Genomic DNA, 57,978 nt, shown 5'->3' with positions numbered 1-57,978 from the left:
GCTGTCACCTGGCACGGAGCCTCTGCAATCCTTCCAGGTGGCAGTCAGCCACTCTCTCCAGGTGGGCCTGAATGTTAGGAGGGCCCATACTTAGAAAATCTCTTACCACACCCTTATGCAAAAAAAAAAAAAAAAAAAAAAAAAAAAAAAAAAAAAGTGCGTAAGTAGTCAATTTTAATGCAATTATAACTGTCAAAGAATACTTTGATTTTGCAAATATAGCCAGCAATAAAAGGTTCTTTGTTGCTCAAAATAACTGTTCTTAATTTTCACTCAAGGATACCATTCTCAAATTTCTCCAAGACTTGCATCCTTTGATCAAAAAAAAAAAAAAAGATTTATTTGGGGGCCAGCACTGTGGTGTAGTGGGTAAAGCCACCACCTGCAATGCTGGCATCCCATGTGGGCACTGGTACCAGCTGCTTCACTTCCAGTTCACTTGCTGGTGTGACTGCACCCATGTGGGAGACCCAGATGAAGCTCCTGGCTCCTGGCTTCAACCTGGCCCAGCCCTGGCAATTGCAGTCATTTGGGGAGTGAACCAGAGGATGGAGGGTCTCTCTGTCTCTCTCTCTCTACTCTGTAACTCTGACTTTTGAATACATAATAAATAAATCGTTTTTTAAAAAACCATTTATTTATTTATTTGAAAGGCAGAGAGAGAGAGAGAGAGAGAGATATCTTCCATCTGCTGGTTCATTCTTCAAATGGCCACAAGTGTGAGACTGGCCAGGCAGAAGCCAGGAGCCTGGAATTCCACCCAGGTCTCCCATGTGGGTGGCAGGGACTTAAGCACTTGAGCCATCTTCCACTGCTCCCCCAGGCCACTAACAGGGAGCTGGATCAGAAGTTGAGTGGCTGAGACTGAAACCAGTGCCCATATGGGATGCCAGCCTCACAAGTGGCAGCTTTACCCACTGTTCCACAACACCAGCCCCAATACTTCCATTTATTAAGCAAAAAAAAAAAAAAAAAAAAAAAAAAAAAAGCTGAATGGAAGCTTAATGAGAAGTTTGTGAAGACATAAGTAATGCTCACATAAGGTCTTTCTTCTTCAACCCAGTGACAAGCAAGGAGTGATCGCACACTCATGTTTGAACTTTTTAGCACTAAAACGTCACTTGGCCACTGCTGTCTCAGCCCCTTTCAGACAGTGGCAGCTCAAGGGCTCTGCATCGTCCCCTGAGCATCAGCTTGGAGCCGGCACAGCACGTCACAGGGTGATTCCCAACAAACTTCCAAAAGAATCACCGCTGTCACAGTTGGTCCTCCATGTCCAGGGTTTCCAATTCTACAGATTCAACCAACTGCAGGTTTAAAAAAAAAAAAAAAGGAGAAAAATTGCACTGAGTTCCAAAAAGCAAACCTTGAACTTGCCATGCACTGAGCATGATGCTGGATCCCTGTGAATGGGGCGGCTAGGTGCGGAGTGGGCAGGCACGTCCTGCTGTGGCCTCCTGCCACTCACAGGTCCTCAGTGTCCTGTTCAGCAGCGGTCACCTCCCTCCCACTCCTTGTGCACTATGTCTGTTCTTGAATCCACAATGGCTGAGTCCCTACTGAGCCTGTATAGACTGTCCCTTGTCACTATTCCCTAAGTGACACCATGTAACAACTATTTATATTGTATTAGGCATTATAATCAATCTAAAGATGACTTAAAACATATATGATGGGCAGGCATTTGGTGCAGTGATGGAGATGCTGCTTGAGGCACTTACGTCTCAAGCTGGAGTGCCTGGGTTTCAGTCTCTGCTCCACTCCTGATTCCAGTCCAGCCTGGGAGGCAGCAGGTGATTGCACAAGTAGTTGGGTCCCTGCTATCCACATGGGAGACCTCGGTTGAGTTCCGGATTCCTGGCTTTGGCCTGGCCCAGTCCCTGCTGTTATAGACAATTGGGAAGTAAACCAGTGTATGGGAAGATTTATCTCTATCTCTTTCTCTCTGCCTTTCAAATAAATTGAAAATAAGTAAATCAAATTTCAAAACTAATTATTAAAAAAATAAAAAGGGGCTGGTGCTGTAGTGCAGAGGGTTAATGCAGCACCAGCATCCCATAAGGATGCCCGTTTGAGTCCTAGCTGCTCCATTTCCAATCCAGCTCCATACTGGTGCACCTGGGAAAGCAGTAGAAGATGACCCAAGTCCCTGGGCTCCAGCCAACATCATGGGAGATTCAGAAGAAGCTCCTGTCTCCAGGCTTCAGCCTGGCCTGCCCCACCCCTGGCCAATGCAACCATTTGGGGAGTGAACCAGCAAATGGAAGATCTGTTTCTCCTCTCTCTGTAACTCTGCCTTTCAAATAAATAAATAACTTTAAAAAAAAGAATATAGGACGGGGATGCATGTAGGTTCTATGCAAATATTGAGTCATTTTACATGAGCATCCATGGATTTTGGTATCCACAGAGAGTCCTGTAACCAATCCCCTAAGGATGTGGAGGAATACCTATATATACAGACTCATCCTCATTGTCCCTGAAACCACAAACAGATGTCTCCGTAGCGATCAGTGAGCACATGGGAAATGGTAAGTCTTGGTGGGAGGCCAAGGATCCAGGAAGTAAGCCACATGCTTGTGCGCAGGACTCACCATGACAAGCATCCCACGGCAGGGCAGGCATCCTTCCAGATGACACTGCGGCCTCTCCTTGGCTGCCCACCCTCAGGGACGCTGAGGAGTCCCCCCGGGAGCTGCTGCTGGCTCCAGGACGTCACATTGTGACAACAAAGAACAACAGAAAGACCCAAAGTTCCAAATGAAGTTGCTGACTCTGTGTATTCTCAGCTATCCTATGTGTTAGTGGGGTACGTATGCATTTTCATTTTATTTGAAAGGCAGAGAGACAGAGAGAGAGAGAGAGAGAGAGAGAGAGAGAGAGAAATCTCCTGTTCCCTGGCTTATTCCCCCAAAGCACATAACAGTCAGGACTGGAATAGGCTGAAAAACAGGGGCTAGGAACTGATTCTGGGTCTTCCAAGTGGGTGGCAGAGACCCAAGTACTTGAGCCGTCAGCCACTGCCTCCCAGGGTGGGCATTAGCAAGAAGCTGGATTCGATAGCAGAGCTGGGACTCAAAGCCAGGCTGTCACATGGGAAGAGGGCATCCCAAGCAGACTATCTATTTATTTATTTGAAAGTCAGAGTTACACAGAGAGAAGGAGAGGCATAGAGAGAGAGAGAGAGGTCTTCTGTCTGCTGATTCACTCCCCAATTGGCCACAACAGCTGCAGCTGTGCCAATCTGAAGCCAGGAGCCAGGAGCTTCTTCCGGGTCTCCCATGTGGGTGCAGGGGCCAAGGACTTGGGCCATCTCCCCTGCTTTCTCAGGCCACAGCAGAGCACTGGATCAGAAGTGAATAGCCGGTCCTTGACCTGGTGCCCATAGGAGACATGGCGTTGCAGGAGGCAGCTTTACCGGTTTCGCCACAGCGCTGGCCCTCAAGTGTTTTTCTTCAGAAGTCATTTCTACTCATCTCTGGAGCAGGAATTAATCCTGGGTCCAAATTCCATGAAGCTGTTTACAATATTTTTACCTCTGTCTAGGGTATTTTCTGGGTAAAGACCCCAGAGTTGCTCCTCCCAGTTGTACAGGGGCACAGCAGTCCCTGCTTAACCTTCAAGGACAGGCTCCCAGACCCCTGAAACTGCAGAGTGCTGAACCCCACACATACTAGACTTGTTCCTCTGAGTTCTTCAGAATTGCCACCAGGTACCAGACTTAACCTGTCATTCTGTTTTATACTCTTCTGCCTTCTTTGCATCACTCCTCTTGCCCTTTGGGATCATAATTAAGTAAAATCAGAGCTACTTAAACACAAGCACTACAATACTGCAGTGGTTGCTCTAATAGCCGGAAAGCCCATGAAGGGACTCACGTGAGGGTAGCATACACTGAGTGGACCCCCTGGACGAGGAGGCACGAGGCACATCCTGGCTGAGATAGAGCTGGATGATGGGGAACAGCACACAATTTAAAACTTATGAAATGTTTATTTCTGGAATTTTCCATGTAGTATTTTGGACTGCTTCTTGTCTATGGATAGCTGAAACCATGGAAAGTAAAACCAAGAGTAAGAGGAGAATGCAGCAGTAACAGAGTAACAGAGGAAGAGTTTTTGGTGTGTGGTATATAGTTTTTTCTTCATGTGCTACAGGAAATGCCCTATAAATCCATTTCTTTAACCCTTACTCTGTTGGGAAAAAGAATGACGAGGCCGGCGCCACGGCTCACTAGGCTAATCCTCCGCCTTGTGGCGCCGGCACACCGGGTTCTAGTCCCGGTCAGGGCGCCGGATTCTGTCCCAGTTGCCCCTCTTCCAGGCCAGCTCTCTGCTGTGGCCAGGGAGTGCAGTGGAGGATGGCCCAAGTGCTTGGGCCCTGCACCCCATGGGAGACCAGGATAAGTACCTGGCTCCTGCCATCGGATCAGCGCGGTGCACCGGCCGCAGAGTGCCAGCCGTGGCAGCCATTGGAGGGTGAACCAACGGCAAAGGAAGACCTTTCTCTCTGTCTCTCTCTCTCACTGTCCACTCTGCCTGTCAAAAAAAAAAAAAAAAAAAGAATGACGGAAGATCTTTTGAAGGAAAAAGCCACGCAGAACCATTCCCTTCCATTGCACGTGCAGATGGACAGAGGCCAGGCGTCTTCTATTTAGACTCCATTCTTCCTCTGGAAGGCAGTGCGGCCAGAGCAGACAGGAGAGGGACAACCGTTCCCATATTTGCTTGAACCAGCTATTTTCTCTTCTCCACAGGTAACGTGAATGTTAATAGAGGTCTGTTTCAGATGCTGGGGCAAGTTTGCGTTATGCAAAGGAGAACAGTGTTTCTCCAGGATCCATCCAGCAAGGTCCCAGACAGGTCCTAGAGGTTGCAAGGAGCCCAGAGACCCCGCCCATCCCATCCGCTCTCCGTAGCTGCTTCCTTCTGAAGAGAGAGGCTTCCTGTCTCTGAAGCTGGTCCCAGAGACCAGCAAGAAAGGACTGCAGCGAGAGGACCCTGTGCTTGCATCAGATCCTTTTGTCTTGCACTGCTGGTCAGATCAAGGTAGAAGCTGAAAAATCCTCTAAACAGGGACTTTGGAATAAGACACAACCAGGGGTTTGCAAGCTCCAAGGGAGGGAGAACCTGCCCCTGCAGGATCTGCCCCCTTCTCTCTGGGAGGGCTGATTTGAAAAAGCTATCTTTCTGTCCTGGTGAGAATCCCGGTGAAGTCTGATGCCTGCAGAACCCAGGGCTTTGTGATTTAGGACACTGGCAGGTGAAGCACCTGCGTGCAGTCCGCTCCCTTCATTTGTCTGTCCCCCAGCAACCTCCCCACCGTAAATTAACCCAATCATTCAGCAGTTATTTGTCAGGCCCTGCTTGGTGCTGCTTAGCCAAGGGATGACAGAATGCCCCCTTGCCACTTTTTGAGCAGGAGGGGGACTTGGCGGGGATCTCGGGTCAGAGAGAAGAGGGCTACTGGCAGTGTGTGTGACTGTGTGTCTGGGGGGAAAGAAATGATGGCAAACGTGCATGCTCACACAGGTCTCAGGGTCACGGTGCACTCCTTAATGAGTCCAAACCATGGAGGAAGTAGAAGCAGACAACCCCAGCTTCAGAAATACAAGATGTAGCCTGCAGTCTGGCCTGGAGACAGCACAGTCCCACAGGTGTTCTCACTCACCTGCAGCCAAGACAGCTGTCAGTCACTCCAGCCCCCAGGTCACAGCTTGCTAAGGAGGGTGGATAATTGTACTGGGTGGGAGTGTCTCAAAGAGGATTTTAAAAATTGACATTTTCTTGTCCTGTGCTAAAGGTAAGTACTATAAATGATTCTCTAGTCTCAAACAGGGAAGGAGTTTCTCTCTCTCTTTTTTTTTAAAAGACTATTTATTTAAAAGTCAGAATTACAGAGAGGGAGGGAAAGACAGAGAGAGATCTTCCATGCACTGGTTCACTCCCCAGATGGCTGCAAAACCCTGGGTTAGGCCAGCCTGAAGCCAGGAACCAGGAGCTTCATCCAGATCTCCCAAGTGGGTGCAGAGGCCCAAACACTTGGGCCATTGTCTGCTGCTTTCCCAGGTGCATTAGCAGGAAGCTGGATTGGAAGTGGAGCAGCCGGGACTGGAACCAGCATCGCTACAGAAGGCACTGAGCCCCAGGAGTTTCACTCTAAAATGGGATAATGTTGTTGATAAATAAACACCTGTACTTATATCAGTAAGGGAGATATTCAACAGGATTGTCTGGGACTCGCAGATGTGGGACAAGAAGATGTCATGGACGGGACCTTAGGGATGAACTAGCAGATGGGTGGCCCCCACCCAGCTGACACTGCACTCCCTGCCCACAGCCTGACATGGGGTTCCTTGCCCAGAAGTGGGAGCAACAGTTTCTGCCTCACAAACTCTGGGGAGGGGACTCAATGAGACGGTATATTTAAAGCGCTTGGTACAGAAACTGGTCAAAAATTGGTCTTTGTGATGGAGAAGAAAAGGAGAGGGCTCTATCAAGGTTAGTTCACAGGAGATATCGGACTGAGAAATATGTGAAAGAACCAGAAGCACTGGCATGCTGGAAAACAATACTTCAGTCTTTGGGCCACACCAAGAATGAGCATTTCATACGCAAAGTTAAGTGGACCAGTAAGCGTTTGATTAAAGGAAATGACAGGCAACTTGCAGTGTTATTTCTACTGCTTCATAGCAGTGGTGAGAAATGGCTTGTTTCGTTCCAGAAATATCTGTTGGCACTTACAGTGTTCCAAGCCCCGTGAGGTGCTTGGAGACGGCTCTACAAGTTAGCCTGCTGTCGGGGAAGAGGAAGTGAACACACAGGGGCAGCGCAGGAGGGAAGTGTTGAGCGCCCTAGAAGAAGAAGGGGCGGGCGCAGCTGGCTGCTGACTACAGCAGGTCTGAGGAGCTCTTCCGGGGAAGTGAGTCCCATACTGCCCCTTGATGGCTGAACAAGCAGTTGCAAGCTTTGAGGGCCGGCAGGCGGCAGGAGGGAGAGAGTGACACAAACCAGGAGACAATACAGCGGGCCCGCCTATCCCCAGGGAATTGGCCCGGGACCCCCTGCTGATGCCAGACTCTTCAGCCGCTCCAGGCCCTTATATAATGGAGTAGTACGCACAGCACCTGCACACTTCCTCCTGCAGCCTTTGCATCACCTTTAGCTAGCTTATAATAGCCAACACCGTCTAAATGCTGTGTAAATAGTGGTTTTCCCTTACTGTTAGGGAATAAGGACAAGGAAAAAAATGAGGATGGCCCTTGGGCCTCTGCACCCACATGGGAGACCCAGATGAATCTCCTGGCTCCAGACTCCTGGTTTCTGGCTTCAGCCCGGCCCAACCCTGGCTGTTGTGGCCATCTGGGGAGTGAACCATCAGATGGAAGACATGTCCCCCCCTCCCACCCCCAGACCTTTCTCTCTGTGGCTCTTTCAAGTGAATAAATACATCTTAAAAAGCAAGAAATCAAGCTAGCTCAGCTCAGCGGGCCTGGACATGGAGTGGAAGTGGGGAGAAATGAGGCCAGAAGGTAATGCCTGGTCCTCTGCGGCCTCACCAGTGTACAGGAGACCTTGAGGTTTTCTCCAGAGGGCTGCAGGATGCTGCTGCATTTGCCGTGGAGGCACCTGGAAGGATCCCTTAGCAGTAGCGTGGGAAAGGGGCTGGAGGGAGAGAGCCCACACAAGTGCCCTGAGCCCGGGGCCAGTGGCTCCAGTGCAGAAGAGAGATGGGTGAACTGTAGCCCTCAAGTCAGCCAAGCAGCCTTCAAGAAATGGAGCAAGGAGTCCCTGAGGGAGCCTGATCCCCTCTTCCGGGGCATCTCTGGTGGCTCAGAGAGAAAAAGCTGTGTGAGAAAATGAGCCAACACAAAAGTCTTGCCTGTTCTGTGGATGGAAACAGTGAACACTCACGCGCCTGACCCTGCGGTAATCAGAGAGCAATTAAGCCTCGCTCACTAGATGGAATCCAGCCACTGCAGGCTAAAATGGGTTTGAAGTGGATGGCAGTGATTAAGCACAGGCCTGCGATGGGACCCTAGCTGGGCAATTACGGCTGCAGGAAAATGCGATGGTCCCACCAAGTGAGAGGAGGGCTAATTAGAGCAGCCAGGATGAGCTGATAAACAAGGAGGCAAAGTGGTACCAGGTCTGAACATTGTCCGTCAGGCGATTCCAGACACGCAAACGTCCCCGCGAAGCCGGGGGAGGGGGTGGGGAGGCTCCAAGGACAGACGCCAGAAAGGGTGAGAAGTGTGAGGGATGGAGACCTGGGTGATGGCCTGCGGGTCCCGCCAGACATTCAGCGACTCCCCGCGTGTTCCTGAGAATCAACGGCATGGTGAGAATGTAGCTGAGGGGGTGAGAATCTGCCTTACTCAATCTAGAAGCAAGGTGGAGGAAACTCATTTTAACTGTGTCTTCCAGTTCACGTTGGGCTGCCCTTGGGCAATGTAATTGTGCTCATCCCTCCATTCACTTTTTGTCTGGGCCAGTAGTTGAGACTATCAGGTCAGTTTCCACATGAGTAACTCTTTGTGATTGACAGAGGTATTCACACAGATCATAGCAATGGTGGTGATGAGAGTTAACATTAAAAAAAAGAGAGGAGAGAGAGACAGAGAGAGAATCTCATCTACTGGTTTACTCCCCAGATGCCTGCAATGGCTGGGGCTGGGTCAGGCTGAACTCAATCCAGGTCTCCCCTGTGGGTGACAGGGACACAGTTATTTGGGCCATCAGCATGAGTATTAGCAGGAAGCTGGGATTGGAAACAGAGCCAGGACTGGAACCCAGGCACTCCAATATGGGATGTGGACATCCCAAGCAGCTCCTTAACTGATAGGTCAAATGCCTGCCATCCAAGAGCTAACACGTGCTGAGCAGTTCTGCTTGGCCATGCCTTTTGCTTTGGACTATTATCCTCCATTGACTGACGCAGAGGCTGAGACAGAGAGAGGTTGCCAAGATCTCATGCGATGCTCTAACACCCATGGCAGGGATTTTGCAGATGAAGCAATCAGGTTGGGGAAGAGTTCCCCAAAGTCACACTTGAGCAGGAGGGGGCAACTGAGGTCCAACCCAAGGCCTTTTAAGGACACCAGAGGGCCTGTAAAAGCAGCAGCAGAGCCTGTGGTCAGCCCGCCTCGTTATGTCAAATGTGTGCTTCAGCTATGATATCTTGGCTCCTTGCCTGACCCTCACTAGTTATCTCGGCCGTACCAGACCAATTTGGAAGTTGGCATCAGAAGATGAAAGTACCGGTGGGATAAAACAGATGATACGCTGAAGACTTTCCAGTAGAGTCCACATTCGAGACGATTCTGGGCAGTCACCGCTGTAACGACACCCACTCTTGTCACACCATACCTCCAGTTTAGGAAGAGACTTGTAGGGGCTGATGTTGTGGCACAGTGGGTTAAGCCACTCCAAGGCCAGTATCCCATATGGGAGTGCTGGTTGAAGTCCCAGTAGCTCTGCTTCTGACCCAGCTCCCTGCTGATATGCCTGGGAAAGCAGCAGAAGATGCCCCAAGTGCTTGGGCCCCTTCACTGGTGTGGGAGACCTGGATGGTGTTCCTGGCTCCTGGCTTCAGGCTGGCCCAGCCCTGGCCACTGCAGCCATTTGGGATGTGAACCAGCGGATTGATGATCTCTTTCTTTCCCTCTCTCTCTCTGTCTCTCTGTTTCTTCCTTTCTCTGTCACTCTGCCTTTCAAATAAATAAATAAAGTCTTTTAAAAAAAAGAGAGACATTGGGGCTGGCATTGTGGTGTAGCAGGTAAAGCTGCTGCCTGTGACTCCAGCATCCCATATGGTTGCCAGTTCAAGTCCTAGCTGCTCCATTTCTGATCCAGCTCCCTGCTAATGGCCTGGGAAAAACAATAGAAGATGGTCCAAGCATTTGGGCCACTGTTACCCACATGTGAGACCTGGTCTAAGCTTCTGGCTCCTGGCTTCGACCTGGCCCAGCACCAGCCATTGCGGACATCTGGGGAGTGAACCAGTGGATGGGAAATATCTCTCTCCCTCTCTCTCTGTGGTTCTTTCAGACAAACAAATAAATGTTACAGAGAGAGAGACTTGTAAAATGACTGGATTCTGCGTCATTGCCTCTTCCCCCAAGCCTATCCCCATTGTGCAAAATCTTTCTCCTTCCTGTAGTCACAGCTGACTGGGGAATTAGGGGACCAAGGCCTTCCTCGGGTGCACCTGAAGATGGGGATGTAAATCAACAGTGGGGCCGGTACTGTGCCACAGTGGGTAAAGCCAGTTCGAGTCCTGGCTGCACCACTTCCACTCCAGCTCTCTGGCCTGGGAAAGCAGTAGAAGATGGACCAAGTCCTTGGGCCCCTGCACCCATGTGAGAAACCTGGAAGAAGTTCCTGGCTCCTGGCTTCCGTTTGGCACAGCTTTGGCTGTTGCGGCCATTTGGGGAATGAAGAAGCAGATGGAAGACTCTCTCTCTCTCTCTCTCTCTCTCTCTCTCTCTCTCTCTCCGCCTCTGCCTCTCTGTAACTTTTTCAAATAAATAAATACATCTTTTTTTTTTTTTTTTGACAGGCAGAGTGGACAGTGAGAGAGAGAGACAGAGAGAGAAAGGTCTTCCTTTGCCGTTGGTTCACCCTCCAATGGCCGCCGCTGCAGCCGGCGCACCGCGCTGATCCGATGGCAGGAGCCAGGATCCAGGTGCTTTTCCTGGTCTCCCATGGGGTGCAGGGCCCAAGCACTTGGGCCATCCTCCACTGCACTCCCTGGCCATAGCAGAGAGCTGGCCTGGAAGAGGGGCGACCGGGACAGAATCCGGCGCCCCGACCGGGACTAGAACCCGGTGTGCCGGCGCCGCAAGGTGGAGGATTAGCCTATTGAGCCACGGCGCCGGCCAATAAATACATCTTAAAAAAAATCAACACTGATGGGCTGCTACGGTTTGAGTAGGATTTGACCCCTAAACTCATTCAGGGATTTAAATGTGAGTCTTAATGTTAATAATACTGAGAGAGGAGATGTGATCCAGTGATAGTGCACAGAGTGGGGACCTTCAGAAGTGGTTAGATTTGATTCGGTCATCAGGGTGGAGCGCCCATGATTGACTCCTGGTGCTCCCTGCCTCTTGCATGTGATACCCTGTGCCACCTCGGGACTCTGCCAACAGGAACACTGTCACCATGTCCCAAACCAGTGGTGCCCACCTAATCAGGGACTGGGAACTTCCAGAGCCAAGATAAACCTGGTTTCTTTACAGAGATAGGCTGCCTCCGGTATTTTGATGATAGTGATGAACACTGGTGACAGCAGTGGGATGAATGCCAGGGTTCGAATATCAGTTTGGATACTGAGTGGCCCCCAAAGGCCCACGTGTCAGAGGCTTGGTCCCCCGGCTGGTTCTATCAGGAGGTGGTGACACTTTCAGAAGGCGGGCCTGGTAGCAGGTTCCTAGGTCACTCACAGCAGGCCCTTAGAAGGCAGGTTTTTTTTAGAAGAGTATTTTATTTACTTGAAAGGCAGAGGGAGAGAAAGAGAGAGATTGATCGATCTTCCATCTGTTGGTTCACAACCCAGATGGCTGCCAACAGCCAGGGCTGGGCCAGGCAGAAGCCAGGAGCCAGGAGCTCCATCCAGGTCTCCCACGTGGGTGGCAGGGGCCATGCCCGGGGCCGTCCTCCGCCGCTTTCCCAGCGGCAGTGCTGACCCCTCAGCAGGCAGTTGCTGTGAGAGGGCTGTTAAAAGCCTGAGTTTGGACTGCGCCCCTCTCTCTGCTTCCACAGCATCCTTCCTCTGCACATGCTGTCCCTGGACCGTCTGCCCTGGGGCCTCCACCAGAGCCTGCATCCAACCATGTCAATGTCCAGCTTCCAAAACTGCGAGCTAAAGAGGCTTCTCTTTCTTTCCTACACAGCTCTTCTCGGGTGTTCTGTTGTAGTCATGAAGCAGAAAACTAACACAGGAAATTTTAAATGGATGCAGAGGGTGCGAGAGGGAGGAAGCCCTGGCTGAGTCAGCTGGGTGGATGGGGCACTGCTCCAGCGACAATAGGATCCTCAGAGTGGCTGGGGGAGCAGCTTCAGATCTGTTGAGTTTGAGGGGCTGAGAATAGAGTCAGTGAGAGGAAGCCACAAGAATATGCTTAAAATTTCAATGATGACGACGCAGCGGGTAAAGCCGCTGTCTGCAGTGCTGGCATCCCATATGGGCGTCGGTTCGAGTCCTGGTTGCTCCACTTCCTATCCAGCTCTCTGCTGTGACCTGCGACGCAGTAGAGGATGGCCCAAGTGCTTGGGCCCCTGCACCTGTGTGGGAGACCCGGAGGAAACTCCTGGCTCCTGGCTTCGGATCAGCACAGCTCCAGCCATTGCGGCCAATTGGGGAGTGAACCAGCAGATGGAAGACTCTCTCTCTCTCTCTCTCTCTCTCTGCCTCTCCTCTCTCTGTGTATCTCTTTCAAATAAATAAATAAATCTTTAAAAAATTTTTCAATGATGACAATGGCAATGATAGAAATTTGAATCAGTGAGCAAGAGCACAGACTAATCTTTTCAGTTAACCTGGCTGTGAGGAGCAGTGAGACTAGGCCACATGGGGTGTGAACCAGTGGACAGAGGACCTCTCTGTCTGTCCTTCTCTCTTTGTAACTCTTTGGAATAGATAAAGAAATCGTTACAGCTTCTGGTTGACTCTGAAGTGATTTACAGACCCTTCCCCGAGGTCTGACCCTAAGATCACAATTAAAATCCAAAGTCAGGTGACTGAGGGGGCAATGAGTGTTCTCTGCCACAACTGAGCTCAGTTGCCTGGGTCCAGGCTAAGGAGACCGAAGAACTGGCCAAGGAGAGAGAAGTCAGGAGGGCGGGAGGAGAGCCACGGGCACACAGTGGGGTCAGGAGGCTCTCAGAGACTCACCTGCACCCTGGCCCTGCTTGGGAAGCAGTGGGCACAGGAAGGGGAGACCACATCAGGCCCCCTAGTCCCACGATGCATGAGCATGGACTTCTCCTTTGGAGGGCAGCCACAGCGTCAAAGGAGGAGCACCACAGGTGGACCCTGGTCTCAGACCTCCCCCGTCCTGTTCTTGTGAGACCCCCCCCCCAAGGAGGTAGGTGTTATTATCCTCTTTCCCACTTTCACAACGGGGAAACGGAGGCTCCACAGTGAGAAGTGCAAAGTCCAGCTCAGGACTGCTAGCCCTGGCTTGCTTCACAGCTGCAGCTCCGTGTAGGTGACGTGGAAGAAACAGGCAAGAAAACTTGGTAGGAATAGGTGAGCTGGAAGATTTTTTTAAAAAACAAGTAAGTTTGGCACAGCCCCCTCCATACCTGCTATGCCAGTACACTGACTCTGATGCACCTGTGTTTCACCCAGCACCAGGAAAGAGAGGAACACCATTACGGTCATGTGGAAGTTGACGTCCACGTGGGGATACCGTGAAACTTCCAGAAAGCCTCCTTTGCGCTAATCCCCACCCTCAGTCCATAAAGGGAGGGTTACAGTGGGAGCAGCCCCTTTGCCTCTTGGTTTCTGCCCTTACTTTTGGGTTCTTTACTGCCTTCATAGGTATCTCTCCCTGTGGAGTGGCCCACACTCACTTCAAAATAAATCCTGTTCTCCCTCGTGTGCAGTATTTGTGCCTTGCCTTGGCGTCTTCATCTCCACTGGGGCAAGGACTTGGACCATATTCCCACAACACAGGCACGTGTCCGTAGAATTCAGACAGGGCTCCCTTAACGCCTTGGCATGATGCCAGACGGGAAGATGTGCGTCCTGTCGCTGCTACCTCATGCCAGGATGTTCTTTAAACACGGGGTCCTCTTAGCGCCACCCATACACTCGGGCCTCCCGCCAGTGCCTGTGGAATCTGAAATCAGGTCGGCGACTTCCATCTGTGACAAGGCGACCCGCCTCCCACACACACACACACTGGAATCTCCTGGGCGTGTCCCTCACTAGCGACATCTGCTTTCCATCCTCCAGGAGTTGTGATCTCAGGGGTGCAGGTGCGTCCTGGGCTTTGGAATTAGAAAAGAGCGCCTCGTGACTCTAAATGGCAGGCAAGCTTAGGAGCCACTGTCCCAGGGCTTTGCAGTACGCAAGGAAAGGAATCCACAGAAGGGACAAACCGACAACGAGCCAGGAACGGGATCGTGTAAATGACGCGCGCTCGGTCCTGTCCACAGGGCGCAGGTAGCACCCCAGTATTCGCTTTGCTCCGGGGCTGAGCCTCTGAACCAAGAAGGGCGGGAGAGGCGCGAGCGGCGGAACAGCCTCCTGGCGCATGCGCAGCTCCGGCGCCGCCGCGGGGCCTTTCTGAACTTGCGCGTTCGCCCGAGCTACGCTCCCGGAAGTACATGGGGGTCGTGTCCGGGGCCGTGGGCTGCGCACGCCGGTTCGTGGCGGCACGTGCCTCTGCACGTGGCCACGCGCCTGGCCCCCCGGCGCCCTGGAGCCGCCGGTGTCGGTCTCGGAGGCTGTGTCGTCCCTGACCATCGCCGACGCGTTCGTGGCGGCCGGCGAGAACTCAGCGCCGCCCGCTAGGAGGTTCATCTGCTCCTTCCCCGACTGCAGTGCCAATTACAACAAAGCCTGGAAGCTAGATGCGCACCTGTGCAAGCACACGGGGGAGGTAAGGAGAGCGCAGGCGCGGCCGCGCAGGCGTGCGGGGGTCCGGGGGGCGCGCTGGCTCGCCGGGTGGGCGGGCCCGGGCTGCCAGGCCTGGCGCGTGGCTCCCGTCCGGTCCCCGCTGTGCGAGGCATGCTCACCTTGGCGTCCTGGACTTTGGGAAGGAGCAGGGGAAGTGGGCAGGAAGTGCTAGGGACCCTCGTTCTGAGACCGCTGTACCCTTGCTATGGGCTGGAGGCTCACAGAGCAGCCTTCGTTGATCTTTCGTCCTGGGAGTCAGGCACCGCCCCCTAACTCTAAGTGGGCGCGGCTTGGTGGCCCGACAGCAGCACGCACCTGGCCTAAAGCTGGCCTGTCAGCGGGTACTGAGGAAAACTCCTGGGTTACAGCGAGCAGCACTGGTCCTTTTCTCCTGACTCAGCGCTGTAGGGAGCCCAGAGCAATGCAGACGAGGACTTAGGTCTTCGCAGCTCCAGCCCTGCCCTGCAACAACCGCCTTCGCTCGTGATGCCCATTACGCTGTTCCCCCTGGCGCTTCTCCCACCCATCGTTTCGCCCGCATCCTGCGCTGTGTGGGACTGGTAACGTCCAATTAGAGCTTGCCTTTCCTGTTGCCCTGTGCTGTATTTGGGTACTGCACTACCAGCTTCCTTCTAATTGGTTAGAAAATTTGGAGTCCTCTTTGTTGTCCCAAATTTGACAACTACTTACTGAGCCTGTTCCCTGATTGGAGGTGTGCAAAGTTCTGCGGCTCTGCCCACAATGTACAACTCACTGTCCTGCATCAGTCCACTGCTTGGTTCCTGGCATTCTTACTGAGGGCTTGGGAGCTCCCTGGGCATCAGTGCTGTAGAGACGCAAGCCTGGTTGTTTGAGGGGACAGGTTCTGGCTGTTTTGTTCAGAATGGAGTCCCCTCTCCTCCCAGCTTGTGGACCCTAAATGGTGGTTGCAGGAGGGCAGAGAGCTGTTTGCTTTGCTTTGCCCTGGTGCCTGCGAGCTTTTTCTTTTCTTTTTTTTAAAGATTTCTTTTATTTATTTGAATGAGTTAGGTAGAGACCGAGAGAGAGGTCTTCCATCCAATGGTTCACTCCCCAGATGGCTGCAACTACTGGAGTTGCACAGATCTGAAGCCAGCAGCCAGGAGCTTACTCCGGATCTCCCACATGGGTTCAGGGCCCAAGGACTTGGGCCATCTTCTACTGTTTTCCCAGGCCACAGCAGAGAGCTGGATCATAAGAAGAGCAGCCAGGACTCGAACCGGCGCCCATATGGGATGCCAGTGCTTCAGGCCAGGGCTTTAACCCACTGTGCCACAGCACTGGGCTCGCCTTGTGGGGAGCAATCTGGACTGGACTGAGTTACTGGAATTGGGACTTATTCTATGCATCTGCTCTCCCACAATATGGCGCTGGGAGAGAAGTAAACAGCTTCTACACAGGTGCCTCCAGTTCAACCAATAAACTGTAGGACTTGCTCCTGATTGGAGAGCAGCGTGCTCGGTGTGTGGGCAGCCGAGTTGGGATTGGCAGAGGAGGACTATAAAGGAGGAGAGAGACGGCATGCACCAGGAACATCTATGGGGAACATCTAGCTGAAGGAACACCTGTGCAGCCCCCGAGAAGAGCCGGCCGGCGGGGTGCCGCTCCCCTGCGGAAGTGGGGAATGTGGCCAGGGGGAACTGCCCTTCCACGGAGGTGGAAGGGATAGTAGCCAACCCGGGAAGAACCAGCAGCAAACCCGGGGAGGGCCGAGCAGACGAAAGAACAGCGCAGGGTCCTGTGTTGCTCCTCCACGAAGAGGGGGAGCGACATAGTGGTGCCGTGACTCGGATAGGAAACTTAGGACGGATAGGAAACTTAGGAGGGAAGAAGCAGGAAAATACCGGAGAGAGAGACTAGCAAAGAGCCTAGGTGCCGGAAGAAGCTATTGAAAGCCTAGGCATAGACTCGGATATGGACTGTGGGAAAGAAGTTAGGATTGAAAGCGAAAGTGAAAGCTTTCATAGACTCGGATGCGGACTATGGCGGGGAAGCTAGGAGATTGAAAGCGAAAGTGAAACCTGGAGGAGGCTTGGACTCGGATACGGACTGTGGGAAAGAAGTTAGGATTTAAAGTGAAAGCAAGAAGAAACTTAGACTCAGATACGGACTGCAGGTTGAAAGTGAAAGTGAAACCTATAAGAAACTTAGACTTGGATACGGACTGTGGGGAGAGGCCAGGAGAAATGAGGGAGGAATATTGTTGGAAGAAAACTTAGGGAAACATACCGGGTAGAGAAAAATGTTAGGGAGGATGAAGCCGCGAGTGCAGGCCGAGGCGGATATAAGCCACCTTGGAATTCTTCAAGTCACCCCGGGGAGCAAGAGGCGAAGATCTGGAACCAGAGGCAGAGACGTGGGCCGCCAGGTTGAATTCGCCAGGCTAGCCCGGGGAACTTAGATTGAATGCTAGTGGCGGACACGTAAGCTACGCTGTGTTACTCGCGGAAGCCGCCGCGTGCAGAGAGAGCACGGGGCGTGAATAGATAGGGAACGGGGCTGGCGCGAGGCCGTGGTGCAGACGCGAAGGCGTGGAGACCGCGGAGCGCGCGAAGCCAAGCCGCGCAAAGCCGGGAAGCTGCGCAGATGAAAGAGGCGCGGGCTGAAGCGGCTCAGCCGGGAAGCCGCCGAGAAGTAGCCTCGGGGCGGGCAGCGGGAAGCTGCGGGGATAAGAGAAACAGCTGAAGCGGCGCAGAGCTGGGAACCCGCCGGCGGGGCGAGGTGCCGGGAAGCTGCGGGGATAAGAGAAACAGAAGTTTAGAAGTAAAGTGAGAGAAATAGGAATGTTGGCAGACAGAAGTAAAATGGGAGAAATAGGAATGCCCGGAGATAGAGAAATAGAGAAAAATAAGGCCTCCCCTCAACATGGCAATGAGAAAGCTTGGATTCGGTCTGCCTGATTAAGTGAGGCGATGAGCACGATGAGCACCTGCGGCGGCTAGCAGCTTATGCGCCGCAGGTCACCGAAGACAGGCACGAATTAACATCAGTAAGGCCTCCCCACAAAAAGGCAATGAGAAGGCTTGGATTCGGTTTGCCTGATAGGTTTTGTAAGCCCCTGCAGGCTCGACCAGAGCATGCGCTGCAGGGCACCGAACACAGGCACGCATCAGCGCCTAAAAACCTCCTCACAACATGGCGAAGAGAGGACCCGGATTCGGTTTGCCTGATGGATAGGACTTGTAAGAGCCTGTGGCAACTCTAGCAAGTAGAGCAGAGTGTGTGCCGCGGGACACCGAAGACAGGCGCGTATCAACGCCAAAAAATAAAAAGAAAGGGGGATCTGTGGGGAGCAATCTGGACTGGACTGAGTTACTGGAATTGGGACTTATTCTATGCATCTGCTCTCCCACAATATGGCGCTGGGAGAGAAGTAAACAGCTTCTACACAGGTGCCTCCAGTTCAACCAATAAACTGTAGGACTTGCTCCTGATTGGAGAGCAGCGTGCTCGGTGTGTGGGCAGCCGAGTTGGGATTGGCAGAGGAGGACTATAAAGGAGGAGAGAGACGGCATGCACCAGGAACATCTATGGGGAACATCTAGCTGAAGGAACACCTGTGCAGCCCCCGAGAAGAGCCGGCCGGCGGGGTGCCGCTCCCCTGCGGAAGTGGGGAATGTGGCCAGGGGGAACTGCCCTTCCACGGAGGTGGAAGGGATAGTAGCCAACCCGGGAAGAACCAGCAGCAAACCCGGGGAGGGCCGAGCAGACGAAAGAACAGCGCAGGGTCCTGTGTTGCTCCTCCACGAAGAGGGGGAGCGACACGCCTGAGAGCTTTTTCAAGGGGTGACACGTTTTCCTGTCGCCATGCCTGGCCTTCTGTTGGCACAGACAGTGGACTTGCCCAGGGCAGGCTGGCACCATGCTGTTTCTCTGCCCTAGCTGTCATCAGATTGTGCTGTGGTGGAGATCTGTGCAGACAGGCTGTGGCAGCAGCAAAGGAATAGGAGGGCATTGCTGCAGAACTCTGGTGCCAGGTTAGGGGCAGCTTAGCAACGCTGTGAAGGCCACCTGCTTATTTCAGATGCCATTCATACAACCGAAGTCTGCAGTGACTATGGGAGAAGTTACAGCATTAATGTAGGAAAGCTACAGCTTGCCTGGGTGTAGCAGGTGCTCAGTGCACTTCACGAAAGGAAACCATCTCTGCAGAGGAGAGTTTGGAACTTGTACCAGTAGGCACTTTGGGCTTCCAAACAATGCCAGAGTTAACTTACAGCCTCACGCAGGATTAACATGTTTTTTTTTTTCTTTCCCCGCCAGAGACCATTTGTTTGTGACCACGAGGGCTGTGGCAAGGCCTTCATCAGGGACTACCATCTGAGTCGCCACGCACTGATTCATACTGGAGAAAAGCCGTTTGTGTAAGTAGAGAGCCATGTTAACCTTGGAAGCGGATTGTGGTCCCAAGCACAAAGGCTCAGTGAGAAGATTGGGGATCAGGGATGTGAAGTTTCTTTCCTTTTTGTGTAGGCGGTGAATAGGCTTGGAGTGTATTATAGGAGTTTGGGGGACATTTGTGTGTAATAAGTCCAGGTTTGAGTTAATCTGAAGTTCTCTTGAGTTTGTAGCCCTTTAAAATACAGAGTAAAGGAGAAATCAAGGTTGAAAAAAATGCACAGTTGAACTTGGTGAGAAATGATTTCCTGAAAATTCTTGGTTCAGTCTTCTCAGGGACATTTTTGTTTTTGCTTATTTTAAATTTATTTTGAAAGGTAGAGTTACAGAAAGAAAGGAAGAGTCAGAGAAAGGTCTTCCATCCACTGGTTCACTCCTCAAATGGCTGGGGCTGGGCCAGACTGAAGCCAGGAGCCAGGAGGAGCTTTTTCCAGGTCTTCCATGTGGGTACAGGGGCCCAAGCACTTGGGCCATCTTCCACTGCTTTCCCAGGTGCATTAGCAAGGAGATGGATCAGAAGTGGAGCATCAGGGACAAACTGGCGCCCACATGGGATGCTGGTGCAGCAGGCAGCAGCTTAACCCACAGTGCTGGTCCCATCAAGGACTTTATGAACAGCCTGGTCTCTGTGAACTGCTGAGAGAAGAGACACAGACGTAAAGCAGAGGCTTTGCACTCTATGTTCAAGTTTAAGGTGGTTATTCTGGGAGCTGCTGTTGCTAAAACAGTGGTGATACTGATAACAGCTGCTTCTGTAATGCAGTCAATCTCAATTTAGGGTGCTCTTTGGAACCACATGAAGAGCTTGTGAAAACAGACGGCTGGGTCCACCCTGGAGCTTTGGATTTGGTGGCTGTTGGATGGGGCCTGGGAATCTGCATTTCTATCAGGTTCTCAGGAGCGGCTGCTGCTTGGTGATCTGGCTTCCACATTGTCCACGTCGTGGGCGTGGTGGGGTGGGGAGGTGAGGAAAAGCTGAAACGTACTCCCTTTTGGTGCACCTTCAGAAGCCTCAGGAACAGCCAAGTAGCATTGGCCGGTGAGCAGCAGGCTGTGGGGACCCGGAGCCAAGTAGCGAGAGGGCTGGGCTAGTGCAAGCTGCTGTGGCAGGAATAACCCTCACCTTTCCAGGGCACTGTGCACCTGTGGACCCAGCCCCATTTCTGTGGCCTGTGTGATCCAGCCCTTCCCACTGATCTTACCCATTTGCTTGACTCAGACCGCCTAACTAGCCAGCCCTGCACCCTGCTCCCAGCCTGCCGGGGTCCTTCTGCCCCTGCACCTGCTGTTTCCATCAGGATTTGCCATGGCCTCTCTCCCCACACCTGTGCTGAGTTAGATGCCTGTGGCAGCCTTAAAGTCAAGAAACAGGAAACCCAGCATGAGAGAGGCTTATGTGAGATGAACTCTTTTCCTCTTGCGTAGCAAGTTCAGAAATGTGGAGGTGGATGGTGATCGTGAGGGACCTGGGCTGCTCCTAACTGGCTTCTTTAATCCTCATCTTGGGGCTTCAACCTGGTAGTCCAAGATGCCTTTTGGAGCCCTAGCTGTTAATCAGCATTCCAGCAGGCAGGAAGCAGAAAGGGGTAACAGACTTGTCTCCATTTTAGATACTTTGAGCAAGTTCAGCAGCCTGGGCCAGTCTTGGCCATGCATGTGTCCATTCCTAATCACAGGGGAGGAGACTGGATAAAGTTTTTGTGTTGGCCATCTGCCCAGCTACCACTCAGCATTGTGTCCCTGAGGTCAGGGGACTGCTGCGTGCTTCTGTGGGCTTCTGTGCTGTATACCCCCCTGTCATGGTCACTCTGCCTCTGGGTCTCTCTGCCTCGCCCAGGGGACTGCCTGGTTCCTGACCTGAGTATGGCTCAGTGTTATCACTGAGTAATGGCCAAGCCCCGGGCCTGGAAAGAACACCGTGCTCCATCCGTCAGGCTTAGGGAGTCTCGTCACAAGAGGGGCTCCCTTCCCTGTACACAAAGCTTCACAAAAGATTTAGATTATTCAAGGCTGAGATGCCAAGGTTAGCGGAGCTGGAATGGCCTGGTGATGTGCCAGAGGGCAAGGGGCTTATGGTTCTGCTCCGAGTGGTGCCACTCTAACAGTGAGCTGAACCAGGTGGAGATCTCTCTGGATTCCAGTTTACAGCAGGATAACGGTTATCAGAATCCAGAGAGCAGTTTACCTGAAGCCTGAACAGGGTTTAGGCTTTAGGGACGAGTGTTTCTCTTCTTCCCTTCTGCCCAGTGTGTGGATGTGTGATGTGGCGGGCTTTATTTCCAAGGCCCAGCACCAGCAAGGTCTCACGGCCGGGTAGTCTCATCAGACTTGTGAAGCAAGGTATGCTTGCCACTTGGGAATTTGTTGAAGGCTACTTTATGCTTTTTGGCATCATTGGCTTTTGTAAACTGGGAGGATGTAAGCATTTGAAAACTTCTCTTTATGGTCTGTACAATTTCTTACAGCTGCACAGCTAGTGACTGTGATCAGAAGTTCAACACAAAATCGAACTTGAAGAAACATTTTGAACGCAAACATGAAAATCAGCAAAAGCAGTATGTAGTAAGTATGATGCTTTTATGTGCCTCAATTTTCTGAATATTTGTCTACTTACGCTTACACTTCTGAAGTTTTCATGAGACATTCTGCCTGTGAGGTATCTGCAGGTAATCTGACACTTGGGGAGTAGACATGATGGAATTAAAGTGTCTCCCAGTGGAAACATTTCTGCTTTCTCAAATGTCTTTCACTGTAAAAGCTTTTTTTAGATTATTTATTTATTTATTTGACAGGTGGAGTTATAGACAGTGAGAGACAGAGAGAAAGGTCTTCCTTCCGTTGGTTCACCCAAATGGCCGCAACGGCTGGAGCTGCACCAATCCGAAGCCAGGAGCCAGGTGTTTCCTTCTGGTCTCCCATGTGGGTGCAGGGCCCAAGCACTTTGGGCCATCCTCCACTGCTATCCCAGGCCACAGCAGAGAGCTGGACTGGAAGAGGAGCAGCCGGGACTAGAACCCGGCACCCATATGGGATGCCAGCACCACAGGCGGAGGATTAACCAAGTGAGCCATGGCGCTGGCCTCTGTAAAAGCTTTTTGACATAAAGCTGAATTTTACAGTGACTAACTAGGCGGAAGTGGGAATTGTGTAATTTCCAAAACAGTTTTGTCTGAGAGGATTGCTACGAGCTGTTGTCTCTGATTCTTCCTCAAGACTAACAGACGCTTCCTACACAGTGCGGCTTTGAGGGCTGTCAGAAGACCTTCAGGAAACACCAGCAGCTGAAGACGCATCAGAGCCAGCACACCAACGAGCCACCCTTCAAGTAGGTACTTCTCATGGCCGAAAACCTCCCAAGTGCCAGGTGTGCGTTAGACCCAAATGCAGAGTAGGGAAGCCAGAGTGTTTCCATTCACGTGTGCTGTGTGTACCCACTTATATGCTGGGACATTGCAAAAGCGCAGTCTTGCTTTGGCTTTTCTAAAAGAAACTTTTCCTGTTTTAAGGTCATTTGTGAGGTTATCACAGCTGTGGTTAAGTGTGAAGACTAAGAAATGACTCCACTGTTCAGACAGAGCCAGTTATGCCATTAAAGGCTGTTTTTCTGTAGAGCGAGACAGTAGTCCTTGGGCTCCGCCTGCGGTTTCTCAGGAATGTGGGGGAGGGGACACGTGGGGATGCACCTGGGAAAGGTGCCAGGCGTCCCCGCCACCAGCCGTGCCTTTCTCCTGGCTCGCTCAGGCCGCCCTTGGCCTTGGAGCCACTGCAGGGACAGTGCTTGCCTCGTGGCTCTGCAGCTTGTCGCTGGGCTGCTGGCAGCATGGAGGCAGCACGGGCTGAGTACTGCTCGCTGGAGGCCGCTGCCTGTGCTGCCTGGCTCCTTATCCACGGGACCGTCAGACAGACCAGGTGCAAACGGTCCTGGATGGCTTGGGTTGCCTGAGCCAGCTCAGATCCCTTCTTCAGCTCTGTGGGAGCTGGAGTATTTTCAGAGGTATAAAGAGCAAAGCACGCGTTTACTTTGGTCATATAAGCAAAAAAAAAAAAGTATTGTGGTTTTTTTCTCTGTTTTGCCCTAAGGCTGGCCAAGTAACTTGAATCCCACCAGTGATTAGATCCACACTGTAATTCTTATTTTCATATGGCTGGTTTGGTTGTGGTGGTGAGAAACAGAGTACCCTTTACCTTAAGCATATCCTCTGGGAGAATGGATTGGCTAATGCTTCCTGTGCTGCTAACCCAGGTGTGCCCAGGAGGGATGTGGGAAACACTTCGCCTCCCCCAGCAGGCTGAAGCGGCACGCCAAGGTCCATGAGGGTAGGTACAGATGCCTCATGAGTGCTCTCCCCGCAGGATGCGATCAGTGGTTCTGGTCTACTCTGTGGTCACGCAGGCAGGCAGCGGGGACAGCGCTCTGCTTATTCAGGTCTCCCTGTGTCCAGACGCAGTAGACGTCGGCCCTCCTGCGTTCCTGCCACGCACAGCTAAGTGCCCGGCTGTGCTTTTACACTTAGCTGCACATCCCTATCTAGCCAAGGCTGGCTACTTTGTGGGGCCTTATTTTTTGAGTTCTTTTGAATCACCCATGCTGTTCTTTTCCTTTTTGGTCATTCAGAAGTCTTGGATGATAGTTTGAATTTCAGCAGTAAGCAAACTGCAACTTAAACAAAAAAACACTTGATTGCATTAACTGATTGAGTGTATTGCCTGTTTTCATGAGGGATTTCTGCTGTCTGTATTCCAATTTCCCAACCCCTAGGATTTATGAATTTGGTTCTGTAAAAACAAGATGAGTGAGAATGAGTGGCAGTCCCACTGAGTTTCTGGTGGCTGAGCCTCAGCCTGCCTGTTAACGTTGACAGTGCTTTGTTCAGTGTCCATTCTTGTTTAGTATTTTTCTCCGGAAAAAAATTCTAGCGCAGTGTTTTTTCTGGTTCTTCTAGTTCTTTCTTCCTTAGCTACACATGGGGTTTTTTTTTTTTTTCTTTTTTTCCTTCAGTGTGAATTGTACAAGATGGCAAGACTAGAGGAGGTGAGGGGTGGGCATATAACTACTGTGATAGGTGTTGGTGGTCTGCCTGGGACAAAGGACTGTGGGACACGTTTGCTGAGGGTGAAGGAGGCAAGCACTGGGAAGGTGGGGCTGGGGGGAGGGAACTCGAGACTGCAGGAGGGGCCTGCAGCAGTGGGGAGCGAGGAAAGGCATCCTTCCTGAGGGGCTGAGGTGAAGCATCGTGCTACACAACTGCGTGGTTTCACCGTCACAGAAACCTTTTAGTTCTTATTCCCATCTTGAGAGTAATAGATTAGAATCGTAGAGAGAAGTGGGAGAAAAGCTGTGTAGGCATTTAAGTTTCCTTTTCTAATTATGGTCAGTTTTTATAGAGTGCTCACAAAGGGCAGTGCACCAACCTACTTTTTTTTATTTTAAACAGGTTACACGTGTCAAAAGGGATGTTCCTTTGTGGCCAAAACATGGACAGAGCTCCTGAAACACACAAGAGAAGCCCATAAAGGCAAGGCAGCCGTGAACGGCGTGGGGTACACAGCCGTCTCTGTGGCATTGCTAGTGCTCTTGAAGGTGAAATACTGAGGGCGAGCTTTAAAGTAGGAGGGGTTCTGTTTCACGAAAGTGCAGGAAGTGCTGGGTGCATCAGCTGTCGGACAGGTGAGCAGAGCAGTGCCACGTGTCTCAGCTGCCGCTGTTGCACACACAGGGCAGGTGGAAAGGCTCTGGGGAGGCCAGAGTGTCCTTTGAGGCTGTTTGGTGACTAGTGCCCTCTATACGGAAGACAAGGAGGGAAACTGATCCGTTTCACTTTCACCACTTGCCACGGCCCCGGTGCCGAGAACCCCACATCCTGGGAAGTGCAGCCCAAGAAGCCTGGGGGGTCCCGTGATCACCTTGGAGATCCAAGACAGATGTGGCCACAGTGATAATTTAGAGCTCCTGTATTGCGTGTGTATAGTTACAAGGCTTAAAGCATTGAGTGGTACTTAGCTCTTCAGTACTGATTTTTCCTCCAGGGTCACAGATGGGGAAGATGGTTAAATCTCTCTGTCTGCTCCACCAGAGGTAACAACCTGTGAAGTATGCCAGAAAACGTTTAAGCGCAAAGATTACCTTAAGCAACACATGAAGACTCACGCCCCGGCGAGGGACGTATATCGCTGTCCGCGGGAAGGCTGTGGGCGGACCTACACCACTGTATTTAATCTGCAGAGCCACATCCTCTCCTTCCATGAAGAAATGCGTCCATTTGTGTGTGAGCACGCGGGCTGTGGCAAAACGTTTGCCATGAAAGTAAGTGCTCAACCTGCACACATGTCCTGGGCTCCTGGGTTCCAGGGTGGTGGCTCGGGGCCAGCAGACAGGAGGGCTGGTGAGCAGGGCCCCACACACCTTCTATTCTGGCTCCCCTGGGGCGCCTGCCCACTAACATCTGCACAGCCTGTAAGTTTGCCAAGGTCAGAGAATCTCAAGTGTGGCCCTAGATCAGGAGCACAGGAATGCAGGTTCCCAGGCCCCTGTGGCCTCACTGGGGCAGGGATCTGTGTTGCAACAAGCCCTCCTGGGGATTCTGTTGGGTACAGCATACAGCATACTCTGTCCCACAGGGTCCTTTTAGATCCCTGCCTCCTGGAGCTGGAGAAGGGCAACAAGGAGTGAAGGGACACACAGCTCGGGGGATCCCACTGAGGCCGCCACTGTGGTTCCTGTGAACTGTTACAGAGAGGGAAACGAGGCTCTCTCAGCACAGTGCAGGCCATTAGCGAACAGCAGGGAGCTGCGGTGGTCAGCCGCTGGTCAGGGTTCCCCCAGGCTTTTGGGAACATGGTTCAGACTCTGCTGGAAAGTACCCCTCAGCTTGGAATAGTTTGGACCAGGTACCCCCACGGAGGAAGGATGGGGCCACAGGTGGTTGGGAAGGTGTGAGTTCCTGGCTGTGTCTTTGGAAAAGGCAGTGATTTAGGTCTAGGATTTGAGGAAGCATTCTTTCTTTACTCTCAGTGGGGGAAGGCTTTTAGGTAGAGGTCAAATCCCTCAAATCCCTCTAGCATTTAATAGAAGGAAGACTAATAGTTTAAAACTGATGGTGTTTTCATAGTCATAGACATCTAGCATTGGTGATATTTTTAAAATACAACTTTTTTCCCTTTTCCTTCATTGTAGCAAAGTCTCACACGGCACGCTGTTGTGCACGACCCTGACAAGATAAAGCTCAAAGTAAGTTGAAAATACTTGGGCGAGCTCTGAGTTGTAAAGCAACTTGCCTAAAGTCAGATACAAATTGTCTGGACTATTTCCAGACACCCCACGGTGTGAGTTGGCATAGTTTTCGGACTTTCCTATACAGGAATGTTCTGTGCCGTATCTGTTAGAACATCCAGCGATTATCAGATTCATTCAGGTACGGCAGCTTTTGAATTCTCATTCTCATCGTCCTTATTCCCCCAGGTAAAACGATCTCGTGAGAAACGGAGCCTCGCCTCCCATCTCAGTGGCTATATCCCCCCTAAAAGGAAACAAGAGCAAGAGTTGCCTAAAAACGGAGAGTCGCTGGACTGTGTTGAAGACAGGGTGCTCTCAACAGTTGCTGTGCGTACCCTCACCTGAATGGTACCCTGCGTTGTTTAAAGGACCACGGACCAGTGAGCTTATTTTCACACCAAGCATATTTTCTTTATTAGTCACTGATGTGGATCATTTGATTCCTTTTCACTTCTACTTTCTTTGTGCAAAGTGTCTCTTTTCTGGGTCCCTTGAGATTCTTTATATGTATTCTCTTCCTTTTTGCTCAAATGACGAAGAACACACATTACAGCTTTTCCTCCTTTAACAGCTTGTGGCTTGGATTTGAAGGTGGCTATTCCAGGCATTGTCTGGAGTATTTGATTAAATAGCTCCTCCTAAAAAGGGAAAACAGCCAAAGATGAATTTAAAGTCACTGTCTTAGGAGTGGGCATTTAGCCTGGCAATTAAGATGCTTGCATTCTAAATCACAGTGCCAAGGTGTGGATCCCAGCCCTGCCCCCAATTCCAGCTCCCTACTAATGCTGGAAGGCCTGGGAGGCAGCAGTGATGGCTCAAGTGGTTGAGTTCCTGTCACCTTCTTGGGAGCCCTGGACTGCATTCCTGGCCCAGCCTTGGCCGTTGCAGGCATCTGGGGAGTGAACCAGAGGATAGCGGCATGCACTTCCTCTCTCTCTATGGTTTTGTCTCTCAAATAAGCAAAATTAAAAAATAAAGCCAGTGTCTTTGATGCTTTCTAATGTTCATAATCCAGTACTTATAAAAAATCTGCCTTCTTCCTGTCAGAGATGCTACCTGCCTTTACTGGCCAGCTCTCCTCCCAGACCAGCTAGGTAATGGAAGTCAACAGGGTGCCTTCCCCAAGGAGGTTCATACCTCCCTTAGGACATACCCCTCATAACTGACAAGGCCTTAAAGCCCACCAGATTATTACTTCTATCAGTTTTTTTTTTTTTTAAGATATATTTATATATTTGAAAGTCAGAGTTACACAGAGAGAGGAGAGGCAGAGAGAGAGACATCTTCCATCTGCTTGCTCATTCCCCAACTGGCCACAATGGCTGGAGCTGCGCTGATCTGAAGCCAGGAGCCAGGAACTTCCTCCGGGTTTCCCATGTGGGTGCAAGGGCACAAGAACTTGGGCCATCTTCTTCTGCTTTCCCAGGCCATAGCAGAGAGCTGGATCAGATGTGCAGCAGCTAGGACTTGAACCGGTGCCCATATGGGCTGCCAGCATTGCAGGGGGCAGCTTTACCTGCTACCTCACAGTGCCGGCCCCAACCCTCTGTCAGTTTGTTTGCCTCTCAATCGGAGAATTGATTCGTGGTTTACACCTTTCTTAAGTCCTCTATTAATGGCTTTGTCCTTTGTTCTAGACCCTGTCTAGCCCATTTGGGGCCTCATTCCTTTGTAATCATAGCCTCTACTTTTTTTTTTTTTTTTTTTTTACATTTTGAATTTTATTTAAACTTGTGTTCTGGCTCATCTTTAAGTTTGGTGTACAAATCATTTTTAAGACTCAAGTCCTGTAAACTTAGGTCAAGCTTCAATAGCTGATAACTGTTCAATGCAGATCCTTTCTTGCTTGCTTGCTGTATGTTCTGCAGGCTTACAAAGGTGTTTCCTTAAACGGTGGTGTCTCCAAAGTCCTTGTTCCAAGCCTCTACTTTTACATCAATGGCTCTACTCCCGACCTGTGTGTACTGATGGTCCTCTCCCCCACTTAATGTTTTATGATCAGAATTTCTCCTCAAACCTCTCTACCTGCAAAAGATGAATGGTCTTTCTCCCAGTCTTGGTTGAGATCAACTTTAAACTACATCCATCAGTCTTCACAAGGGTCCAGAGACACCCCCCCCCCCCCCATTTCCTCTCCTCTATGAAATCCTCTCATTATTTAGTTAATACCACTATTAGGACCGTTGGTTGCTATTCTCACCCTTTTATACTACCATGTGTTTAAGTGTTTACAGGAGGTGACAATGGAATGAACCAAGGCCTTCACCAGCCAGTCAGTCAACCAAACACTGCTACAGGGATATACTCAGTTCCCCACTCAGGAGACAGCGGCTTGAGACATCACCCAATGACAGCAGAGAGTACTTCATCGCCCCATATCAGCAGGAAGTAGCTCTAAAGACAGATCATCGTCCCTCTACCCTTCCTGGACTTTTGGAACTAATATAATCTCATACACTCTAGCTTTATAAAAAAACAAAAGGATGGAATGTTAGTAAAATGGCAGAGTCTTAACTGTGGCACAACCTACACCCCGGACACCATCCTAGGCTCTAGTCCCTGCCGCCATGGCTGGAAGCCAGGGGACCCCATGGCCTAACCACCGGTGTCTGCTCTACCCCCATCCTAATAGTATTTGCTGCTCCTACTTCCTTAGCTCCCGCCCCGCCCCCCCCCCCAAGTTTTAAGAGGACCTGTTCCTGAACACATAGCTCATTCTCTTGATCGCTCTCTCATTCTCTCTTTTGATCTCTCTCTCACGCTCTCCTTCTCTTTTCCTTCTTCACCCCTTGCCTCCGGTCTGTCGAGTTTCCCCCAATAAACCCTTGTCCTTAAAAAAAAAAAAAAAAAAAAAAAAACCTGCCTTCTTTAATTGCTGCCACTTAAGTGACTAATTAACTCATACATATCTGGTTGATTGGACTCTGTACAGCAGCTCCGTGTAATTAATACACGGAAGGATCTGAGGTCCTAAATCTCCACGGTCACAGCAGAAAGGGGCTATCTTTGTCCTAGAATGCTCTTGCAAAAACAAGCACAAAGTCCCAAGGCTGAGCCTTGACAAAGTATCTCCTTATTCCCTGAAACTGTCAGCCAGTGTACCTCTCAAAATACTTGCAACAGTAACACAGAATCACGTGAGGTGATTAAGAAAAGAGACCTGTGCTCCAAAAATTCTGGGCCTGTGCTGAAGTGATTCTAACACAGATTAGGGTTCAAAACCACTGGACGAATGCTACCTTTACTGAATGATAAGATACCCAATTAAAAGCAAAGTAGGTGTTCCATGGACATCCTGGGATTTCAAACCCATAGATGCTCTCTGGAGGACAGTCTCTGTGAAATGCCCATAAGACTTAGAAGAGACACGATATGTCCCGTTTCCAGTTTTCCATGTGAGGGTTGACTATTCTTCAGTTTGTATATCAGAGCACTATATAATTGTTAAATTATAGACTAGAGAATGTTTCCATTTGGGAAATGTATGCACAGTGTGCCTGCATTTTGAAAAACACATTGGTAAGCTATTACTTACTAAATGGCAGAAGTACCAGTCACTGTTTTGCTTTTAAGTTTTCCCAGGAAACACAAGCAACTGGCATACCTGTTTCCACTTACCGTTTTGTTTTCTGGCTCATCTGCATTTTTCCCCTTCTTTATAGTAATTTGAACTTGGTATTTTTTCTCAATCCACTGCTGAATCTGTTTATTCTTTGTGTCCAAATCATGTTGTCCAATATTTGAAGAGAAAGTCAGCTCTTTTGTCAGGATTGGTCCTAGTTTGAAACAGAGATTTGATGCTGGGACCATTTTCTAGTTTCCAGTGAAACCTGAACTCTTCTTCTTGCAAACCCCATGCTGTGTCCATCTCCTAAGATCTTAGGTTTGCTGCAGGGCTCTCCCAAGCCTCAGCTGACCTTCAGTTTCAAATAAAGGCTTTCTTAAACTGAGGAGACAGACATAAAGGCACCATTTTTTTTTTTAACCTGCCAAGTAAAGGTATTGAAAGTTGTTTTTTTTGTTTGTTTGTTTTTTTGACAGAGTGGACAGTGAGAGAGAGAGAAAGGGCTTCCTTTTCTGTTGGCTCACCCCTCAATGGCCACTGCAGCTGGCGCACCGCGCTGATCTGAAGCCAGGAGCCAGGTGCTTCTCCTGGTCTCCCATGCAGGTGCAGGGCCCAAGCACTTGGGCCATCCTCCACTGCACTCCCGGGCCACAGCAGAGAGCTGGACTGGAAGAGGAGCAACCAGGACAGAATCTGGTGCCCCAATTGGGACTAGAACCCAGGGCGCCAGCACCGCAGACAGGATTAGCCAAGTGAGCCATGGTGCCAGCCCTTTTTTTTTTTTTTTTTTTTTTGAGATTTATTTATTTATTTGAAAGAGTTACACAGAGAGAGGAGAGGCAGAGAGAGAGGTAGAAAGTTTTTGATTAGTTTTTTGCATTATACTTGAATCAGGAAGAAAAGCCACCTCAGAAAAAGTAAAGCAACATGAATAGGCAACTTAGAAGAAAAACTTCAAATAATGAAAAGGAAATAAAACAGTAAGCTATGATTTCTCATCCACTGACATGACAAAAATTTAGAATCTGACAGTACCAAGTGCAGGTAAGGATGTAGAGCAAGGAATTTCATAGGTGGTTGCTGATAGCAATTTAAACCTGATAGGTTAGAGTTACAGATGCTAAAGTATGTACAAAATGTCCATAATACTGAGAAACAGCGAGAAACTCAGTGTCCATGGAGATGGAGTAACAAATCTGAAATAATCTCATGATGAAATGCAATATGGTAACTATAACACCAATGGAACTTGAAAATAACAGTATGCCATTTGTATTTTACATATATACATCTGTGTGTCATTTATGAATATACTTGTATATAGCTGAGTTTAATGATGGACTGGATTTACACCCTTAACCCCATGAGAGTGAGCAAGTACAACCCTGGGGCGAGGGAGTTGGGGACCATAACTTTTCTGTAATGTTTTATTTAAGAAAATCTGAAGGGGCTGGTGTTGTGGTGCAGTGGAAAAGCTGTCACTTGCAACACAGGCATCCTGCATCCGAGCACTGGGTCAAGTTCTGGCTGCCCCACTCCCACTCCAGCTTCCTGCTAGTGCTCCTGGGCAAGCAGCAGAAGATGATCTGAGACTTAGGTTCCTGCCACCTACCCAGGAGGCCAGGACAGAGTTCCTGACTCCTGGCTTTAGCCGCTCCCAGCCCTGGCCATTGTGGCCATTTGGGGAATGAACCAGCGGATGGAAGATCTCTCTTTCCCTCTCATCCTGTCACTCTGCTTTTCAAATAAATGAATCTTCAAACATTTTTTTAAATAGAGCAGTGTTAATTCTTGTTCATTTTGGATGATGGGTGTATTTTTTTTCATAAGTTTTTTAATTTCCAAAGTAAACAAAAAATTTTAAGAACTGGTATTGCAGGGCCAGCGCTGTGGCATAGCAGGTAAAGCCACCATCTGCAATGTTGGCATCCCATATAGGTGCTGGTTCAAGTCTGGGCTGCTCCACTTCCAATCCAGCTCTCTACTATGGCCTGGGAAAGCAGTGGAAGATGGCCAAATCCTTGGGCCCCTGCACCTGCATTGGAGACCTGAAAGAAACTTCTGACTCCTGGCTTCAGACTGGCAGCATTGCGGCCATCTGGGGAGTGAACCAGTGGATGGAAGACCTCTCTGCTTTTCTAACTACTTTTCAAATAAATAAATAAATATTTAACAACAACAACAAAAAGACAACCAGTTATTGCCTCCTTAGAGCTCCTACAACTTGGCCCTAGTTCTCCATCAAAACAAAGTAATGCCTTCCACCTTCTCCAGTCTGTTCAGCTTTTTTAAATATGACACAGTTTGCTATCCTTATCCCCTTGGTTGGTCTTGTGAAAAGTTCTTTTTTTCAGACAATATTCTTGTTAGATGTGGCTTTAGAGGAGTGAGCCACATACGTGGTTTTCTCAGGCAACACTTTTTAGGAACCATGGAAGAAAAACATTTCATATCTAATTCCTGACTTCTACAGACTTAAATGACAAGTGTCTCATTAGGTGATGGACCAAATATGTCAATGAGCATTACTACCCATATTGCAATGAAACACTTGAGCATCACTTCAGAGTTTAAAAAGTGCTTCCATTTCACGGACTAAACACTTCAGACATGCAGGAAACAAACAAAAAGGAGAGAAGGTGAGTGAGTGGCACAGATGGGACAGGAGCCTGAAGCCACCTCTTCCGACTCAGGTCATCTCTCTCTCAGCTCTGCTGCCAGCTGCAGCATTGGAGACAAGGGGGAAGTTTCCATCACCCTGGTGCCTTCACCTTGCAGGTTTAAAGGAAGAGAGAGTGGACAGAGGGTATCAAGGGAAACAGGAATGGAAATAAATGAGGGATGAAAGGAAAAGACACTGGGATTGGTGGTGGAACCCTGTGTCTTCTGAATTTCCAGTTTTCCATTTCTTCACTGTCACAGATTCCTGGGCAAAGAGAATTTAAGCTTCTGACTTGCAGTCAAGGACTCAGGTGCAAACAGCAGGAGACCTACCAGCTTTGGGCTGAGCCTTTTCCATCTCGCGGAGCCGCAGGCGTTCCTTGTGGATCTGGAGGCCCGTCATGAGCTGGTACTCGGGGGGCTCAGCGTGGGCGTCCCTCTGTACCAGCCTCAGGTCTCGCTCATCCATGAGCCTGATGACTTCGGCTCGGTGCATGTTTCCCAAATCATTGCCCTTCTCGTCAAGGACGTGAATGATTCGCTCCTTAATTTTTCTTCCAACGTTACTAAAACTAGTTTCATTCTTTTTTGTCTTTTTTCTCTCAGCCTGAGTGTCTTCAGCAGTACTAAAAGCTTTTGCGTGAGGTAGGTAGGATGGTCTTGGGGCAGAAGCAATCAGGGACAACTGTGCTGGGTCTGTCTTTTGCATCAAGTGTTCACCAAAGCATCTTCTAATGCAATTATTTTCAGATTTCACGGTTTGCAGTATCAACCGCTTGAGAACAGCAGCCATCCTGGGAACACAGTGAGAAAAGTTAATTAATATGAATTTCTCCCCATGGTCTGGTACTGTGGTACATGGCAGGGCATGCAGGAGGCTGCGAAGAATATGTCACCTGTGAAGGTTATAGACATGCTCTTCAGAAGGTGGACGCTGGGTGACCCTGGCCAGCCAGGTTCGTGGTGGCACTGTCCCCAGCACAAGTGGTTGCTACCATCAGCCAGATGTGCACACATTTTTGTCTCATGCAACTGTATTTCCCAAGGATCTTGCAGTGTTCACTCCAAAAGCAAATGCCATCCCCAGGGTTTACTTATAAAGAGGCAGTATACACAAAATGCTTGGTGGTTCATAAACACCAAGGCACAAGCTTCCAACACAATTACCTGCTACCAAGTTATCAATAACTGATGCTACACAAAAGATAAGAACACTATTATGGGAAAAGGGATTTTCCAGGAAGGAAGATGACCCACAGGAAGAACTAATTGAGGGGCCAGTGCTGTGGCATAGTGGGTAAAGGTGCTGCCTCCAGTGCTGGATCCTATATGGGCGCCGGTTTGAGTTCCAGCTGCTTCAGTTCTGATCCAGCTCTCTGCTATGGGCTGGGAAAGCACTGGAGGATGACCCAAATCCTTGGGCCCTGCACCCGCATGGGAGACCTGGAAGTGGCTCCTGGCTCCTGGTTCTGGATGAGCTCAGCTCCAGCAGTTGTGGCCATTTAGGGAATGAACCAGAGTGCCTCTGCCTCTCTGTAACTCTGCCTTTCAAATAAAAATTAAAAAAGAAAGAAAGAAACATTGAGACTGTCAGAAGAGATACCCTGAAATAAACTTCCAGCCTCATGAAATATGAAGATCACACTTCAGGTACGGGGGATGTTAAATGAGCTCAGACACATGTGGTGATACTGCCTTTGCTCCATGCTTGTTAAGACTGAATTTCAAAGCCTGTAAATGAAACTTGGACTCTCCAGTTTTTCTCTATCACAGTAAAGTTTCTTTCCTTCAGTGCACACATCTGGCGAATCTCAGAGGCACAGGCTGGAGGGGTGACGAGATGACCCACTCATCTCACCTAGGGTCTGCTGAGAAGTTTGAGAGAGGCAGAGACTGAGAGGTGTGACTTGTCAAAGGTGAATGAGGGAAAAAGGCAGTGCCTGAGAATGGACCCTGTGTCACCTGTGGTGTCTGCAACTGAAATCCCCCGTCCCTGGCTTTGATCCCACTAATCCTACCCTGTCTCACCCACCACTCACGTTGGTGAGTGATACGAAAAAGAAATAGTGAACTGAACAGTGACAGACGTGCCTATTCTTACTTCCCTCCTTACCTAGCGTAACACCCAACACTTGGGAGTGTGGCTCCAGCAAATCTCTCCTCCCGAAGTGAACGCATCCAGAATTCAATGCCTTATCTTCCACCCCAAACCTGCTCCTCGCCTGCCCCCAGTCCTCCCCGTTTCAGACAACGGCAAGTCTTCTGTTTGCTCAAAGCAACAGATCAGCAATCCCAGTGCTCAGAGCAGCCTGTGACATACACCAGGATCCAAACACTGCTCACCACCTCCATTGCCACCACCCTGCTGTTAACCGCCAGCGTCTCATTAATCACAGAGGCAGCACTCTCCCCACCTCTGCCTCTACCCCTGCACCCCGCAGAACCTGTGAAGTGTCTGTGTTAGACCACGCCCCCTGCTCAGGGCCCTCCACTGCTCCTTTCACACTGAGTAAATGCCAGGCCCACAGGATGGCCTCCTGTTCCTCAGTGACCTGGCTGCACCCACTACGCTTCCTCCTTCACCATCATTCCTGTCGCACTTTAAATGGAAGAAAAAAGCTTTCTGCTTCCTTCATTTATTTAAAAAAAAAAAAAAAGACTGTTTATGGCAAACAAACTTTGATACTAGCTGGCATTTTTTCATAATTAAAGTTTTTAAATAGCCTGGAAGAACAAAAAAAATCCACTAGTAACACCAGTGAGTGTTCCAGTCTACATAAGTCCTGTATTTCACTGTAATTTAATAAATTAGCACTCTGGGTTTGTGCATCTTAAAAAACATATCCCCTGCATTGTTTCAAGCTTATGTCTAAGTGATCTATAAATAATGAGCTCCATAAACATAAAATCCTGAATCTTTTGGTCATGCACTCACATACTGCCTTTGTTTCTCCACCTGGTTTTCATCAAAGCAAAGCCTAAAGGTGTCTCAGCACCACAAACGGGGACGGTTTTGGTGTGCAGTGGGACCAGCCACTTAGCGGTCAGTCAGGGACTAGCTTGTCTCCACCAGGGCCTCAGCATCAAACACACATGCTTCCTCGCGCCTCTCCTGGGAGGAACCAATAAAAATGACATCTGAGTGAGTGAGCATTAAAGCACTGTGAGTGGGCTCACAGATGGCTTACGCTCACACACAGTACCGGTATGCTCTAGGCTGCCATAAGCCAGGAAGCCATGAGCTCTGAGGCGGTGGGTGTCCTGATAGCCCCGTCAGGCTGAAGAGCCCGGCGGGTCAACCACAGTAACAATGCTGCGTCCTTAGCACAACAGTGGGGTACTCGCTGCATTCCGACTTCCACGACTATGTTCTCGGAGGCATCATAATATTCCAAAAGCCGATTATCTCAAGAGCCAATTACTTACAATGCACTGATCTGATGAGATATCCATTTGATGATGATTCGGACCCAATCAAAACCATGCTGCACCGCCCGAGTCTGCATGTCCTGGTTGGGCTCAGCAGCTGACGCCACACTGAGGAAATACACAATTTTACCTGTTCCTTATTTCCCTGAGGTTGGATCACTGAGAATCTCCAAAAGGAATGCAGATGCCCCTCTGGCATCACCGCTAACTTTTCTAGGATGATAAACAAGAAATGCCAATTGAATTATTCCAAAAGCACACGATCACATAAGAGTAGTTTTAACGTTTGATCCATGTATTTCATAAAAATTTAAATGATTTAGGATTCTAAGTCATAAAGTGAGAAATTATGAAATATGTGTCTATCTTCATATACTGTGTATTTCAGGTGAGCTTAGGAGTGTGGTTTATATTTTCTTTTTTAAAGATTTATTTATTTGAAAGTCAGAGTTACACAGAGAGAAGAGAGGAGAGGCAGAAAGAGAGAGGTCTTCCATCCAATGGTTCACTCCCCAGATGGCCGCAACAGCCAGAGCTGTGCTGATCTGAAGCCAGGAGCAAGGAGCTTCTTCCAGGTCTCCCATGTGGGTGCAGGGGCCCAAGGACTTGGACCATCTTCCACTGCTTTCCCAGGCCACAGCAGAGAGCTGGATAGGAAGTGGAGCAGACGGGACTCGAACCGGTGTCCGTATAGGATGCCGGTGCTTCAGGCCAGGGCATTAACCTGCTGTGCCACAGTGCAAGCCCCGCATTTTATATTTTCATGTTAGTCTTCAGCTGTCTAAAATGAACGAACATTATTTGGGGGACAGTTTCCCCCAACATTTCATTGCAAAAATGTTTAAACACACAGATAAACTGGAAGTCTTCACAGTGAACAGACACTTGCCACCGAGATCCTACGACTAACTGCTCCCCTTGCTTTGTCCACTTATTTTCTCTTTCCATTCATTTTACTTTTGTTCTGAACATTTCTGAGAAAGTTACAGACATCAGCACCCCTCATCCTCAAACACTTTAGAATGCAAAGCATTAGCTAGAGCTCAATGTTGTTTGATTCTTTGTTTCTTTTGAGGCAAAATCTACTTACAATGAGATAAATCTTACACATAGCATTTGACTGATTAGTTGTGAAAAGCTCATACACTTCTGTAATCAAAACTCCTACTGACCCATAGAACACCATGATCCAGAAATTCCCTCCGTGCCTTTTCCAAAGTCATTCTCTATCTCCACCAGGAAGCGCCGAGACTTCTTTTTCTAGCACTGTGTGTTCTAAGACTTTAGATAAACAGAATCAAAGGTTGTAAGGCATCTCAGCATGTTTTCATGATTCCCCCATGTTGCATGTAGCATTAGTGTGTTCCTTTTATTACTGAAAGTGCCACCAGTATATGAACATAGCACAGTTTTAAAACTCTAGTTTCCCAGTTTTTGGCTTTTATAAATGAAGCTGCCATGAACATTCTTAAACCACCTGGAAGTGACTTCTTGTTACTGCTACAAAGGACAGCTGCATGCTCAGGATACATTATTTTCTCTTTTTCATGGTACACTAACGTGTCTGTAAGGAAACTTGCGGGGAGAGGATTTATAGAACTGGAGTGGATATGGTCGTAAGGCATGACCAGGTAGGGAGCACCACCACCTTGTAAGAAGTTAAATTGCTTGCATGCTTTTTGAAACTATGTAGACTGAAGAGATACAAGTAACTTTTGTTATTTATTCACTCCCTGTTCTTTCCTGTAGCTGATAGTCATAAGCTCATATTGGTAGCCATTCTTTCCAGGGAGTTTGGCTCAAAGGTACACTGGGGCAGGCTTTTGGCCTAGAAGCTAAAACACCCGTGCTCCGGGTTAGAACATCCGGTTTGATGCCCAGTTCCTGACTCCAGTTTCCTGCAGATGCAGACCCTGGGAGGCAGCAGGTGATGGTTCAGGTAGTTGGGTCCCTGCCACACACAAGGACAATGTAAACAGCATAGCTGGCTTCTGGTTTTGTCTGGCCCCGCCAGCCTTGGCTGTCATGGGCATTTGGGGACTGAACAAGCAGACAGAATCTCACTCTTTATTTATCTGCCTCTCAAATAAATTAATCTGCAAAAGTTTACAAAGATTCTAATAGACTAAATACTTGTGAAATTTAATTTTGCCAGTTCCTGTAACTCTGAAGAATTCTCACACCTTCCAAACAAGTTTCCTAAAGCCCTTGCCTCTGCCTGCAAACTGTCCCTTTTGCCCCAGCGCGGCCTGGGTTGTGCGGCCTCAACTCCCCAGGACCGGCCCAGGGTCACCGGGCCTCCCTGCTGCGCTCGCTGGGCTCTGGCTCTGCTCCTCCACACTCAGCACAGGCGCTCTCCATGGTAAGGTCACGCTAGGACTCCATTTAGAACGCTGGAAAAAAGCCAATTCCTTCAGCATAGTCTGCAACTGCGAAGTTAAAATTACTTCATAACCATCTAGAAAGAATTTTTTTAAAGCACTTACACTCGGAGCTAACTCAGCGTTCGTGCTTGGACTGTTAGGCGCCCAGCAGGTCACGTGCTCTCCCTGGACTCCCTCTCTGTCACCAGCATCGTGGTCCAGCTGAACAAACACCCAGTCTCACGATGGGACTCCCCAAATCCCGCTCGAGCCCACCACTTCTCGGCACACCCACGGCCACCTCGGCCATCTCTTGCCACCACATCCGTGGGCCTCGGGACCTCCAAACTGCCTCTTCCATCGGTGTTCCAGGGGCCAGATCAGTGCCTCCTGCCCCATTTGCTGCGCCCAACACCCAGGCGTCCACGGTCCACTCCCGGACACCACCTGGCGCAACTGTAACGACGATGTCATTACCACAGCTCCCCCCACCACACGGCAAGCTCTGTGAAACCGCATTTATTCATTCCCGCGCTGGGCCTGAACAATACCGAACAGCTGGCTGTCAGTTCATGCCCTCCACCCCCGGGGCCTGGGGCCTTTCCTAACACGGACAGGGAACCGCGGCTGCTCAGTAAGAAAACACGTTTCCCAGCATAATGGTAAACGAGATAAAAAGTAAATAAATAAAATAAAATCTCACACTCAGGCGGCAACAGGCAGTACGAAACACGCCCTCGCCCGGCCTTTCGCCCTGCACATCCTGATCCATCCACAAACGGGCACAGGTACGGCAGCGCTGCCAGCGCTCGTGGGCGGGGCTGGTCCGGTCACGTGCCGCGGTGATGGCCACGCCCCCACCCGCCGCCGGAGCCCACAGCGCGCGGCGGGACGCACAACGTGCGTGCGTACGCGCGCGTCCGGCGGGTCGGCAAGTCGGGGCGGAAGAAGGGGGGCACCGGGGAAGCAGCGGTGCGTCTAGGTCTGGTGGCCTGCGGAAGCTCGGGCTGCGGCTTAAGCCCGAAGGCGGCGTTACTGCAAGGCCGAACCTCGCAGGCCCCGCCGCAGGGTCTGCAAGGGCTGGGCCGCCCGCGGCCTGGCGGGACAGGGTGTCGCCGACCTTTCTGGGACACAGCCGAGCGCTCTGTTGCTTCCACTGCGGGCACGTCCCCTCAGACCAGGTGCCCCGCGGCGGTTCCCCTTACCCCTCTAGGAACCTCACCTGTAGCATTACTTGTACTGGGGTCGGCGATTTCTAAGGTCTGCCAGACGGAGCCGGCGAACACGCTCCTCCCCCAGGCCCCTTCGCTTTCCGTACTGGGCGGAGCTTCGGGCTGCGTCTTTAAAGGAAAGGGGAGCTGCGGCTTTTTTGCCTCCGACAAGAAGTTCAGAGTCGGTGGGAAAGGTTCCTTCCGCTTCCATAAGTGAGATGAAGTGTTCGCTTTCAGAGCATCCCTTCCACCAGGAACGTTACGCTAACAGCAGTCTCCTAAGATAATTTAATATCTAGTGAAATGTTTTATAAACGTCCTTTATAATCACTATGAGCTAGGCAACACTGCCTTGACTTACAGGTGAGGCAGCGCATTGGCTGGTAAAACTGCCTCCGATTCCCAGGGGAGCAGGCTGCAGGCTGTCGCACTCAGAGAGGCCCTACCGGCTCCGGCTCTGTCAGGGTCAGCCTCAGGTGCAGGGCGGGCGGTGCTCCTGGGGCCCCGGCGCTGGAGCTCCGTGGGAACCCTGGGCGGTGGCTTGCTGGAGATGCCGCCGAGCGGGGACGTGCCGTCCTTCCTCCTGGGGAGGGAACCTAGCGTTACCGCCGTTTTTCCCTCCACTGCGACACGTTGTCCTAAATTCGCATTAACTCCTTGAATCTGACCTGTGTAATTACCGAAAAGGAAACTTTTTGCTGGGCCTCAACCCGCCAGTTGAGAGCAAAGACAGGCGCTGCGCGCCTTCCCCAGGTGAGGCAGCCGCTGTTGGAAACAGAGGTCGGCCTTGAAACGGCGCTTTCCATGTCCAAGAGCAGCAGGAGGCATTGAAGGTGCACTTGATCCCACCAAAATTACTCTCCGGCACCAAGAGGCATCCTTGTTTGGTGTAGACAAAGGGATAAAGGGAGTAACTGGATCTTGGGAAGTGGTAGGTACCTAGCAAGCACAGGTGGCCACGTTCATTAGCATGTCTGCTACAGGCTAAGTTATTTCAACTTCGGGAGAACTTTGCAAGCTAATTACTATTACAAGCTGAGTATCCAACACCTGAATCTTTCTGAGCCGTGACAGATTGCCACATAGAAAATTCCAACCTGACTGCGGGACAGGTTGCAATCAAAATGGAGCTATGTATACAAGAAACATCAATGAATTAGGTATTTAGACTTGGGCTCCGGCCCCAAGAGACTTCATGATGTATACGGAAATTGCCAGATTCTGAAAAACATCCAAAATCTAACCACTGACCCCAAGCTTTTCAGATAAGGGGTACTCAAACGGTATTACCCATCTTACAATGAGGGAACTGAATCATAGAAAAAGAATTTTTCCAAAGAAAGTTACACAACTATTAACAGAATCAAGAAATTATAAAACAAACAGAAAACCCAAATAGCCAGGTACCAAATGTGCTTTTACTCCTAAATTTGTCCTTACATAAATGCGCTAAAATAGCAGGGGAAGCAGTGGAGTTAACAGTCCATGAAAATGTTAGGGGCCAGCAGTGTGGTGGATCAGGTTCAGCTGCCGCCGACAACGCTGGCATACCATTGGTGTTGGTTCAAGTTCTGGCTGCTCCACTTCCCATGCATCTCTCGGCTGGTGAGCCTGGGAAGGCAGTGGAAGATGGCCCCAAGTCCTTGGGTCACTGCCTCCCACGTGGAAGACCTGGATGAAGCTCCTGCTTCAGCTTGGCCCAGCCCTGGCTGTTGTAACCATTTGGGGAGTGCACCCGCAGATGGAGAGAGTCTGGGTACAGCTCTCCCCCTGTCTATTTAATTCTGCTTTAATCTTGAACCAACATCGGATGGGGAAGCTTTTAAGGAGTCATAGAGGGAACTAGTGTGGCGTGGCAGGTTAAGCCACCACCAACAACCCACATTAGATGCAGTGGCTGAATGAGTCCTGGCTGCTCCAGTTCTGATTCAGCTCCCTGTTAATGCTCCTGCGAACACAGTGGAAGATAGCCCAAGTGCTTGGGCTCCTGCTCCCACATGGGAGACTTGGACAGAGTTCCAGTCTCCTGGGTTCAAACTGGTCCAGCCCTGGCTGATATCTGGTGAATCAATCCATGGAGGGAAGGTCCCTCTGTTTCTTTCTCTGTCTTTTCCCCCTCCTCTGTGTCACTCTGGTTTTTCAAATTAATAAAAAATAAATATTAAAAAGAAGTCATTGAGAACCTTTGGCTAGGTCTGGTGGTGGCAGATTTTGAAGACCTGTAAAGAAAGAGAGTTTTCAGGCTGCCTTCCTGAGTTTGTGGCCTCTACTTGTTAGGGCACACTTTTTGGTTTGGGGAAGGAGTTACTATGCCATAAATCTACAAACTGATCTGTTAGATGAGGACTTAGGCCTCTGTGGAGTTTTCCCAATTTTGATCATTTCTATCCATAATTTACCAAAAATAGAAACAAAAACTCATACAGTTCATTTAAGACAAATCAAAGTAGCTCTCACATGTCTAGATTTTGTACCACATATGAACATACTTCAAAACGTTCATGGAGGAGTGGGCTTTGGGCCTAGCAGTTAAAGACGCCTGTGTCCCATATTGGAGTGCTTGGGTTTGATTCCCAGTTCCAGCTCTTACTCCTACATGCTTTTTCTTTCTGCCTCTTAAATAAATAAAAAATTAGAGGTTTATAGGGGGTGGTAGTTTGGTGCACCAGTTAAGGCACCACTTGGATGCCTGCGTTCTATATTGGAACGCCTAGGTTCTAGTCCTGCCTCCACTTCTGCTCCAACTTCCTACTGACATGCAGTCTGGGAGGCAGCGAGTGATGGATCAAATAGTTGAGTCCTTGTCCCTGACACAGGAGACTTGGATTGAGTTCAAGGCTCCTGGCTGCAACCAAATCAAGCCTCACCTGTTGTGAGCATTTGGAGAATGAATCAACAGAAAAAAATTTTTTGTCTCTGTCTCTCTGTCTTATAAATAAATGAAAGTAAATAAAGGTTTTTGGGTTAAAGCCCTGGCCTGAAGTGCCAGTTCTAATCCCGGCTGCTCCTCTTCCAATCCAGCTGTCTGCTATGGCCTGGGAAAGCAGTAGAAGATGGCCCAAGTGCTTGGGCCCTTGCACCCACATGGGAAACCCGGAAGAAACTCCTGGCTCCTTCCTTCGGATCGGCGCAGCTCCGGCCACTGCGGCCATCTGGGGAGTGAACCAGCGGATAGAAGACCTCTCTCTGTAACTCTGCCTCTCAAATAAATAAAATAAATCTTTTAAAGAAAAGTAAATAAAGGGTTTTTAAAATTTATTTTGGGGCAATTTTTTGAAATTTTCATCATACACATTTTTCATGAGCTTTTTGAAGACTTCTTGTTGTAATTCCTAAGAAAGGTGCATGAACTTTCTCACTCAATGCATACACTGGTGTTTTGCTCTGTTAAAAATTAATGGAAGTATTCTGTCCCTATCCTTGCCTGTTAGCTTTCTTTTTTTTTTTTTAAAGATTTATTTATTTATTTTAAAGGCAGAGTTACAGAGAGCGACAAGCAGAGAGAGAGAGAGAGAGAGAGAGAGAGGTCTTCTGTCAGCTGGATCAGTAGTAGAGCAGCTGGACTCGAACTGGTGCCCATATGGGATGATGGCGGTGCAGGTGCTGGCATTAATCGCTGCACTGTAGTGTGCCCCCACCCCCATTAGCTTTCAATTAGCTTTCAAAATGCTTTTGATTTTCCACAACACAGAAACTTTCAAAACAGAGAGTTAGAGCTTAGCCCTGGGTCACTGAAGTACAATTATGTCTGTTCCATGGAAGAATTATCCTATGGGTGATTTTTTTTTTTTTTTTTGAGAGGAGATAGAGTGAGCTCTTATCTGCTGGTTTGGCTGGGGCTGGGCCAGGCCTGAAGCCAGAAGGTTGGCATGAACCCAGTCACTTGAAGCAACTCCACTGCTGTCTGCATTATCAGGAAACTGGAGTCAGGACCCAGAGCTGAGAATTGAACCCAGGCACTCTGGTGGAGGACGTGGGCATCTTAACCATTAGGCTGGATGCCTGCTCCCATGGGGGTGAGTTCTTGGAGAAGTTACTAACATTATGGCACAGCTTACAATGCTGCGGAGACTGTAACAATTTTTAAAGCTAACCTTAATCAAAGTCTTGGGTTTGTTTTGAAATAATGTAAATGCTGCAAGACCTCTGTGGTTCCAACTGTTCAACATATTCTTTAACAATAAGTCCATGTTCATGGGTTAGAGTTAGTTTATGTTTATATATACACTCTACCTCTATAAAGTGATAAAGTTATATCAGGGCAAATGTGCTATAATAGGGGAACTGAAGACTATTATGTGTGGGATCCTGGTTAGGCCACCAAAGCCACCTGAGAGTAATTGCCTTAAATGGCAGCATCTTTTGACAGCGAGAGCTTAGCAGCTGGGAGGACCTGTGCTGTCTTCAGTTTATGTTTACAGGTTTGTCCAAAGGGATGTGCAGAGTAAGATGTGGGAGGGGCTTTGGCTGAGTACTCAGTGACTGACCTCGAACCTCCTGAACCAGCTCTCAGCCCAGTGCTCCGTGCCTGGTACCATAACTGTTGAAAGCTGGGATCATTCTCTGGACTCTCCATTTGTCTTTCGCAGGGATTGTGATTAATCCGTTCCCAAGAGATACATGTCTACACATGGTAAAACGAAACAGAACAAAAAAACTCTAGGTCAGGAGATTTAGCTCCTCACTTAGTGTTTCATAAGACTTGGGGATCCTGTCTTAGGATGGACCTAAACCCGTCCTGTTGCTACTTGGGCTGGGTCCCTGGTGACCATACCTGTCTCAGAACCCTTTGTGCTCTCTCAAACTATTATCACATTCAGGATAAGTTTCTTTACCATGAGCACGGTTTCCCATCATGTTAGCCCCCAACTTAACCATTCCTCTCTTCAGAAAATGATGGCATCAATTATTAAAATGGATAGTGGTTATGAACAAGCCAAGTAAATTTGTCTAAAGTGAGTGGTGCATCATAATGAATATATTTTTAAAGACATTTATTTATTTGAAGGGCAGAGTTACCGAGAGAGAGGGAGAGACAGATCGTCCATCTGCTAGTTCACTCCCAAAATGGCCGCAACGGCCAGGCTAGACTAGGCTAAAGCCAGGATCCAGGAGCTTTTGCTAGGTCTCCATTATGGGTGGCAGAGGCCCAAGGACTTGGACCATCTTCTGCTGCTTTTCCCAGGCCATTAGCAGGGAGTTGAATCAGAAGTGGAGCAGCTGGAACTCAAACAGGAGCTCATGTGGGATGCCAGGGTCACAGCTTAACTAACCACTACGCCACAAACCTAGCCCCATAATAAATATGTTTTTGAGAGCTTCACAGCTGCTACAGAAAAAGTACTGGGGCCAGAGCTTTTACATGGCGGGCGGGGCCACCGCCTGCAGTGCCGGCATCCCATATGGACACCTGTTCAGATCCTGGCTGCTCTACTTCCGATCCAGCTCTCTGCTATGGCCTGGGAAAGCAGTAGAAGATGGCCCAAGTCCTTGGGCCCCTGCACCCGTGTGGGAAACCCAGAGGAGGCTCGAGGCTCCTGGCTCCTGGCTTCACATCAGCCCAGCTCTGCCGTTAGGGTCATTTGGGGAGTGAACCAGCAGATGGATGACTCTCTCTCTCTCTCTCTCTCTCTCTCTCTCTCTCTCCCCCTCTTTCTCTCCCTTTCAAACAAATAAATAAATCTTTAAAAAAAAAGTACTTCAAGAAGTTTGTAGAAAATGGAATTAAAAGATTGTTTTGGGGCAAAGATTTTGAAACCCGTGCTTATTTTTTTTTTCACAGTGAGAGAAAGGGAGACAGAGAGAAAGGTCTTCTTTCCGTTGGTTCACCCCTCAAATGGCAGCTACAGCTGGCGTGCTGCACCAATCCAAAGCCAGGAGCCATGTGCCTCCCCCTGGTCTCCCATGCGGGTGCAGGGCCCAAGCACTTGGGCCATCCTCCACTGGCTTCCCGGGTCACAGCAGAGAGCTGGACTGGAAGAGAAGCAACCAGGACAGAAACGGCGCCCCAACCAGGACTAGAACCCGGTGTGCCAGTGCCGCAGGCAGAGGATTAGCCTAGTGAGCCGCGGCACCGGCTAACTTAGTTTTTTCATAATATGTGTTCTGTGAACTTTTTTCTTAGATTTTTATTTATTTATTTGAAAGTCAGATTTACACAGAAAGAGAAAAGGCAGAGAGAGAGAGAGAGAGAAAGAGAGAGAGAGAGAGGCAGAGAGAGAGAGAGGTCTTCCATCTGCTGGTTCACTCCCCAGATGGCCGCAATGATCAGAGCTGTGCTGATCTGAAGCCAGGAGCCTGGAGCTTTTTCTGGGGCTCCCACGCAGGTGCAGGGGCCCAAGGACTTGGGCCATCTTCCACTGCTTTCCCAGGCCATGGCAGAGAGCTGGATTGGAAGTGGAGCAGCCAGGACTCGATATGGGATGGCATCCCATATGGGATGCTGGCACTGCAGGCAGTGGCTTTACCCACTACACCACAGTGCTGGCCCCTCTGAACTTTTTAAAGACTCCATATACGTAGGCATGGGTTTTCAAATTTTGTGTATCAAAATAAACCTGTCCTTTAATTCCCCTTTCCACGAGTTTTTAAAGTACCCTTGTCTATGGACATTCCTTTATCCTTGTGAAAACTGATCCTGTGCCACTGAATGAAGCAGAAATAGATTCAAAAATCTTGGGAGAACTCCATAGCTGTGTGTTTCAATTTCACAGGTATTGAGTTTTATGGTAATTCAGTTAACGTGGGTCTTTTTTTTTTTTTTTTCATTTTATTTGAGAGGCAGAGAGAGAGAGAGAGAGAGAGAGAGAGAGAGAAAGGGAGAAACCTTCCATCTGCTGGGTCACTCCCCAGATATCTACAATAGCTAGGGCTGGACCAGGCCAAAGCTAGGAAACAGCATCTCAATCTGGGTCTCCCACATGGGAAGCAGAGATCCAAGTACTTGAGCCATTACCTGCTGCTCCCCAGGGCAGGCATTAGAAGGAAGCTGGATTGGAAGCAGAGGAGGCAGGAGCCAAACCAGGCATTCTGATACAGAACATGGACATCCCAAGTGTTGTCTTAACTGCTGCACTATCCACCTGCCCCAATTTTGGCTTTTGAAACATTTAATGAAAGTACTTTCCATTATCGTCAGAGGTCATCATGCAGAACAATCAAGATCTAATCCATTAAATCTTGGAAAACATACAGTGGGTACTACTGTGTAAATGAAAAGAATAAAGGACCAAGGTACTAGCTATCATCTTACATTTAAAGTAGGGCTCAGTGCTATTTTTAAACACCCACATGAGGTCTTCTGGTTAGGAGGCTGTTGGAGGCAGGCAGGACTGACAGTGAGTGATGAGGCAAATTTATATTCTTGCCATTCCCCATCTTGGAAGCAAATAGAATTAAAGGCAGATTATTGAATTTTGGAAAGGTCCTCAGCTGCGGAGTTTTTCATGTTTTCCATAGAGGGAAGGCTCTGCACTGTGCACTGGGGCATTGCCTGGCTGCGTTCTCCCCCTGGAAGTTGCTAGGTTCCATTGCAAAGATTTTAAAGGCTGCTTTGTTGGCAACCTAGGATGCATCTGTGACCTTAGCAAAGTGGAAGTGAAAGCTTTCAGTTTTTCTTTCTTTCTTTCTTTCTTTTTGCAACAGTAAATCTACTAATTTTACAGTCAGTTGAACAGCAATAGATTAATTTGTGTAAAGTCTGCACTCACAAAGAGAACCTGAACTTCGATGGCTTGAATGCCTGAGACTGCAGTGTGATATTTGGAGGGTAGCCACTCTTGCAGCTTGCTCTAGATGGATGCAGGCAGGCCACTGTCACCTGCTTCCCAGCACAGGTGCTGACCCCTCGGGCGACTCCAGGCCTCCTGCAGCGTGGCAGGAAGGCCGGGCCTTTGTGTGCTACAGAGACCGCTTTTCCAAGGACTGGGCCAGTTTCCCCCAGCAGCCACAGGAAGCAGAAGAAAGAAGGGGTGAAGGTCACCAAGAAGGTCAGAGTGGGTTAAATTTAGTTAACATCAGAGGTTATAGCTTTTAACAAGAGCTTGAAGAAAACTTATTTGAAGATGCAATTTGTTTCTTCTTTGTCAACCATTATTATTTTTTTAGCCCTATTGATAGTGACAGCCTAACAAAGTTTTTTATATGCTAGAGGTTTTCATCCTTTAGAGAATAAAGAACTGTGTTCCTAAAAAGAGGTGCAGGTGGAAGACTTTATAAAGCTTCCATGATTTTCAAATTGGGAGCTTTAAAATAGGCTCCCTGCTTGGCTAAGTCAAAAATAATCTGTGAGGGATGTTGAAAAAAAAATTCCCATTAGAAATGGAGGAACGCTTCAGCAGTCAGATGGAGGCTCCAGCTTCTAGAAGATTCTTTGTGCTTTTCTCTCAGCTGTCTTTGGTGTATTTTTCCCAGTTGTTCCTGAAAAAAGACCATCTCTTAAGTTTCTATGTCTATATTTATTTAAGTTTAAAGCATAATACCAGGCAAAACTATTTATTTATTGCATTTTTATGTAAGCAAAATAAAAAGATAGCCATAGGTTTCTGTCTATGGCCCTCTATGTTCTGTCTCATAATTTTGTGACTCCACATTTTCTGTTCCAGGATGGAACTGATGTGGAAATTTATTTTCAAAGGCAGTCATGTAAAGTGTGGCCTTTCCAACTGAAACTGTGTGATATATGCTGATTACTAAGAGGCTTGACTTTTCTGGAGTGAGTTTTTGTGTTCATGTAGCTGAGATTTTCGATTGCTGAACTTGGGTTTCAGAGCCATGCATTCAACATGCGGCCAACAAGTTCAACGTAACCTACACACTTAAGTCTGAACCATAATATGCATTTAAAAACATGTTTGTCTGAGGTTTGATGAGGACTCTTTTAATCATTATTTGGAAAGTAAGAAGTTTTGTGTAAGGAATCTTCCAGATAATTAAACTTGTCTTGAATGAATGCACCACTTCTATATTCTGACCATTTCAAATAAAAATATTTGCTGCCTTGAATTAACAGATTTTCTCACTTGTGACATATGCTGTAATGAGTTTTTAAGAACTGAGGGGTTGGCCTGGTGCTGTGGCCTACTGGGTTAAGCCACTGCCTGCAGTGCTGGCAACCCATATGGGCGCTGGTTCATGTCCTGGCTGCTCTACTTCCTATCCAGCGCCCTACTAATATGCCTCGAAAAGCAGCTGAAGATGGTCAAATCCTTGAGTCCCTGCACCCATGTGAGAGACTGGGAAGAAGCCCCTGGCTCCTGGCTTCAGCTTGGCCCAGCCTTGGTCATTGCAGCCATTTGTGGAGTAATCCAGTGGATGGAAGACCTCTCTCTGCCTCCCTCTCTATAATTCTGCCTTTCAAATAAAAATAAATCTTTTTTTAAAAAAAGAACCGAGATGTCATTATAACTGTACATTATTATATGATGGAACAGAATATAGACACATGTGTTGAATGCTACTATACCACATGACCCAATCATGTTTTTTCTCTGTCAGTTACCCCTTCTTCTTGCTGTAATTGCCTACACACTGTTAACAGTTCTCTCCTTCTGAAGTTCTGTTCAGAGTAAGCTCAGTCTCACCTGGTCTCTCATCCAGGCATGGCCTAAGGGATCTTCCAGCTCTGCATCTCACTGTGCCCCAAATAAGCCCACATTCCACTACCAAGAGAAGCATGAATTAGCAAAGCTTCATCCATACCATTTCTTTCCCCAAAAAAAATCAAAACAACTTTTGGTTGCTTTCTTATTTTTTTTTTAAAATAAGTTATCTATTTGAAGGGCAAAGTGACAGAGAGAGACAGACAGAAAGACATCTTGCCTGTGCTGGTTCACTCCCCAAATGACTGCAATGGGCAGGGCTGGGCAGAGTCATAGCCAGGAGCTTGGAACTCCATCCAAGTCTCCCATATGGGTGGCTGGGGTTGAAGCACTTAGGCCACCTTCCACTTCATTACCAGGTACATTAGCAGAGAGCTGGATCAGAAGCAGAGCAGCCAGGATTCTAACCAGTGCTCTGATATGGGATACTGGTGTCATAACCAGTGTCTTAACCTTATGTGCCACCACACCAGCTGTCTTGGTGGTTTTCTATGCCTGACTCTCAGTTGGACTGAGATTCTCAGGACAGCTCTTCTTGTCCCATGTAACATATCTCTAATGCTCACTTTGCATTCATCGTAGCCAGACAACTTCAGCACCTCACCCAATATTGCTGAGGAGCCCAGTGTCGACGGTGCTGGCTGTTCCTTAACCTGGCTTCCGTGCCTGCCCACGCCCACCCTCTGCCCAGAACACAGAGCATTTCATGCGTCTCCCCAGTCTCACTTCTCCATTTAGCCTCCTGGGTGAACTTCTCTCTTTGCACCCCTGTCATTTTGCAGATGTCCATTCTGTAGCATTTATTTGTCTCTGTCTCATAACATGGTTACTTGCATACTTGGCACAGCCCTTCCTTGACCTTGCATGCTCTCTGAAGGCAGGAGCCATATGAAGGAATGTAATACAATCACAGAAAATGGAATGAATAGATATGTTTGTTCTGGTGCAAAAAAGATTTTGAGATCCATGCATATGAAGGGGCCACTAGAAATTCATGGAAAATGTACATTATGAAAAAACTATCCTTAGGCTGGCGCTGCGGCTCACTAGGCTAATCCTCCGCCTTGCGGCGCCGGCACACCGGGTTCTAGTGCCGGTTGGGGTGCCGGATTCTGTCCCGGTTGCCCCTCTTCCAGGTCAGCTCTCTGCTGTGGCCAGGGAGTACAGTGGAGGATGGCCCAAGTCCTTGGGCCCTGCACCCCATGGGAGACCAGGATAAGTACCTGGCTCCTGCCATCGGATCAGCGTGGTGCGCCGGCCACAGTGCGCCGGCCGTGGCGGCCATTGGAGGGTGAACCAATGGCAAAGGAAGACCTTTCTCTCTGTCTCTCTCTCTCTCTCACTGTCCACTCTGCCTGTCAAAAAATAAAAAGAAAAAGAAAAAGAAAAAGAAAAAACTATCCTTGAATTCTAGTAAATTCACGCCTTTCCCCATGTTGTATCATCTACGGCTGCCAGGCTACTAGCCTGCCTGTCTTTTGCGTACATTATGTATTTGTTGTGTACATTATATACTTGTTGAGAAGTTGATTTTTTCCATGGTCTCTGGAATAAGTGAGGATAATAGAATTAGAAGCACAGAGAGTCTAAACAATTTATGAAGAAGTCCTAGAGAAAGGCTGTGTCTCACCAAGGAGCAAGAACAAGGTCTTTGGATTTCTTTGCGTTAATGAATACATTGTGCACTCTATAATCTGCAACCGACATTAAATGTCATCATCATAATTATCAAAAGGTTATTAAAAGGTCACATATGTGTAACATTAGGTTGGTCTTGTTACTCTGAAGTCAGTAAGATCAAATCTAGTTTACAACTCAGTAGGAAATCCGGTCTACCTACTTATTTCATTTTGTGTCCATAATGAATGAATTTTTATGACTGACTTTAATAAATGCTTTGGTATTAACATTCACAGTCAAAAACAGACATCATAAAATGAGTCCATGTGAATTATAGCTGCGAGTTTAAATTACTATGAAGAAAGCATGCAATCGAATACTATGGGCTAATGAAAAAAGCATGCTTGCCTCATGTTATGATGTTCCACTGAGAGGCCATGATCCAAAGCTACTGACAGTTCTTTGTCCCACCCTCATTTTCTTCTTCTTCTTTTTTGTAAATGATATCTTTATTTATTGAAAGTGGGTGGGGTAGATCTTCCACCCACGGGTTCACTCCCCAAATGACTGGAATGGCCAGGGCTGGGCCAGGCTTAAGCCGGGAGCCATGAGCTTCATCTGGGTCTCCCACATGGGTACAGGGGCCCAAGCACTTGGGCCTCCTCCACTGCTTTCCCAGGTGCATTAACAGGGAGTTAGATTGGAAGTTGAGCAGTGGGACTCGAAACTGTGCCCATATAAGGCCAGCATCACAGGCCTTACCTGCTATGCCACAGAACTGGCCCTTATCCCCACCGCCATTTTCACACTCACCCAGGTTATGTAAGTCATCTATGTTGATAATAGATTAAGACAAGGGGACATTGCTGTGGTGTAGCAGGTAAGGCTGCTGTCTGTAGAGCCAGCATCCCATGTGGGTACTGGTTCAAGACCTGGCTGCTCCACTTCTGACCCAGCTCTCTGCTATGGCCTGGGAGAGAAATGGAGGATGGCCCAGGTCCTTGGGTTCCTGCACACACATGGGAGACCCGAAGAAGGCTCTTGGATCCTGGCTTTGGATTGTCAGCCTCTTGGCATGGGACACAGACAAAAAGCCAGGTGAACTGGACCCAAGCTTCAGCTGGTTTGTTTTCCCCAGTGAGTTGGCATACCATGGGATTGAGGGTGACCAGGTCAAATAGTTTGGCCCTACTGATATAATTTTTAAAAAGTTTTAAAAAAAGATTTAAAAAGCTTTTTAAAAATATTTATTTATTTGAGAGGTAGAGAGAGAGAGAAAGTAAGACAGCAAGCTCCCATCTGCTGGTTCACTCCCCAAATGCCTGCAGTGGCCAAGGTTGGACCAGGACTTTGAGAGCACCCTAGGATGGTGCTCAACCATAGGTTAAATAATTCAACACATGTAAAAGGCTTAGAATAGTGTCCAGCACACAAGGGAAGCCTGCTCTGTGTGTGTGTGTGTGTGTGCACGCGTGCGTGTGTGTGGTTGTCCCTCAGTATCCATGGAAATTGACTCCAGAACCCCCTTGGACCCAACATGGTATTGGGTTGTCCTGCCTCCAAGACAAGGGCATGGCAGAGATGCTGTGCCAGTTCTCCCCCGACGTTCCTTTCAGAGCCACTCTGATCTTTGTGATGGAGGCTTTGCCTCCCTGGGCTTTGTGATGGAGGCTTTCTGTCTTCTTTTGGAGAAAAAGAATTCTGGATTAGAAACCTGAGCCTCAGCACCCGGGATCTTGGTCTGAGTGATCCTACTTGGCCGCAGCCTAAAGGTGAAATGGCTTCAGTGCACAAGCTATTGTGAAGAGGTAGCACACATTCTACACAGTCAGCTCTCTGTGGGCTCCACATCCCCAATGTCAACCAAGCCCAGATCGAAGTATCTGAAAAAAAATTCTGTCTGTATTGAACACGTGCAAACTTTTCCCCCTTATCATTATTCCCTAAAAAATACAGACTAACAGCTGTTTACATAGCAGTTATGTTGTATTAGGGATTATAAGTATTCTAAACATCATTTAAGGTCTACAAGAACATGTGCACGGGTTATATGCAGATATTATACCATATTGGGGTCCAAGGGGGTTCTGGAGTCAATTTCCATGGATACTAAGGGACGACCACACGCGTGCACACATACACACACACACACACACACACACACAGCAGGCTTCCCTTGTGTGCTGGACACTATTCTAAGCCTTTTACATGGGTTGAATTATTTAACCTATGGTTGAGCACCATCCAAGTGCTTATATATCCTCTCAGAAACAAGGAAACTGAGTTAAGAAAGGTGAAGTCACTTGTCCAAGTTCACACAGTTAACAGGTGGCAGAGCTGGGAGTAGAGCCCAGGAAATCTGTGCCCAAATCTATGCTCTTCACTTCTGTATGAAAAATGACAGCTAAAATAGCATCACACGATGTAATTTACATTATAATATATTGTTATTACTTCAGCTGCATAAATACCTCTACTTTCGTAGAGTGAGTCAGGATCCTAGAACCTCCTTAGCTTCTCAAAAATATCACTGGGAAGACCTTCCTGAAAATCACCAACTAGGGAGGAATGTGGGTATCAGTGTTTCCTTCAGTCAACATTGCTTGTGTTCCATGTGGAGCAAGGAGCTGCATGGTGGAAGTCGGAGGACCTGGGTTTATTTCCCAGCTCCACATTATACCTGCCGAGAGTCCTTGCACAATGAGATAGCATCCCAGAATTGCAAGGCTCAAAAAAGATACAGCATTTTGGAAACTATAGAGAGATATACAAGTGTAAGGTATTATTAATACCTAAGTATTTATTCTACTTATCTCTGACCTCTGTGTGTAAACTAAAGAGATACGGGATGTAATTCAACGCTACTCCAAGTATGGCCCGTGGACCAGCAGCATCAGCATGGTGAAGCTTGCTGAAACTCAGAACACTGATTCAAGTCCCTCTCTTCCCCTTCTAACCCAGCTCCCTGCCAATGGGTCAGGGAAGGCAGAAAAAGATGGCCCCCAAGTACTTGACCCCTGCCACCCACATGGGAGACCTGGATGGAGTTCTAGGCTCCTGGCTTCAGCCTGGCCCAGACCCAGCTGTTGTGCCCACTGGAGAGTGAACCAGCAGATGGAAGATCTTTTTCTCCATGTCTCTCCTTCTAGCTATCAATCTGCCTTTCAAAAACTAAAAATAAATAAAGAAAAAAAGAAATATAAATTAAAGGGCCCCCATCTCAGGCCTACAGCTTCCTAAAGGATGGGCTTGGAGTCCAACAGCCTTATTTCAACAAGCTCTCCAGGTGAGGTGGATGCATGCTAGAGTTTAGGAAGCACATAAATGAATAGTCCATTCATTCATTCATTCATGGAATGGCTATTTATGGACTCTTCTAGAAAGGGCAGTCACCGTATTGGGAGGATATGACACAGTTGCTCTCCTCAATGAGACTATGGCCTCTTTAATGAGCTCCCTTTCAAGATTCGGTTCCCTGAAGACCAGAGCACCTTGCTCCCACACAGTGCAGTCTAGACTTCTTGTGGCACGGCCCTGCTGACCACCTACAATTTAAGCTCTGCTCCTTACCTTTCCTCCCACGAGCCGACTCTTCCCACAGTTCTCCATGGCCTTCATGCTTCTGTGACCATCGGTCTGCCCGGGAAGCTCCTCCTCCTCCTCCTTCAGCCACCATCCCTCAAGACCCAGCTCGGAGGAAGGCTTTCTCTGCCCTACCCCCTCATTGCCTCGTGCCTCCTTCACCATCATGTCTGCCCCTCTACTATCTCTCTCTCAAGTTCAGTACTTTAGTACTGGCCTCTGAATGTCCACTGATGGAAGGCAGGGATGAGGCGACAGGGAGAGAGAGCAGGAATAAGGGAGGGAGGGAAGGCAGGTGCACACAGATTCCTGGCCCTGTGCTGAGAGTCCCCCTTTCTTCCTTGTTAGATATACAAAGGAATCCACTCTGTTCTTCTGACAAGAGGCAAACAGACGAACAGACATAGAGCAGAAGGTACTTCTCAAATGTGATTTTTAAAGTGATCAGCACAAGCTAGTTAAGCCCAGCAAATATTTATTTCACACCCCCCAGATATAAGGCACTGTCCTAGATGAATGATCATGACCCCCTCCCACCTTCCACCTGGGAGGGGCCAGTATAGCAGAGAGAAAGACACAGCTCCAAGTTCCCACTTTAGCAGTGGGGGGGCAGCTGTTTTATCAGAAGTGTGTAAAAATCCAAAGACACCCAGGGCAACAGAAGTCCGGCAGAGCAGGGGCCCAGAAGATGGGCACAAGAACTTGGATGGTGAGGGAGGTACGGAGAAACCAAGAGAGGGCTGGTCTCTGAGCCCGGGTTGCAAAGGGTTTCCTCTCAGCTCCCTGAGAAATGACATTCAATTTAACATGCCCCATCGCTGGAGTCGTATCAAATTATATTGAAGCAGACAAGTTAGTGAATGGCAGGACATTCTCAGTCTGTGGTACAGACTCAACCATATTCCACCTACTCTTTTGTTATCCTAATGAGGGGAGGGCTAAGGATGCCTGCTGATAACCGATAATAATCCGTGTGCTAATAATAGTCATAGTTGAAACTGATGCTCCCACTCTGATGACTCCGGTCTAGAGTCTGGGGCCCCCAGAAGGAAATGAGGTAAATGACAGCCCCTTCATATGGTGCTCCTAGAAACTCAGTCTTTTTTTTTTTTTAATAGAACTTGGATGAAATCAGTATTTTTTTTTATTTAGAAGATTTATTTTCACTTATTTGAAAGGCAGAATTGTAGAGAAAGAGGGGGCTTCCATCCGCTGGTTCACTCCTCAAATGGGTGCAAAGGCAGGGGCTGGCCAGGCTGAAACCAGGAGCCAGGAGCTCCATCTGGGTTTCCTACTTGGGTGCAGGCACCCAAGCACAGGGGCCATCTTCTACTGCTTTCCTAGGCCATTGGCAGGGATCTGGATTGGAGGTGGAGCAGCTGAGACTCAAACTGGGATGCCGGTATCACAGGTGACAGCTGAACCCGCTACGCCACAGCGCTGGCCCCGAAAGCTCAATACTAACAGTTGGTCTAGGAGACACCCGTGTGCAGTGCCAAGTGCTCATAGTCTTCGTTGCTCTCCTTGGGAAAACAAAGTCCCACAAGAGGGCTTGCCCTGGGCACTCTTGGTGCACACAGGCCGGCGAGTTCTCCCAGGTCTGTGAACACTCCTGGCCTGGCCTTCTGTCCATTGCCTGGCAAAGTGGGACAGAGCCCCAGCTTTGTGAGTGAGAGAAGCTGGGCATACACCCTGACTGAACCCCTCCTCAGGGGTGGAGTACAGAAGTGCTCTGTCTTTTCTCACTCGTTTTCAGAGTGAGGGTGCTAATGTTAACAGAGAGCTGGAATGTCTTGCCAACATTAGATATGACAATACTGTTGTGATTAGCTGCAATGTGCTATGGTTTGGTTATAGTTTGGGTGTCTCCCAGAGGCCCATCTGGTGAGGGCCTCATCTCCAGGGTGGCACTGTTGGGAGGTGGTGAAACCTTTAGGAGGTAGGGCCACGTGGGAGGTCTTGAGGCTATTGCGGGTGTGTCCTTGGAAAGTTCTGGAGAGTTGGTTATAAAAGCCTGAGTCTGGCCCTGCCTCTCTGCTCGCCATGGGATCCTTCCTCAGCGGTTAAGTCCGAGGCTGCTGGCACGGCCCCTCCACAGAGTCTTTCCTCTCCCAAACCTTACTGCTCTCGTCCCACCCCCACGCGCCCCCATCTTCTCTCCGGGCCACACCAGGGAGAATTTTAGCTCAGCGTGGATGGGGGAGGGTTTCCGACGGCTCAGTCGTTTATCACTGTCCAGTTCCGCCTCTGAGCCACGACTGACTCCTCCCAGGGGGCCCACAGCACCGTCCTTTGCAGAGGTCCCACCTTCCTTCCAGAAGTTCTTACTGAGGACCACGACACCGAGATGCCTCTGGAGACGGAGGCTACAGCTCTCGCCTTTGCAGGGGGCAGCTGGCGGCAGCGTGGAGGACACGGGGCGGAGGAGGATGGAGGCGGGCAGAGATGGGGCAGGGCGAGGGGACGGCATTTCATTCCCAGAAGCACACGGCTGACTGGAAAAACAGATTCCTCCGTGGCGGTCACAGCCCAGCCTTTGTGCTGCTTTCTCAGGAGCTATTTCTACACGTTGGTCTCCCTTTCAGAGTTGCCTCCCATGCTGGTGAAGCAGTGTTTAAGACAAAGTAGTAATTACGGGCTGCACCCCCAGATGTGCGGCTCAGAATGAACGCAGAACAAAAGCTTTCCCACAAGCATTCTGCTCCCACTGCTTCAGGGAATCTGGAATGTTCTTCACGGGTAGCTAAAGCCAGGTTCTTGGGGTAAATTATATACAAGGACTTTTGTGTCCTTGAAGCCTTTTGGGCTTACAGTCTGACTTCTGGGCTGATTGTATGCTTTTATCCCTCATTTTTCACCCAAACTGGAGTTGGGTGGGACGAGGGGGGAGGGGAGAAGATGTTGATTGAAAGGTTAGCTCTTCAATTACCTTTCTTTCTCGCCGTCAGGCATCCTCTGTGTGCCTCCCCATGTCCACCCCCACAGTTTATTTGCCAGATGGCTGGAGATGTCATACTAAAATCTCAGGACCTGCCCAGGGGCTGAATGAAAGACCCTGAAGTACAGGGGTGCAAGACCTGACAGCGCTGAGGCCTGTTCACCCCTCCGAATCAAGAGGAATAATGAAATGATGGTGGTCTTAAGCTGCGAAGTTATTAAGGATGTGGAAACAGTACTGTTTCAGAAAGCAAAAAAGGTAGGATGTACCAAATTCCCAAAGTGTTTCTATCCTTTGAAGCAGAAATTATACTCTTCTATTATTATCCTAAAAAAATTCAACAAGGGAAAAATATTTGCATGCAAAAACGCTCATTGTAACATTATTTGAAAAAAGCAAAGAAGCTAATGGAGCAGAAATTAATTACAGGTTGACCAAATTATGATCCATCAACACATGGGAATGTTAATTTGCCTTTTAAAATGATACAATGGAATCCTTCTTGTACAACTCAACTAAAACCAGTGATTAAAAAAAGCATACTGAGGTGGGTGTCTGTCTTAGAGGGTAAGACCTGATTAGATGCCCGCATCTCATCTCACATTGGAGTGCTTGGATGTCAGCCACATCTCCAGCTCCTGACTCCAGCTTCCTGCTAATGCAGACTTTGGAGACAGCAGTGATGGCTCA

At 49.0% G+C, this 57,978-nt stretch overlaps 2 protein-coding genes across 10 annotated transcripts; one reads left to right on the top strand and one right to left on the bottom strand.

Moving 5' to 3' along the window:
• The first annotated feature begins 13,731 nt into the window (after positions 1–13,731).
• GTF3A (general transcription factor IIIA) lies at positions 13,732–27,316 on the top strand. Its single transcript, XM_089303311.1, has 10 exons — positions 13,732–13,859; positions 14,305–14,614; positions 18,913–19,013; positions 21,513–21,609; positions 22,284–22,372; positions 23,291–23,364; positions 24,483–24,563; positions 25,122–25,351; positions 26,222–26,275; positions 26,507–27,316. Exons 1-10 carry the CDS (start codon positions 13,732–13,734, stop codon positions 26,663–26,665), a joined length of 1,323 nt encoding a protein of 440 aa, XP_089159437.1. The 3' UTR covers positions 26,666–27,316.
• MTIF3 (mitochondrial translational initiation factor 3) lies at positions 26,707–40,111 on the bottom strand. Of its 9 annotated transcripts, none has more exons than XM_070049073.2 (5): positions 39,561–39,679; positions 35,973–36,188; positions 32,880–33,340; positions 29,939–30,096; positions 26,707–26,958 (listed from the first exon to the last, which is right to left on the bottom strand). In XM_070049073.2, the coding sequence occupies exons 2-5, from the start codon at positions 36,050–36,052 to the stop codon at positions 26,740–26,742; spliced, it is 918 nt and encodes a 305-aa protein (XP_069905174.1). In that variant the 5' UTR covers positions 36,053–36,188; positions 39,561–39,679; the 3' UTR covers positions 26,707–26,739. The 9 variants fall into 9 exon arrangements, with proteins under 9 accessions (XP_069905174.1, XP_089160418.1, XP_089160420.1 ...); XM_089304292.1 differs by having other exon boundaries at positions 35,973–36,083; positions 39,561–39,664; XM_089304294.1 differs by lacking the exon at positions 35,973–36,188 and adding an exon at positions 37,148–37,256 and having other exon boundaries at positions 39,561–39,661.
• Positions 40,112–57,978: the final 17,867 nt, after the last annotated feature.

Source organism: Oryctolagus cuniculus, chromosome 9 (genome assembly GCF_051225735.1).
Source record: "Oryctolagus cuniculus isolate XC-2025 breed Fujian yellow rabbit chromosome 9, ASM5122573v1, whole genome shotgun sequence".
NCBI lineage: Eukaryota > Metazoa > Chordata > Mammalia > Lagomorpha > Leporidae > Oryctolagus > Oryctolagus cuniculus.
Note: the sequence above shows the minus strand (reverse complement) of the source record. Positions and strands in the feature narration are given on the sequence as shown.

What these genes read in the sequence shown, in the direction of transcription:
- GTF3A (XM_089303311.1), top strand. Translation starts at nt 13,732, where the DNA reads ATGCCAGACGGGAAGATGTGCGTCCTGTCGCTGCTACCTCATGCCAGG. An exon ending in GCAAAACGTTTGCCATGAAA is followed by an intron (nt 25,352 to 26,221) that starts GTAAGTGCTCAA and finishes CCTTCATTGTAG; the next exon opens with CAAAGTCTCACACGGCACGC. An exon ending in CTGACAAGATAAAGCTCAAA is followed by an intron (nt 26,276 to 26,506) that starts GTAAGTTGAAAA and finishes TTATTCCCCCAG; the next exon opens with GTAAAACGATCTCGTGAGAA.
- MTIF3 (XM_070049073.2), bottom strand. Translation starts at nt 36,052, where the DNA reads ATGCAGACTCGGGCGGTGCAGCATGGTTTTGATTGGGTCCGAATCATC. An exon ending in AAAGGCTCAGCCCAAAGCTG is followed by an intron (nt 30,097 to 32,879) that starts GTAGGTCTCCTG and finishes GTTTCAAACTAG; the next exon opens with GACCAATCCTGACAAAAGAG. An exon ending in ATGAGCCAGAAAACAAAACG is followed by an intron (nt 26,959 to 29,938) that starts GTAAGTGGAAAC and finishes TTCCCTTTTTAG; the next exon opens with GAGGAGCTATTTAATCAAAT.